This window comes from Styela clava, chromosome 9 (assembly GCF_964204865.1).
Source record: "Styela clava chromosome 9, kaStyClav1.hap1.2, whole genome shotgun sequence".
Lineage (NCBI taxonomy): Eukaryota > Metazoa > Chordata > Ascidiacea > Stolidobranchia > Styelidae > Styela > Styela clava.
In genome coordinates, this window is record NC_135258.1 from 12,930,908 (window position 1) to 12,985,461 (window position 54,554).

The 54,554-nt window shown below is 33.8% G+C and overlaps 3 protein-coding genes across 4 annotated transcripts; all 3 read left to right on the forward strand.

Annotated features, from left to right (window-relative positions):
- Positions 1 to 495: 495 nt before the first annotated feature.
- LOC120339272 (alpha-1,3-mannosyl-glycoprotein 4-beta-N-acetylglucosaminyltransferase A-like) lies at positions 496 to 6,781 on the forward strand. 2 transcript variants are annotated; one of them, XM_078116485.1, is made up of 5 exons: positions 496 to 1,010; positions 2,224 to 2,301; positions 2,720 to 2,854; positions 3,740 to 3,795; positions 6,079 to 6,781. In XM_078116485.1, exons 1-5 carry the CDS (start codon positions 516 to 518, stop codon positions 6,107 to 6,109), a joined length of 795 nt encoding a protein of 264 aa, XP_077972611.1. In that variant the 5' UTR covers positions 496 to 515; the 3' UTR covers positions 6,110 to 6,781. The 2 variants fall into 2 exon arrangements, with proteins under 2 accessions (XP_077972611.1, XP_039263297.1); XM_039407363.2 differs by having other exon boundaries at positions 3,536 to 3,795; positions 6,079 to 6,778.
- Positions 6,782 to 7,717: 936 nt separating this feature from the next.
- On the forward strand, positions 7,718 to 10,597 carry LOC120336792 (E3 SUMO-protein ligase ZBED1-like). The gene is made up of 2 exons (XM_078116483.1): positions 7,718 to 9,468; positions 9,916 to 10,597. The coding sequence occupies exons 1-2, from the start codon at positions 8,107 to 8,109 to the stop codon at positions 10,336 to 10,338; spliced, it is 1,785 nt and encodes a 594-aa protein (XP_077972609.1). The 5' UTR covers positions 7,718 to 8,106; the 3' UTR covers positions 10,339 to 10,597.
- Positions 10,598 to 15,245: 4,648 nt separating this feature from the next.
- Positions 15,246 to 51,684, forward strand: LOC120340140 (dynamin-binding protein-like). Its single transcript, XM_039408399.2, has 22 exons — positions 15,246 to 15,452; positions 17,176 to 17,298; positions 17,899 to 18,114; positions 18,506 to 18,913; positions 20,150 to 21,596; positions 21,761 to 21,916; positions 22,862 to 23,153; positions 23,812 to 23,971; positions 30,417 to 30,492; positions 31,045 to 31,216; positions 32,250 to 32,369; positions 33,726 to 33,898; positions 34,550 to 34,767; positions 35,294 to 35,462; positions 36,229 to 36,430; positions 36,604 to 36,753; positions 37,293 to 37,436; positions 37,970 to 38,074; positions 47,310 to 47,465; positions 48,070 to 48,259; positions 48,717 to 49,098; positions 49,678 to 51,684. Exons 1-22 carry the CDS (start codon positions 15,257 to 15,259, stop codon positions 49,877 to 49,879), a joined length of 5,457 nt encoding a protein of 1,818 aa, XP_039264333.2. The 5' UTR covers positions 15,246 to 15,256; the 3' UTR covers positions 49,880 to 51,684.
- The last annotated feature ends 2,870 nt before the right edge of the window (positions 51,685 to 54,554 follow it).

Below are 54,554 nucleotides of genomic sequence, written 5' to 3' on the forward strand. Positions count from 1 at the left end.
GAACTGGAAATGTGTATAGCTCTGTGGATGCGATACCAGCGAGTAGTGAATATGCGAGGGCGGGAAGTCCAAGATGATGTGGTAGAATGTAGATAATCAGTCGCGTTCTTGAGACGGAAGTGCTGATCATCAACAGCGCAATATGTAAACATATACTACTTATGAATGCACAGGCCAATACTCAATATATGATATTTGTTTAGACTTTGCTATCGTGAAGCCAATTTAAAGACGACGAAGGTAGAAAGAATATGATCGATGTGAAATTTATAATTTCCAAATATTGGCCCTTTTTTAATTACAGTATGCATATTCTCCTATATCGCATTCCTGTTCCAGCACATATCCTTTTGTCGCATGGGAAATAAATGAGCGCTTCCTCTGCGTCAGTCCTCATTAATGACTAATTGTCGTTGTCCTGTTTTGGGGGATGCATCCATTCTACTAAAAATCATCCTGCTAGATCAGCAATGTAATCATTTCTCTGCTTTACAGGGTAGTATAATCAATAAAATATGAGGTTTTCAGCGGTGGAAAAACGACTTTTTTGCACTACGGTATTATTGCTTGCCCTGGTACTGGCCGGCATTCATCTGTTGTCAGACTCCAACGTGTCTGAGGATAGGAGTGGAAACATTATTCGAGTGTTGCCAGAAATGAACATGGAACTAGATCAGGAGAGTACACTTGAAAAACTTCAATTAAATTCAAAATTGAGGACAACAGAAAAAATTCGACGGGAAGTAAAACCAACACAAGTTAACAACAGGAGAAACATTTCTAATTCACACAATAAGGATTTTATTGTTGTTGGAATTCCTACGATAGAAAGACCAAAGGGTACGAACTACTTGGAGCAAACATTAGACTCTTTGTTGACAAATAGGGTAAACTTTGATAGAGTCATTTTTGTGGTATACATTGGAGATACTGACAAGAATCGAGTAGAGAAAGTCAAAGAGTCTATCTTGGAAAAACACTCGAAAGAAGTTGAAAAAGGATTGATTCATGTATGTATATCCAACATTATGTATTTTAGAAGTTTGTCTGAAAACTTTCCTTTTTGATAATTAACAAAAAAGTCAAACCAACTAAAATTAATTATGGTTTCAGTGAATTTTGATTTTTTAGGCGTTCAAGAATAATTATGTGAAAAACAACTTATAATGAAAATCAATAATTCCGACTAGGAGGATAATTTTTTCTGGCAGAAAGTTCGCTCTGCTCTGCAAATTTGTCTTTCCGATCGCTAGTCAATAGATAGAAAAGAACGTTATCAAAACATCATTTAGTTCTAAATGACCAATATCTTCTTCAGCTTCAATGCACAACTGGAAAGATTGTTTCAGCAAAGCAATGTACGCAATTTTACAAAAAGAAACCTATACACAACATTCGATTGGGCCTTGAGGTGGCCAATCTGTTACTGTTGGTAGATAGGTATTGTTAGTTAATGGATCCCTTCTCTCCAAAAAGGCCCTGAAAAGGGATAAGCGATGCGTATAGAGTATATGTGATTACAAGCGCTGATATTTCTAGTCAACTCAATCGGCAAGCGATAGCTAAGGAAATGAATGAAGATTGTCTAACAGACTAATCCAGACGATAACCGCCAAACCACGATTTTGCATAATTTTATATTTATAGATCAAATTAGTATGTTAAATCTTACAGTGATTGGGTGATATTAAAGAAACGAATATACCGGATTAAAGAAACGTATTAATATTTGCGGTGGATGAATGATGATCAAGTGCATTGTTCAAGAGCAGCACAATCAAACGAGACTGTCACCTAACAAAATTTCATTGAATTCTGCTACTTTGATAAGAGTGGCATCCACAGGATTTCCTTTACGTTCATCGCGCAAATGTATTGTCTTTATATGCGGTTGTGTGTATGAAATTCGCTTAAGTTGTTTGCTTATTGTGAAGAATATGTTTTCATAAGCTTCCGCGTTTTTTTTGAATGGCTTGTATTCTGATAGTTTTTATCAAGGACAAAAACAAATTATGTAGAAAGTCGAAACACTGTATAATTAATTTTCAATTCATTTTAACGGGGTTGGTTGGTTATCCTACCCCAGACGAAAATGAGATCAATGGGCAAATGGGGCAGTTTATGCGGAATCAAGAATATCACATTTCTTTTTTGACAAATTTTACCTTATTTATTTCGAGTCCAATCATAGTGTTTTTATAGAAATTTTTTTATTTACCACAGATCATACATCCGGCAGCAGATATTTATCCAGATTGGGAAAAGGACATGAAAATTACTTTAGGCGATCCTCGCCGTCAGGTAACAGACGAATTCGATAGGCATGTACTGTTTCTTTAGTGTGTGAAATGAGCATAAAAGCTCATTAAAACCACAAAGCAATTCAAATAAATTTAATTGCTGTTATAAACTGTTCGTTTTGTTCTTGCTCGACATTCTTGTCTTCGACCAAATAACATATTTTATCGCGACTAAATAAAAGAATGATGTCTCGTGCTTTATGTTTATCCTTTATTGTTTGCCATGAATATCCGGGAAACGCTTTTTATGGTACTTACCTAAGAGACGCCACCGGGGGTATCTTCTTTTAATTTATTCTCTGTTTTAAAACACATTTTTCAGGATAATATTACAAATGGCTATTTCAGACTACGGATTACTCAGCAAAAAATTAGGACTATCTTGTTTAATTAAATACATTCTTTTTTCGCTATGACAGGTCAAATGGAGATCAAAACAAAACTTGGATCAGGCGTATTTAATGAATTATGCGTATAATCTGCAACCCAAGTATTATCTAAGTCTTGAAGATGATGTTTTAGCGGTTGAAAATTATTTAGAGACAATTTACAAGGTATGTTGCTATAATTAAATAAGACCTTTTTCCTACAATAGATCAAATATATTATTTTCGAAAGGTTCAGAAATTTAGGTTATATGTAAGTTTATTCAGGTAAAATAAATTCATAATACATAAGTTGAAACCATGTATTATTTGTCTAGAAAGCCTATTAATTTTATGTGTTATTCTCTCCGTTTGATAAGAAAATGAGTCTTGTTTGTCTCCCGTATTACGAGTTACGACCAGATTGGCATTTTTTATTCACTTGCTACAATAAATCAAGCGCGCACCAGAATAATTTCATCCTAGCAAACTAATATCATACAAGAATGGATATGTATAGTGAACGTCGGTTCACAGACATTGTGGGCATTTTATTGGCAAAAATCAGAGCTATTGAATTTTTTATTTTGCCAAAAAGTTCCTAATTCTACGATTCACTCAAAATAATACCATAGTGGGTATTTATTAATTATGGGAATTTTTGAAAAAATTATGGCATATAACAAATTCAAGCGAAAATTTTGAAATGACCAATTTAAAGTTTGCTCTTTTAGAATGATTCCGATTATTTTATAACATTTAAGTAAAATATAAATTTAATAAAAACAACTTTGTAATATATATACTGCAATTTTGTGGTGTAAAATGCGACAGAATTACCCTGCAATTGTCATTTCTTTGTTTTAACAGTATGCAGAATCAGAAATGAAGGATGATATTATAATTATATCCTATTGTAAATGGGGAGCAATAGGAAAATTATTTTCTGCCAAGTTTTTGCCGACATTAGTTCAATATCTAAGAACATTTTGGAATTACAAACCATTAGATTGGTTATTTTCTGATTTACTTCATATTCTTGCATGTCGATATCCACCAACAAATTGCGAAAAGGATATTAATTCGAAAAAACTAGATTATCCTAAAGAGTTATTCGAACATAAAGGAATGTGAGTAATAGTTTTTTGTTTTAGTGCGTATACAAAACAGTATGTGAAGTCAGGGCTACTCAAATATACTCATGCACTTCCATGTTGTAGCGTTTAATCTCCAAATTTTTTTTTTCATACTGGACGAACTAATATGACGCTCATGTTCAACAAGGCTAATAAGTATGAAGCTACTGCGCTTTTTGAAATTACCAGCACCTTTCAGGTTCTACATATTCGCATAACTTACCAAAATTATTACTCCTGGAATGGGGTGGTACTAGACTTGCACGTAATTGACAAAAATCAATTCCGTAACTACGGCCAAATCGATTACGTGACCCCGTAATTGCGATATTTTTTCACACATTTAAACCTATCATAAAAACCTATTGAATCCACTTCTTTTCCGAATGGGACATTGAAGTTTGGTTTTCATAATCCTGGCAGTATTACACGCCGGCGACAGATGTTAAAGACAACTATCAGGGAGTGAATTCAAATTAATTTTACTCTGATTTTTATCTTTAGTGTTAGCTTTGATTTTCCTTTGTCACCTACGCAAATTAACCGTCCCAATTGTATGCGATCAATTTTATCATTACCGACACTGGTATACGGATATTTATGAAACGATAGTTGACTTTTTTTAAATGGAAGTTTGTATTAAATAAAAGTTTCGGGATTCCAATTTATTAATCAACGACGAGCGTATTCTCGCGTTTGATTATACTTGCGCTTGCCTCGAGACGAAGACTTGTTATTGCACCGTTTTTTACATTATTCGACTTTACTACCTAGTTAGCATTTTATAATAATTATTGATGTCGACTTATTGACGATATCCATTATATGAAGGATTACCATCCTTCATTTGACATTGAATCATTTCGCGGCCTAAATGCATAATTTAAATGCCGTACTTTAGGTACTTATATGACATTCCTTCTCCGAAAATACAAAGTTATATCGCAAAACAATGCATTTTGTGACATTTATTTTGCACTCACGAAAAAAGTAACTTATTTTTCTAACCAAAGTCGACGATCCTATCAGCCAAGATTCACACAAGTTTGGTCGAGTGCCTGTGGTATTCGAGTCGACGATAAAATAAAAAAAAGGTTGCCGCGTTTGGTAAAGACAGTTGGCCAAAATTTTGCGAGGCATTGTGAAAAACATATTGAGCAAGGCCAGGTCCGGACATATAACGATATAACCAGTGTAACAGAAAGATTTCGTAATAGAAAATGGATCACGCACAGAATAAACACACTTGCTCATACTTGGTTATATTTGATAGTAGTTAAATTGTCAATATTGAACTGCTAAAGACAAAAAGATGAACGTGAAATTCTTAAATCTCGTTCTCTTGGTGAAATGTAATTTCCAATTAAATACTTTACAAAGATAGCTATACATTTAGGCTACAATTTAGCTTTTTTTTAATTTTAACCATGCATTGTGGAGGGGAATTTCCACTATTGAAATACGTGAAACTATAAAAATAAAATAGGATTCTAGATTCGATTTATATAAGTATTCTAGAACGATGGTTCCTAACCACCGGTCCGCGGAATTTTCACCGGTCCGCGGGAAAACTCGGCGATTTGTTGTTTCTCTGCCGTCTTAATCGCTTTACCGATGCCAAAAAGACGAAGTTGCGTTGGTGCAGTACGCAATTTCTTTCCCTTCGTCATATTGCTGTTTGATAAGCGCGACATTAATTATCACGGCGTCGTCTTGGCAAGAAAGAAAAAACGGCTGCGAATACCGAAACTCTAACTTCTTCTACTTATTTCATTTTTTACAATCAATGGAATTGACTGCTTTGAAAAGAGCTTGTTTCATCACGAAAGCGCTCGACCAATAATTACGACTTTACGTAAATCGTAACTTCCCATCCGTAACTCGAAATAATTACGTAATTCCGTAAATTCGTAAATTACGTACAAGCCTAGGTGGTACATAAACTTTAACTGCGTGGCAGCTTTCGTTCCGAACCTTTGAGTTGACTCACAGAAGGACAACTGCGCCAACTTGTGGATTGTGCCTTTTAAAAAACATCTTCCATACTAATATGGCTCTAAGATTTGAACCCTGATTTGATAACAAGTCAATCATACTGCTATTATCGCCATAAATTTGAGCCATATCTATAAATTTGAAGTTTTTAGTTTATTATTACGCACAGCAAGTTGTATTATGTATTAACATCTTATCAAGTCACTTGTGAAATCCATTTTCAAGATGGAGTTCTTTATTGACTTAAGCTTTAAAAAGATAAGACAAATACTTTTTTTCTAGGGTGTCGTCTCTCGTGAAAAACACAACTTGAACAACGCAAGTACCGACATCACAAAGCAATGATCATTGCACGTATAATATGAATACCGAAGATATCAGCCAAAATTTTCCGCTAAACCACTACGTTACAATAAAACAGTTCATCGTTCAGTAAAACAGTTCATCAGTAATGGCGGTGAAGCGCTGAATAGTGAGTGAGGACGATTATTGGACACGAAAACAGTTATTTTTATGTATTTCAAAAATTTTTGTTGTCTTCATGGGATTTGTTTTTCACGTCGAAGTTTTGTATGATGACTCCACCAAAATTAAAAATTGCGCACTGTGTCGTGGTCCCGTCATCACATCTCAGTGATTTGAAGGTAAGGCCACAATGGACTAGGACTACCGGAACTGTAAGAGATTTGATACTACTTTGTTTTGGCTTTCGCGTCCGCATATTTGAGCATATCGCTCTCTTGTTTATTTATATATTCATATTCTTATCTGAAACTTTCAATGAAAATATTGGATCCGGCTTCAAAATTGAAAATCCCGGTTTAAACTTACATTTCTGGAAACACATACCCTCTTTTGCGTTAGTAGTCTTAACGCACAGTTTGACAACTTTTTTTTTATCTATTTTTGTGCTATTTTTATCTTTCAAATCAGTAAATAAAATAAACTCTCTCTCTACGGAGTAGAATTAGACGTAACCGCAGTCGGAAATCCGTACGTTGAGAGCTAATCAGCGAGAGATGTAGAGAAGGCGACCCCACCAGGAAAAGGTGAATAGGAGGTATCTCTGGACATGGGAACTGTAATAGAGAGAGAAGACGGTTAAAGGAGGTAGCCGCGCCATGCAGGTAGTAAGCAGTTCTAAAATGAGACATTCATTCTGCGTTGAGGCGGTCATTAATATGAGAAGAGCAAGATCCGGCGAGACTACGCTACCTACTTATACCCAGAGACAGCCCAAAGATTTATATGGAGAGGTAAAAAATGCTAGCCAGACAATTTTTTCTGATTATCGAACATATTCGTTTAACCAATCATCCCGATAAGAAATTTTGCGTCACTTGCACAATACACATTTATTTACATAAATATACACGGCGGTGTATGTTTTCGGAAAACTCCCAACTGCATTTTTCCTTGAAATCGTGAATAGTCTGTCTGATATTAACATCATGAAATTTCGCAATTATAAAGGCATATTCAAATTTGGTAAGAAATTGCCTCACTCGCACATTGCAAAATACACATTTATTTTTGATTCTATAATTTAGATCAGTGTTTCTCAAACCGTGTGCTGCGGCACACTATTGTGCCGTGAGAGATGAGCAAGGGTGCCGTGAAGCTTTTTGGAAATTTGAAAAACGAGCTGTTCGTATTGCACATAGGCATACATGCAGCTGGCAAGCTTGTGAGACTTGAGTATCCATATTTAATTGCACTGATAATTAGGGCTGGGCATTTCGAATCGAATATTCGAATCGAATCGAATAGTAAATTATTCGAATCGGTTCAGACGGGAATTCCGAATCGCCGCCATCTTGTTTTTTTTTTCTGTCCACCAATGGTCGAGGCGATTTAACGATTTTTTTTTTGTGGAGCCATCTCTCGGCGGGACATTTCGATCGCTGTTTTTTTTTTTTTTTTTATTTCTTTCACATCTGTAGGCGGCGTTTGAACATGTCCAGACTTGCACCTCTCCAAAGCCCTCTCTCTGCTCTCAGCTGTGAGCAGGACAAACGGCCGAGCTTCTCTCTCATATTATCTCTCGCACGTGCTACGCCGGCGTGATTTTGTCACGCACGCTTTTATGGCGCGTAATTTGTTCAGAATGCGGGAAGATCGGTTGCGCCGTCAGTTAGGATAGGCAGTTGTAGGACAGGCAGTTTTACACTTGCGTATGTTTTTGTGATTGCCGACATTGCAAGTGAGAAGGTATAGAAGACTAATTTGCGTGCTTTTTTTGCAGAATTATTGTGTATTTTTAAAGGGGTTTCTAGAATATTGTATACCGGTACTCGGCAACAGTACGGTATGATGAATAGGAAATCTCCCGTTTGGCGCCACTTTACTCCCCCAGCCAAAGACGATGACGAACGCCAGTACGTCGTGTGCAAGAGATGCGGAGACAAACTTAGTTACCATGCTACCACTAGTAATCTATTAGCCCATATTAAAAGAAGGCATGTAACTATTTGTTTGAACCCTGATAATCGAAGTGATTTGGACGAGTCCTCCAGTAAACAGTCCAAATTGGAACTTATTCGTCCCATCCTCCCTGCTCAGCAAGAAAAGATTACTTCTCTAGTTGTGGATTTTATTGTAAAGGATATGCGCCCGCTCAGCACAATAGAAGGAACACATTTCAAGCGCTTAATGGGACATGTTGCACCAAATTATTCACTGCCATCCAGGAGGACCATAACACGACGTGTAGAGGAAGAATATTGTGAAAAAAAGATGGAGCTTAAGAGAGTTCTTGAAAACATTAAGCATATGAGCTTGACTTTCGATGCTTGGACTAGTGTGAAAATGGAAGCATATTTGGGCATTACAGCCCATTATGTTGATGCCAAATTTAATCTGTGTTCATGTGTGTTAAGTGTGAAACCTTTGGATGATAGACATACTGCAAAAAATATTTGTGAGTGGGTAGAAGAAGTTCTCAATGACTTTGGTGTTAGTCCTCACGCTGTCTGTGCAGCAGTAAGCGATAATGGATCTAATATGAAGGCAGCCAAAGATATTTTTCATGAAAAATTTGGTTGGGCTAGTGTTGCTTGTGCAGCGCACACTCTCCAACTTTGTTTAAACAAAGGATTGGGAATAAACGGCATAGAAAAACCTCTTGCAGCAGCTCGACGACTAGTGCAACATTTTAAGAGAAGTGAATTGGCAACCAGTGCACTGGGGAAAAAGTGTGAGGAAATGAAGCTCACCTCCAAAAGACTCATAATGGATGTATCCACAAGGTGGAACAGTACTTACAACATGCTTGTAAGGTTGCAGGAATTGCAATGGCCAATTTTGGCTATACTTGGAAATAAAAATATCACAAATGCCACCAAAGCCTCCGCTCTTACAATCAAGCCTGGGGACTGGGAGATTTTCAAGCAGTTGATTCCAGTACTTGAACCTTTTGCAGAGGCTACTGATCTTTTAGGAGGCGAAAAATATGTCTCGATATCGATAAAGAATCCATACATCAAGGGATTGAAAAAACATCTGTCACGCGAGAAAGATGATGAACTTTTGGTAATCCGGCAGTTCAGACAAAAAGTAAAAGGCGAAATGGAGGAGCGATTTCCTATTGATCTTAATGATATCAGCTCGAAGGCAATGGCTCTGGATCCCAGATATAAACTGCGGGGACTTCGTACTGTGGAGTCACTTCAGGTAACTTGTTATTTCTTTCTGAATAAGATTTTTATTTTGCCAACAAAATTGCCCTACATGACAAACAACATAGCATGTTATTTTGGTTGGAATGAGGTCAAATTGAATTTTCATGTATCTTCATGTTTCAAATGCATTGACAGGATTAGATAAAATTCATGACATATCTGCATCGACCATATCTAAAGATATAGAGTTGACTTTTTCCCCACTGTATAATAAACATTAGTGAACAATGACTTGTTTGATGTCAATTGTGGTTCCTAAATCGCAGATTTCCATAAGAAAACTAATCTAAAATATTCCTGTATTCAAAACTTGTCATTTATTGAATGCATAAAATTTCAAATTTATCCAAATGTTGCTTGTTTTGGCCATACTTAATAAGGATTCCTAGTTGATCTGGCTAAAGTTTGTTTTCTTTTTTGACATGCTTTTTTTTTCCAGCTCAAAAGTGCAATCGAATTGGAACTCACAGTCTTATTTGAACAAACAGTTGTTGAAAAAGCTGAACCTTCATCTTCTTCAGTTCAGCAATCGACATCCATCATAAGCCTTGCCTTCGAATCATCAGAGTCCGATGACAGTGCAGATACTGAGGTCCCAGTAGTTGCCAATGAAGTGAACAAATTTTTTAGTTCCAAAGTACTTTCTGAATGTTCAAACCCCCTCACTTGGTGGAAAGAGCAACACGCTAATTATCCAAACTTGAGCAAGCTTGTTGACAAATATATGTGTGTAACAGCAACATCAACCCCAAGTGAGCGATTATTTTCTGCAGCTGGAAACACTGCCACTGAGCTCAGATTAAGCCTCACCGGATCACATGTGGAAGCTCTTGTATTTTTAAAATGCAATTCTGACATATGACTTTTTCCTTCCCATTGACTTATTGATGAAGCATGTTTCTTATCATATGTGACAACTTAGCAAATGACTGAGTGATAGATTTTGTGTTTTTGGGATTTCATGTATCTGAAGGACCCATTGCAATAAAAAAAAGTCACATGTAATTTTGTAGTTGCTAATTTGGTAAAATTTTTATAAGTATTCGAGATTCGATTCGATTCGAAAAAAATATTCGATTCGATTCTGAAATCATCAGGTATTCGAAAATGCCCAGCCCTACTGATAATATTATATATAGCATTTACCTTGTCTTACCTTGTCGTTGCAGTAAGGAAGATTGTTTCGGCATAAATGTATTGTGATGTCATAATGTTTTTGTAAACATGACGTCCACCTTCCACCGTGTCGACCTATCACGTTCAGTTAGGTAACAGGAAAGCAGGTTTGAACAAGTTTTGGCTATCTGCTTACAAATTATGTTTATTCATCGGTGCAAAGGCCATCAAAATATTCTAGCCATTCGCATCCCCATGACTCTGTTAACACGTATTTTATGTTCTGACTGAAATTAAAAGCAAAAACGGGAGAGACGGAACCTCGTTTATATTGTTTCTCAAAACAGGCCCACACATCGCATTAGCATTTGCTGAATAATTTGTTGAAGTCCAGCTTTATTTTTTCACGAGTGTGCCGCAAGATTTTTATTTATTTGCTTAGTGCGCCACGAGCAAAAAAAGTTTGAGAACCACTGATTTAGATAGACACGGCGTTTTATTTCACCAATGCGCGGAAAAACGATCAACGACATTTCGCGTTAAAATCGTGGTCCCAGATATCGACTGACTATTTTTAATTCTGCAAAAAAAATATTTTTGTGTATTTTTCTAATTGATTAGTCTATGTGTGTTCTTGTTCGAATTCTTCTGATTCCCAAACTTAAATTTTGGTACTCCCGGAGTATGTGAACCAAGATGTCGGACACCGGAACGTAGTATGTGTAGTGTACCAGGTTAGGGTTAGGTCATAATTTCGGGTACAAATACTACGGGAGTCACTTGGCTAGTCCCCGAACTCGTAATAGGGACCTCCTGAAGTATCAAGATGGCGCACAACCTGAACTTAGGTTGCGGACCAGGTTAGGGTTCAGGGGTGCGCATACTTTGGGAGTATCCGTAATAGAACTAAAATAAGGACCATGGACTTTTCCCCGAGCATCGACTTCCTTGTTTACGTCGTGACATTGGCCAATCAGCAAGACGCAAAAGTGACGTAACAATTTCCCCTTTTCGCTTCCGCTCAGGCACTTTTCCACTCAGACAGATTTTCAAGCGTGATCGTAAACATTACCTTATTTTCGCGTTTTTGAACTCTATTCGTTAGTTTTCTGTTGTGTTTCGGAAACTTAAATTTAAATCAGATAATTCAATAATCACTCTGTCTTCCTAGGAGTTTTAATTTAATTGCAGTAATAAAAAAATTAGTTTAGAAATAGCTGTGATAGACTAGGCTAAAATTATTTACCGGTCCTTTTAAAAAACATATTGTTGTATGCGATAAATCATAATGATGGTTTGAAACACATACCCCATTTCACAGGCGCCGACTCGCTAAAGGGCTATCGGGGTATGGATGTTTCCCCGAGCATAAAATTATGTGTTTATTCACGTAACAATTATAAATCAGCAATAAGTTAACAATGACATAAAAAATGGAATTTATGTCGCCGCGCAGACACTTTTTTCGCCCCGACAGATATTCAAGCGTGGTTGTAAACCGTGCCTTCTTTTTGGTAGTTCTAAGTGATATCCGTCAGTTTTTAGTTGTGTTTCCAAAAAAAAAAAAAAAACGTTTTAAATCAAATAATTTAATTGTCATTAAGTCTTCTGAAGACCTTTAGTTTAGTTACAATAATCCAAAACTGATAACGCAAACGATGCGAGAGACTAGCATAAAATTAGCTATTAGTACTAATACGGGGCACGTGGTTTATTATTTGAATGAAAATGATAGTTTTGAACATGTGAACCAGCGCCAACCAAATGGCGCCAACTCGCTAAAACACTTTCAAAATCAACGTTGAAAATTTTGATGTGATAACATAAGTATAAGGAGAATCTTTCAGGGTCAAGGGTCAGGAAAACTTATATGGATGCCATTGCCATTGTTGTGTATGACGCCACCATATACATTTGACGCCATAGTATGAATCTACCATTTACGTTCCGCATAGTTCTGTTTTCCTTGAAACCGCTCAGGATTAATTTGGAAAAAAAGACACAACGCAGGTTGACCATAGTAAAAAATATTTTCTATCACATTAATGCGGTAATGAAAAGAAGTTGCAGGTTCGTTTATGTACTAAGAATAGGAAATGCTGAACCATTGCCAGTTTGCCACCAAATTAGGAAATTAGCTACCGGTACCGGTACGTTCTGAGGTTACGGTACTACCGTAGTCATTCGTTTAGTTACTTAGAATTTTCAATGATTTTCTCTTGGTACCGGTACTTATGATATCAATGTTATAATTGGGTCCAGGATAAAATTAATAAAACCTTAAATCTGTAAATTCAATTCAAAAAGTTGTAAAATGACCTAACAAAACCTGAAAACAAATTTACTGGTATTCAGGTACCGGTATTATATTACCGGATAGCCTAATTAGCCTACTTATTATTATGAATACCGGTACAGTCTTCGATAATGAGCCATCGATACCTACGTCTGTACCGGTATGGTACCAGTACGGTACCTCTGTACTGCTGTACCTGGCCTTTATTTCGACTTTCGTCTACCGGGCTTAGTCCGGTCTAAAATTTTTTAAAACTGTATAGAAAAATAAGTTTAGATGAAACTTGAAACTGAATCAAATATTAGGGTCTGGTATAGTTTAGTACCACATGCACTTCTAGTTGGCATGGCTCAACAATTTGTGCATATGCCAATCCTAACCCCCACCTGACTACGTCACCGAAAAATTATGCCATTTGGACGTCACATTGGCGTAATAAGGCCCACCAAAGTATGCGGATGATCGTCCAAAACGCGCAGATGATCGCCCGAAATCGAGCAAGCTATTTCTCTCGTTTTCCAGTCATAATGATCACGATAGGAGAGAGATAGCCGGCGTTAGCGACTCCTAGCGAGTTCGTTATCGGCGGTGCAGATGCCATTTCGGGCGATCGTAATTATACCTTGGCAAGCCCTACGACATGTTTGTGACGTCGTATTGACGTAATTTTTAGATGGTATAGTCAGGTGGGGGTTAGGAATAACATATGCAAAATTCATTTTGATACGCCAACTGGAAGTACTTGTGGTACTAAACTATACTAGACCCAAATATTATATAGATATATAGATCTATAGCCACTTGTACACTCAAGTTTTTGATGTTGAAAAATCATTCCCCCTTTGCTGTATTTGTTTAATAACTGCACTTGGTTAGTCTACGTAGGTTTGATACTTAAATCAAACTTAAGTTATAAACCGGAAGCATCAATGCTATGAATGCTCTCTATCACTTATTGTTTGTCCAGTTGAAATTTAAGGTTGTCAGGTTGTTGATATATGTATGAATACCAAGATTCACACATCCATTCGACATTCGTTGTGATTCATCTACCTAATTTCCTTAGACTTACAATTATATTTCAACCACTTCAACTTTTTTCATAACAATCAGATTTATAGCCTAATCATTAATTCAGTCAAAAGATTAATTTAATCAAGCCAATAGAAAAACTAATAAATTTCAAATTTATAAAATGATGTTCGTGATAGTATATCATAATATAGACATTTTCAATTGGCAATAATTTCGGTGTTTGATTCAACTAAAGATTTTTTTTTCATCCTTGATTGAATATCTGTTGATTTGTGTGTAACTATTTCTGAATACTCATCAAATTTTAGCTGATTATGTCTAATCATGGCTTGCGGAAATATCTTGGAATAACACTAATTTTCAAGCATTTGAGCATCGTGTTGAAATATTAAAAACAACCCATTCATTTTTGGCTCTGCTAATTAACAAAATTTGGTGAAACTTTCAAAATCCTGAAATTTAGGAGAATATTTGACCAGCATGAGATAATCAGGAAACATATTGTCAGCTGTATTGAGGTATGGTATTTTTACCATATTTAATGTATGGTTTCAATTTTGGTCGCCTTTTATAGCTTTAATTCATCCCAAACTGATCATATTTTTTATATACTCTGCGCTTAGATGTTGCCAAAATATTTGACTGATCGCTCCACTATTCAAGATTGTGTGATGTCAGTATGTCACAATCACAATTATGATATTTGTCACTTGATTTTTGTATAGAAAATACAAATAAAAACAATGGATGTCGGTTTTTATATAATAATTATTAAAAAATCTTGTGATTTTCTACAATATAACTTTATTTTTGATAAATGAACACAAAAGACTATTCAAAAAATAAAACCATAGTGTTATTCCTCAAAAAAAAATAAATCTAAATCCTATCTAAATTTCAGGGAAACACAGCAAGAAGTGCACAAAACTGCTATGCATAGAAAAGCCACATGGTCATTCTTTGTGTAGCAAATTTTTGTTCCTTTGAGATGATCCTAAAAGGAAACTTTCACAGATCAGAATTTAAATTCAATTTAATTTCTTATGTTTTTTTGAAGATTTCCGTATTCGAGTCGCCACCGATCCTAATAACCAGTATAATTAATTCAAAGGTTCCTACATCTTTTCACGACCCACTCAAATTCTTTATGCGAACCCACCAGTGGGTCGCGACACATAGTTTGAGAACTGCTGCCGTAGACCATGTTCTTAGATGGTTCAATATATATAATATATATTATATGCATGGTTATTGTTTTTCTATATTACATAAAAAAATAAAATAAACATTTATTTGTTTTTAATCTTCAACGAACCAGTTTTTATCATGAACTATGAACCCTAGTAAGAGTAAGGCCAATTTCAGGCCACCACCAGGAAATTCTGAAATATGGTTTGCACGTGCATTATTCGAGTTTTCACCCAGTGTTTCTGATGAGTTGAATTTGGAAGTTGGGGATGTGGTTCAAGTTCACAATAAAATTGATGATTTCTGGATGAAAGGATTAACTCTTAATAATGGAAAGATTGGTATGTATCATTTTTTATTTATAGCTATTACTATTATGCAATTTACTTCCAATTTAGATTCATTTATGAACATTGACAAGTAGCCAAGTAATTATCTAGACTTGCGTCTTTTTGCAAAGATGGGCGTATAGAGTATCTAGCTCAGTGGTTGTCAAACTTTAATAATATGTGGCTCCATTCCAAAGATTCAACATTACAAAGGCCCCCTGCTCTTCAATAACAAAGTATAATTTTGTTTTTAATGATGGGTTTTTATCAGTTGGTGTATTCGCAATATTTAATAGTACGAAGCCAACAAAGGAGATTAAAATAATATATAGATTACAGTCAAATGACCAAACTATTTATGTTTAAATTAACTTTGAAATGTAGTCTTTGCGAATAGTTTCAGTGGAAGCCTTCGCTCATTGCCCCAGAGAACTTTTTGGCCCCGAGGTGGGTTGAGAGTCCAGTTTGAGAAACTCTGATCTAGCTCTTTTGAGGTATATATTTTGTGATCTGACAATATGATAACCTGAATGCCATATTAATTATTGTGACCTCATATACTCAGATTGTACCAATAGAATTTTCTTGCTTCACTATTATTGAGGCCCTAGTCTATTTTATGAGATGCTTTACAACTTCATTAAACAAGGGTCTGTATAGGCAGCATTGATTAAGTAAGGATGGAAAAGCTGAAATCTGTCTGTTACAGCTTTGTTCATCCAATTTATTACATTTTAGGCGAGCTGCGAATCCAACTTAGTTTTTCAACCATGGTTCAGCCTGTCCTGTCCAGGGTTTTTTACTAGTTTACATTTAATCCCGAGAGTCTTTATTATCATATGTATAGTTTTTAATTATAATCAAATACCTTTCAGGTTTTACTTAGCATCTAATATTGAACTTGAACATTTTGAAGACCATTTTATTTTGCTTTTATATACATTTATAGTTTGTACAATTCTTCGTACAAGTATTGCACAAGGGTTCCTCAAGCCACTGGAATGTTACATTGGGTTCCGCTTCACTAAAATGGTTAAAATTGTTCTAAACACTTGAATAAGAGTACAATGAATCAGTGAGATGAATGATTTCAGAAAACTTCGCTTAATATTCCTTTTCGCACTTTCCGTTTTTGGCTCAATTTTGCTATCTTGTTATCAATCTACTACCAAGAAAGTAATTACGGTATATCACAATCACAAATAACAAAACTTTCCTGACTTAATGTAGACAAATACCGAATTCGAGAACATACCGTACTTCCTTATAAGTGCACTTGAAAGAGTCAAGTGTATAATGCTTATATCATTTGCTCCATTGTTCACTCTTAAAAATGTTCCACTTATGTTTGGTTCGACTGCTTTTAATAACTTTCACCTGTTAATTATTGTTCATTTGGTATGTCGTACTGGTAGACATTGGTAGTGTGCTGGTATTTTGAGTCAAATCTACGATTATTGGTGTTATTTAAATATTTATTATAAATGTATAATATATTTATTCAATATAAATGGCATATCGAGGGTTTCAAGAAAAAGAACGAATGTATTTTAGTAATAAGTTAGGAGTTATTTTATTAATAGGTTAAAAAAAGTTTTTTAAAGTTTTGTTCTTTTGGTTATTAAGCCCTCGTTATTTTAATCGGTGAGATCCATAAAGACAAGGCATTCTCCATCATTCAAAAAATATTATCTGAATAGTTTTTCTTTAATATTTTCTATGCAAACCATCGCAGGTCAGTTTCCAGTTGATTTTGTTGTGGACATTGCCTTACCGAAACATTCAAAAGATGAAGTATTGTTATATGCACTTGATGCTTTCTACCCTGAGGTGAATGGTGATCTTTCCTTTAACAAAGGTAACAAAGCTTCTTTGACAGCTTTTAATGACAAGCATTGTTCAATTTTAGATATTATCTTTATATTATGCCTTTCAATGTTGTTCTTTCTAATTTTTGTTATGATGCTACCATAAGCTGGAATAGCAATACATAAGATTTAATTTCTAAGCCAATATTGGAATTTTTATCTGACTGTAAAAATAATGCTGTGGTTACTGTAGTAATTTACATTGTTTACAAGTGACAACAAGGTTAATTATAGTTCATTTTAAAACTAAGAAATGCAAGAGATGCCTCATTTTATTGTTTGGTGAGTTGTGTGTAATTTATGAATTATTTGGAAATTGGATTATCGTAATGATACTTTTGAAAAATTCATTTTAAAAATTCTGTTTATTAATGTGATATAAATTAAAAATTGACTCGTTAAATACATATTTTCATTCATAGAACTTCAATTATATTTGCCCTTAAAAGAACCAGAAAAAAGACATTTACGGTACATTTAAAAAAATTCTAATGCTGATTGAGTTCATTGGAATTATGTGAGTGTATGCAGAAACGCATAATCTTATATTAGCAATAAATAAAATAATAAAATTGAATAATATCTCACAGGTGACATAATTGTACTTGAAAATAAAGTCAATAATGAATGGGGTACAGGTCGTTCCGGAAACTCAAACAGGGGTATATTCCCCCTTAATTATACAGCGAAACTGCCATCACCAAAGATAGATTCTTTCAATAAAAGTTCAGTGCGAAGGAAAGCTCCGGTCGTCCCACCGGCAAACAAGATCAAATCTACCAAAGGAATGGCTGATAAATCTGAAGGTGATTATTTTATCCTTGAAAAATTGATTTGAGGCATGTGGCTTTTGTTATTGTCCCTAATTAGTTTACCATAAATATGAATACTATTTTGGGATTAGTTTAATATATATATTTGTTTGAAAAATTATAATTTTAAGCAATTGATGCTTCACAGTATGATCAGTAAGGTGTTTATATAATTTTTTGCGAACTATATCAAATTAAATGTTTATTACTGTATACTTCAACTTTCATGTATTGAACTCATCAAATATACATTATCATTAACTTCTACTGCACATGATCAAATTTAGAAGATATCGTGCATTCAAAAATATTACTGTAGAATTTATTTGGAATCGTTAATTATTAAATTTTGTCATGTAAATTATAATAGACAATTTTTTTACAGTTCTGGGAAAAGCTAAAGCCATTATGAACTTGACAGCACAGCTAGATGAAGAATTGAGCTTTCAAGTTGGAGATGAAATTCTTATCACTGGAGTATCAGATGATGGACTGTGGTTTGACGGCAAGACTGGGTCAGAGTCCGGCTCATTCCCTGCATCTTTTGTCAAACTTGAAGCACCTTTGAAAACTTCGTCTACTGAACAGCATCATTTTTCTGTCGACGTCTCTCATGATCATAATGAAAATAAAGGATGGAAAGAAGGGGATGTTGATGTCGTTGCTGATAGTGTAGTAAACGTAGGAAATTATTCTGCTGCTGAGTTTTCTAAAAAAGAAACCAAATTAACAAGAAATCATAAAGAATCGGAATATTTTCACACTCATGAAGATTCATCAAAAACTCAATCAGGTAACTAAAAAATATAAATATTTTCCTGGCAAATCCTTGATCCAGTTTCTGTATTGTCTTATACAAGGTTTTATATGTCTTTCTCTCTTTGAGCAAGGTTCTACACAAGCTGCCACTGGGTTAGGTTGTGGACATGGGAATTGGAATCGAATGTTTTTACCTGCAATGCTAACACATTTAAAACAAGCGTTTTGTTTGAAACTGTTAGAGAAGTGAATGTCTGTGAATATAATCAGGCACAAGGCTGTGATTTGTCATATAATAGTGTAACAGCTTTCTATTGTGGCATAAATTTTAAACTTCTATACTCCGATGCACACATCATCAATGATTGACGGGTTGTGTGTGCTTTTATGTTTTTGATATCTACTCTTAGAAGATATAATATTTGCATTGCATGTGTATCTATCTATGGAAATACATATTAAATACTAATTTTATATCCATATTTCATAGATATTGACTGTATAAATATTATTTTAACAGTTCACAAGGACAATATAATTAGTCAATATTGTTCTGTGTTGTATACCTGCATGCAACATTTCACTTCATAGCCTATATCAGCTGTGCTGTAACAATTTCACCCTTTTGCTAGTTGATACAATGCCAGCCTAATTATATCAAGTGAACAATGGTGTATGTGATACTCTATTGTAACAATATTTGGAATTTCAATTGGGAGTTACAATAATAACAATATACTGTATACGACGTGTCTGTCGTCATTCTGAAATTCTGTGTGGAGATCAGCTATGACCATAACCGATAAATTTACTATTCCGAATACATTTTGAAATGACCAAAATTTTTCAAATATGAATTATTGAATATATTCCTAATTGGTTTATGTCAAACAAATAACACATACAAGTCAAAATTTGGAAAAATACAGGAAAATTGATATAAACAATTATTACCGGTATTAAGTGATTGACTGATTCCCTATATTTTACAGTTATAGAAATTAAGTGAAGACATTTTTAGTCATACTGTGACATTTCAATTGCTTTAAAAAGTAAAAACTGTCCGAATAACTCATCCTGAAATATTTCTAAAATAAAGAATTTAAAATATCAAATAATAAATTTCGAATCAATTCATTTTGTCATCCATGTTCGCAGCCATTCTGTACGTAGTATGGATGTTAAATGATATTCATGCTTTATGAATAGCACTCCCGTTTTGTCAATTATTCTTCCATATTTTTTTAATGACTATTAATTTAAATTTCAGATAATATTGCCGAAGACGCCACTGAAAAATCAACTGTAAAGAATATTTTATACACTGTAGAAGCATTGCATAATTTCAGTGGATCATCTGAGCAAGAATTATCATTTCACAAAGGAACTATTATTCCTATTTATGAAGAAGTTGATGAACATTGGTTCATGGGTAAAGTAGGAGACGCAGAAGGGTATGTAGCAAGAGCCTATGTATCACAGACCATTGAAGCAAAAGATTCTTATTCTGATATGCAGTCAAATGATAAGAAAAATATTTCATCTGCCAACTCACCTGTTTGTGATAATAATAAAACAATTGTTAATAACAATGAGAATTTTAATAATATGAAGCCTCAAACCCAACATGCCAGACAGACTGTGACGAATATCCTAAGAAAACATGTTGATAATTCTGAGTCACATGACCCCACTGAAAATATCGAAGAGGGTCATCAAAAATCTTTGGATTGTGGAAAGAGAAAAGCTCTGGTTATGTATGACTATGATAGCAGAAATCAACATGACCTGTCAGTAACGAAAGGTGACATAATTTGGATTATTCGAGAAGTGAACTCAGAGTGGTGTAAAGTTGAAAATGAATCAAAGAAAAATGGAATTATTCCTATTAGTTATGTGGAAATCATAGCCGAAGAAAACTCAAAATCAAAATTGTTACTGAAAAATAATACTGAAAAACGTAATGTAAATACTGTAAAAGACGTTGCTGATTCAACAAAAAAATATAGTTCCCAATCATCTGAAATGCAACAATCTTGCCATGAAAGCACTGTTTTGTCATCTGTACCTGAACATTGTAATGTAGCGGACTCGAGTTCAACACGATCATTAGCATTTTTAAGTCCAAAACCTTTTGTGTTTCAAAAACCTAGTATTTCACGAAATTATGACAGACGAAATGTTCGTCCTAGAACATTACAGAAATCAACATCTGTAGATTTACAAAAACAGCCGCTTTCGCCATCTAATAGTCATAGAATTCGCAGAAGTAATTCAAATCCTATGTCACGGAATGATACGAGCCCTAAAGATGCAATGGTTCATTTAAAAGCCTGGCAGCGAGCGGGGAAAGTCACCGATGTGACTACTCAAAATATTCGACAAGAAAGTGCAATTCAGGAAGTGTGTAGTGAAAATAAAGCTGCTGACAGCACTAGAACGTCCAGTCAAGCGGTTAATAGAAGCAGTAGTATGCGAGAACGAAATTCAATGAAGCGAAGTGTGGATCGAGTTCCATCTGATCCTAATTTTAGGAGAATTAGGTCCAATACAAACATTTTTACTGATAAAATTACTGAAAATGGACGCCCTAGAAGCACTTCACCTAGAAAAAGGTCAACAAATGTTGTAAATTCATCCGGAAATACAACTGAAACTTCTGAAGATTTTTCGTCAACTGTGAGCACGACATCATCATCTTCTATGGATGATCCAAGGTTAGAATATAAGTTTATGTTATTGCCTTGTATAATTCTTGCTTGAACTGTGTGCAATTACTTACTATGTTTTAGAATAATCAGACTGATTTATTTTAGGCATAATCTTAATAGACATCATTCATATGAAAAATGAAATTATTGATTTTTTTATTTCTAATTAGGTCAAGGTTATCGGATGCCTCTTCTGCATCCAATAAATCTATCAAAACAAACAGAACAATTCAAAGGTCAGCTCCACCAATTCCTCCCCACTCTAATGATAGAACACCAACGCCAGAACAAACCAAATCAATATGGAGTCCTCCCGTACCTCAAAGGTATGACAAGCATTCTTATTGTTGAACAGTATTTCGTTCGCCATTGCTATATATACATGATGGGTCAAAAAATTGTTACCATTTTTTTACATTCAGAATGTAAAAATTGTTAACCTTTTTTGGGCTGTATATATAATCTTTCAACATGAAATCATTCTCTGATAAATTCTACTCAATTATTTGGATTTGAATGAATGAGTATTCTGGTGGTATACTAAGCATTATATATTATCAAATTCAAGATCATTCAAGATTGTTAGTTCAGGAGTATTCTGGCCGGCTGTACTGAAATAGAACTTCTCCAATAACCCTACTGTAAAACTTACTTGAACATAAAGTAAAACTTTATTTTCAAACAAATATTCAGCTTCACCTAAAAGTTTGTTTTTACTGTACATATTGGATATTAAATATTTACTCTTAACAAGCCATGGAAGCCTAAATTAATTAAACATTTAAATATAACGAAAAGTTCATTAATTAGCTCATCAGAATTTTCAACCTGATCCATATATTGTAATGCAATCTAGACTTACAATTGTGTAAACCCGGTGGTTAGTGGTTACTGCATCGCCGTAATGCATCTGCGTCATGAAATATCAACTTTTTAAAAATGATTTCCTATCTAGAAAAACTTTGAATAAGTGATCAAATTCGCAGAAACTAATGTTGGAAAATAAGTGCAGCTAACCATGTTTGACTTTCAGCTATTATGATCGTTTATGCGCACTAAAACAAAGCTCAAATATTGCATTCAGTAAATGTGTATCAATTTTAAAACTTTTTCTTATTTTATATGAAATTGCAATTCTGTAAATTTGTAAATTGTCTTGAGTTTGAAAAGTTTGGGCCCCCTTGTATTGACTGATCACTGACTGTGTTGTCATCCATATGATCTATTTCTCTCTCTATTTTTTCACTAATTTTCTCTTCGATAATTTTTAGGAAGCAATCACTTCAACATTTTAGCAAGAATAAACAAGAAGACTACTGGTCAGCATCACTAGTTCAAAATGAAGTCAATCCTGGTAGTCTGACCCCTTCACGACCTGCTCCACAACTTCCACTTCCTGTTAGACCACCAATGCCTATCCAGAAAAAAGTTGCACCTCAAAGACCTGCTAATCCACCAAAAGCTGGTTCAATTTCTGTTCATAGCAATAGAACAGTAAATGGTGGAACACAAGAAAGAGTTCAATTGATTACTACAAAAGAAATAAAAGGGAAAATGGAGAAGGTAGTTTTGCTTTAACAGCAATTTAATTATTTTCTGATTCAATCATGATTGATAGCTGGCCCATGTTTTTAGTATCACTAAAAACAGAAAATATTTTAAAATTAGTCCAAAGCATTATTATTGAAAATGAAATATAAATCCTTGTGTTGGTTGACTAGCAAATTTTGCCATTTAGAAAATAAATTTTACATATCATTATAACTAATAAGTTATATATATTGTATGCATAATGTATTATTGAATTCATGATTTGTCTTTGAAACTGATTAACATTTTAGATGTGAAGCATTTCTGCAAAATTTCTTGTTGAATATCTAAAATTATTGCTTAATATTGAAATTCTTCTCTGCAATTATACACAATGCATATTAGGTCATTTAGGAAAATTTGACTTCGCTTTTTGACAAACTAATCAAAACGGACGTCATTCATTGAATGAATTCATGCTGTTTCCGTGATAAAGGATAGGCTGGGCTTTTTTCTTTATAGTGTGTTTAGAAAGAGCAGTTCTATATAATTTTGAAAAGCTCACCCATTCTTACTGTTTAAATCTGGATTAATAATTTTAGACTGACCAATGCTCCAGTTTAAGCCACCTCAATCAAATGATTGCCCTTACACTCTTACACACTCAGCAATTGAATGTTTTATTTTCTAGTTACGATCCGACATTGAAGAATACACTAGGATGAAGAGAGATTTAGAATCATTGTATCAAGCAACTCTGGATGGGAAGGAGCGAAGAGAAATATCAGAAAATCTTGAATTTGTTAAATCAAATCTTCGAAGACTACAAAACGAGTTTCATAACGTAATTGGTAAGTTAGTAATGTTATTTTATATATTTGATGCTAATGAATGTAAGGTATCTAAGCAGCAGTTAATTCAGGGGTGAAGTTGTTTTGAAATATGCTTGATAAAAAACATTACACACAAATCAAATCATGACTGTGAAATAATTGCCAGTTTTCCTGTGTTATAAAAAAAGTTTCTGAAAAAAAGTGAAACTTGTATGAAACAACCATTTGTATCCATTTTAATTTTCAAATGACAGGCGTTATAAAGTTTTAACTATATATTCAAGAATCTATCAATATTAAAATAAGATATATTAGGGTATCAACTTTGTATTCAATTATGTGTGATTGAGTATGATAGCAGCTGCCACTTTCCAATACTCATTCTCATTCCATTCTCTAAATAAATTTGACAGTCTTTTGGCTCCACTAATGTTGTTTTCATGTTGAACTGTAATTTGTGACACCTGGTCATTTATTTGATAAAATTCCTGACAAGAGCTTGAATTTACAACCAGTTTTAGGCAGTGTTGATATAGATTCAAAGTATTTGCACCAAAATTAGGTTTAAAAATAGTTTCTACATCCGCTGCTGAAGAATTCTTTCCCATTGGCCACCATTATGGAAGGACTTTTGTACTATTGTGGACAGAGAACATAATAACATTCCTTTCCTTACTGTTGAGGTTGACAAAACACTAATTACAGCATCATAAAGCTCATAATTATGTCCTTCAGTATTTTCTCTCTGAATAATAGAAATGCAAGACTTGCGCTCAAGTATACTCACGATTTTGCTGTTTCATGGCTATTGAAAATAAGGTACAATATGGCAAAAGAGTAGGGTTTATAATGCAGGTTATAACTCTATAAAAATCATGTAAAGGAAGAACACAAGTTTGTATTAATCCACCAGCTGTGCAAATTTTATGGTTCAACTCTTCTGAATACAGGGAGAGCATTGCCTGGTCCTTGAGCAAGCCAGAGATTGTAACTATGATGCAAATGTAGGTAAGCCACAAAGTTGAGTCCAATCGGTGAATCAAATATCTAATGGCAATGAACTTTTAAGTTCATATCCCTTTGACATAGACTGGTATTCTGACAAAAATCTTCGACGCATCATTATTATGGTTGATCAATTTCATTTTGTCCAGCAGTCTTATTGGGATTCTTTTTTGGGGAAATAAAAATAAAAATTGTATCATATGCTACTGAATGGAAAAGTTGTTCATCAATATCTAAATAAACCAGATAACTAGGGCTTCATGATAAAAAGTTATCACTGCCATTGTGATTCAACAATGAAATCATGCTTGATGAATTTTCCCATCTTTTGTTTTCTTCAAACATGATTGCACTACAAAAGCTATGGTATTTATTATTTATAACTCCAGGCTGATTGAAAATACAATTCATGACTTGGTATATTTTGTCTATTCCACCTTGCTGTAACCATAGCAAACAGTAAATTTAGAAATTTTCGATGTTATGCCTGCGGAATGCATCAAAAAGCATTTTTTTGGAATAGGATTAGTTTTTGCTTTTACAAAATTATGCTTGTTATCAAGTGAACATTGAAAATGCTACTATATCCTTGTTGGCTTTATCACGAAATTCTATTGGTCTCTGTTATTGTGAGAATGACTATAAAAGTCATACTATGTCATTTCCGAAAAGCAGTGTTCATAGATCGACAGCATAGTAAAGTTTTGAAATATTGAAATGTTTCGCTCGATTCGGTAATACTGGCTTGTTTGGTTATACACATAATGCCATGACGATTCATGCTGGCCAATTAGGAAGAAAAAACACTTTAAATGACATATCATAACGTAAAGAACATAAGCACTTATATGTTGAATCAATCAATATTTGGGATAGGTTTTCTCTGGCATATTATCTACATATACATTGACTGCTGCCTGCTGGACATCAAGCAAGATTTAACATGTTGGATTGTCAGTAGATCAATGTTGAAATTCACTATTTTGGTCTGCAATGAATGTAGCTGACACAAGATATTATGCATGTCATCGATTTTCAATAAATGGTGCTCCCCGAAGTATTCGTACCAAGATGGCGCACAGCCTGATCATAGTATGTGTACCAGGTTAGGGTTGTTCAGGTTGTGCGTCATCTTGGTACAAATACCTTCGAACGCCCAATAAATAGCCAAGGAAGTTGCATGTATTTGTCTGAGGCAATTTTTGATTTTAGACCAATCTGCATTTGAAATGAGTTTTACACATGGTTAAGGAGCTTCATAGCGGTCTCGGGAGTCTTATTGGGATTAAACCATACTGTTTATTGGTTAGCATTTTTTGTAAGTCCAGACTCATTGTGATAGCTCCAATATCCCGTTAAATAATTATACTTACCGGTAATTAAGGGACTTGTTTGTGATATTTCTTCATCAAGTTTTCTATTTTCCTCATAATGCTTTTCATTTTATGTCTTGTCACTAAATATCGGTGTATTATTTTTATACATATATAGTAGGCTAATATATTCTGTTTTCAAATTCCCTCCTGAGTGCTATGAGATATTATTTCACCCCTACATTTTGCTGTTTTAGTTTTAAAAATTCGTGATTGACGGGCGCTGCGTCGCGTTTGTCCGCCCGATGTTTTCAACAAACTCTGTTTACCGCTTTCTTGAGGTTTTGCGGTATTCATGCGCGACCTCTATATCCATATACCGTGTTTGTGGCATTGCTCTGCAGTTGCGTTATGCTATCTCCTTAATTAGAGGAGATTTTTTAAATGGAATTCTGGGAATCGCGTTTGGTAGTTATGAAACCGATGTTATCCATGCGTTTGTTCTATGTGGGAAATGTCGTATTTTAAATTTATATGTAAGAAAACAAAACGAATCTTGAGCGGGCGGTTGAAAAAGTAGTACACAGTGAAATGAATTAATATTCGTCGAAAATAATAATTTTTATGGATAGACAATTTAAATATGCGTTCTCCCCGTGAATAATCGGCTTCCCGGTAATATATTGATATGTTTGCATTTGCGTCCTAAGATTTAATTCAAGTACAGTGTAATTGTATGCATTACACATAAATTTATATGGTAAGGAAAAACGCTCTGAATAAACAAAGCCCGCGCACCATTACGAACGCCCCGTGTAGGGCAGTTCCTTTCTCAATACCGACGAAAAATTGTCATCGCCACGTGACACCTGTGGTTGTCTCGTGATTATGATAACCATCAGTTATATATATTACAAAACCCCCAAATCGCATACAAGACAAGAGTTAAATACCGGCACATATCGTTATAGCATTCGGTCATTAGCCATTTTCGTTAGTTTCACGCGCAGACGATATCGCAACTGGCCTCGAGATGGCAGACAGATATCACGCAAATTGTCTTGAGTCGTTTTTCGCTTCTGGTGACTGTGGGATTTCTCACACTCGTCTTTTTTTGCGAAGGCGTTTTGGTAGTTTGTCGTTTGTAACGAAATGCCGCAAGTATACTCTCTGTAAATGTCCTGGTTTAACTATCGAAGACGATTGAATACGCCCGTAGTACCGAGCGACTGTTGTTATCTTCAAATTTACGCTTGGTTGATCAGGTACCTTGTGCCCTAGGCGCACGTACTATTCTGACTGTTATTATATGGTTGGGCTCATGAAAGAGATTAAGTGAGTCCGGTACCAACAGTTACAGATGTAGGTACCTTACTCAAAATGTCATTCAACAGTAGGAAAGTGATATTATGACTGTAGGTGTGAGTAATGGGAATTTTAACGTGGTATTGTTGCAGTAGTTGATAAGGCTATAATGAGGCAAACCTAAATGTGCAATGAGCATATTAATGTATTAGTGATTTTTTAAAGTATCTGCAATATATCTTCATCCAATATACTGGATTAGTTTTTGAGTCAATATAATTATGATGACAGAATTATAGCAGTGAGGCGTAATGCAATGATATGGTGTCTTTAAATCTGTCTAGTTTTTCTGCGGCCACCTAAAATATGTCTGTATGTTATCAGTGGACACCATAAAATGTTAGTAATGGAGATGTCTCATACACTCTGCAAAAGTATTTGTTGCAGCTTTCTTTGAAATCAATATTGCAATAATGGTATTATTGCAATATTGCAACACCTATTGTATGAAAAGGGTTGTATACATGTCTGACAGTCATTATATTTGTGTGGCAATAATTTTAATTTCTGCAATTATGCACTGAAGTCATAATGAAATTGAGCAGAGTTTAAAATTCTTATTTTGACATTTGGTAATGCTATACAGTTTGGTTTATTTGCATTAATGTGTTGTTATTGTAGCCTTTGTTAAATAAAGATGTAAATTAGCAACATATGGTCTTGAATTCCATTCATTAACAATCTGCAAATCATTAGATTTGGTCTTTAATGAATTCATCAACAATCTGTAAGTTTGCAACAATCTTCATAAATTTTCTTGAGTATTAAAAATGTTAAATCAACTTTATCCAGTGAATGTTTGACTTGCGCAATAAAATGACCTTCGTTCCTGTCTTTAAATTTATATTTACTGAAACCCTAAGGTTACAATTTTTATAGCTTTATTGCCAGTGTTTGAATATTGGGCGTAACATTCATGATGTTGAATGCAAGATTTTACTATTTGTAAAATAACCAGCTATTTCAGGTAGAATTCATTGTATACAAAGCTACGCTTTGAATATTTTTTAATTTGGTTGTCAAGTTGATTAAATTTATAACAACTTGGGATATGTATATGCTATAAAAACGGGAATGCTACTATAAAATAATGTTGGAAAATAATTTTATTAGAATTATAGGGTCTTATATAAAGGAGGACTGAGATAACTAATGGCTAATCAGCAAATTTATTTTATATTGAATATCTGAGGTCAAACAGTCGATATAGATATTACGATATAGTTGATATAATACAGTCAGTAATGATTTTTTGTGAGAAATCAGAATACCAGATAAGAAAACAACAGCTAAAATCTATCTCATTGTGTTGTTCAAACTCATGTTTTGACTTCCATTTAAATTTCACCACTTCTGAGTTTTTCACCTTCGATTACTTGGAGCTTCTCTGCTTTAGATTTAGATTTCTCCCTGTTTTGAATTTCATCTTGGCAGTCTCACATTGACACTTTGTCATTGTAACAGTGTTAATACATTATCAGTATTAAACTATACAATTAGTGAATAACTACACTATCAAATGGAGGAGGGAATTTATAATGAAGGTCCTTCCAGTATCGGAAGCGATGCAGTTGATGTAACCAATGCAGCCAACAAAGAATATGATTCTGGAGTTTATGGAATGGTTGGTGAAGCTGAACCATCCAAATTTGCATGGATGCGTCGCAACAATCAGAGCAAAAAAGTGACCGACCATATTTCTAATCCAGTTTATGATATGGAAATAAGTATGACGAATGTACAACCATCTTTACCTGACTATAGTGTTGCTGAAGATGTTCTTCCTGATGATATCAAAGCAAAATCACCAACGTCTGTTATTCCAACTGTGAAAGTTACAGATACAGAGTCTAGCTTACACGACACAAGACTGTATGAACAAGAGACTGAATATGATCCACTTTATCAAAATACCAGTAGTTTGTATTCACCAGAAACAGCTTATGGTGATGTAGCGTCCTCAGATAATTCACAGTATTCTGATGAAGGTAGTTTATTGTAATATATTTATCAGTACAGTAATCAAGATTAATGATATTTTTTCCTGAATTCCTAAAAAGAATTTATCATTTCCAGTTTGTGTAAATGTAATGGTCTGTTGGTTAGTGCTGTAGTCCTATGTTGACCTCACAGGTTACAAATCTCAGATTTCAACCTTGTGCCAACTGCCAACCAATACACCGAGAGTGATTAACGTGCTTAGACAATAACAAACCAGAGGTTATACAGGGTGTACAAAAACTTTCGCCCGATTTTATAGCAATAACAATTGCAAGTTCAAATAAATTCTATTGCATGATAAATGAGAACTATTCGCACAATAGCAACTATTAATGAACTAAGACAAAAATTTTTTTAATCATTTCCACTGCAAAATCAGGCAAATTTTTTGGACACCCTGTTGTAGTTATTTTAAAATCATGAGGTCCTCACTTTATTAATGACTGATTGTATGAGGAGTCTTGTTTAGAGCGAAGGTAGGAAAACATCCCAGTGAATATACTAACATTGTCGGCGAATTCAACATGAAACATATTACCATTTGAACTGAAACAAATGTTTAAATATAATTTTGGTCATTCTTGTTAAAGTACTATATGTTTTGTTATTTTTTGATTTAGCAGGGACTCACCAGGGAGCATTCAGAAAATGTTGGGAACTCAAATCAGTCAATATTAAGTTGTATCCCAGCAACATATATTCCACAATGTTTGCTTCGTACACACCTAGTATCGTTTTATTGGCATGAACTTATCATTGGTGTACGTGTTCTATTACAGAGGGACAGCAAGATCACATATATGAAAGTATCGAAGTACACATGCGACCCAAGACTAATACAGTTGAAGATGGAAGGTATGTTTTACTGCTTTTTTTGGTAATTTTTAGGACTAATTTTATGAAGCATTGACCCATGTTCATTATTTGTGTTAATTTTATATAGATCGCAGCGGTGTGGAGTAATAAACAAATTGAATTGAATAAAATAAGGCTTTATGCTGTGCTTTTTTGTTGTGCATAATTCTATTGCATATTCAAACTTTAAATGCTCCTTAGTAAAATATATATAATAATATATTTAATGAAAGCTGATAAATATACTTGCTATTTTGTGAGAAGAGATTATGTTATTCTTATGTATTAATAAAATATAATTAGTTGATATCTTTGTATTACCAGTATGTCATAGTCTTGAAAGAAATAACAATATATTTGGGTATATTTAATATTACTAAAGGTCGAAAACGGATTTCATCATTGTGTACTGCTTATTTCAGAACCTAATATATCTGTTTATGCTTGTTATATGTAACTGAGTTTTGTAGAACATGAGTCATATATATGTCAAACAAGATGTCAAGAATGTTATTCATTCATATAGTAACCTAAATTTTATTTCTTTCATAGTTTATCTGCACCACCTCTTCCACCAGCTATGGAGTCTCCAGGTTCGATTAGGAAAAAGAGAAAAGAAAGACGGCTTTTGGTGGCTACAGAATTATATAACACAGAAAAAGATTTTCTAACTGATGTTACGGTTACTGTAGAAGATATAATGAACGAATTAATAGATAGACAGGTGTGTTTTTTTTGTATGCTTAGCAAATATCTTCATTATTTTTGAGTGACTTTAAATTATTATTAATATGCTAGCTACGTAGTAAGTGAGTTAAATATTACACTTTTGAAATGTCATATTGTTGAGCGCTCATGTTAAGCTAAAGTGACACACAAATGTGGGTATATACGTTTTATATTTACACTTTCCATTTAAATGTACCTAATGAGACTATTAAGTAAATACCAAAATAAACATTGGTGCTTTTGCTATTCAAATAATTTAAATAAATTGCTATATAAATGATAAATGATAGAATATTCCTAAGCTAACAAATATTGGGAAATTTAAATTAAATTATAATATATTACAATATATATATTATATATAAATACATATATATTACTATATATCTGATCCGTGATACATCAGAACTTGTGCATATTTATATGTTGCTTAGCTGCCAAAGAATCACTTATAGGCAGAACTTGTTTGATTTCAAGTTGGCTGATAGATACTCAACATATAAATTATACGCTGTGTTGGTCACGTACCCCTTAATGCATTTATTTGTTTTGTTAGCATGCGGATACGAATGTTGAATTCATGCGCACATATTTCTTCTTCCCTCGGCATTTATATTAATAAGAATTCATTTGATGCAGAATTTGAAATTTTTCCTGACAATGATTTTAACTTATTATGTTTCACAGTCGATATTTAACCTTAAAAACTATTCTAACAAAATAGAAACACTTTTACACCAGCGCTAATCAGAGATGAATGCATATCAAGCCCACATGCTGTAAGAAATTTCTGCATAGAAATTATATATTACCAGTATATTTTGTATCCCTTCTGCTAAATTTTCTTGTAGAAATCTTCAAGTTGTAAATATACAACGATTCAATATAATTTGCGCAGATATATGTTCTAGATACAATACTGATATGATGAGTATAGGTTTTATTCTCTCGATAATCGTTGACCGTTACTAGATTATTGAGCGATTTTCTATTCCACAATGTAAATATCGGTCGCTTTACATGAACAGATACCGCAACATATAATAACAACCTTGTTTGGAAATATTGTTCAAATAAAAGAATTCTCAGAAAGATTTTTGAGTGATTTGGATCGAGCATTGAAACACGAGTCATCGCCATCATCTGAGGTAAGCTATGTACAGATTGAGTATTGTTTATCAGCACATTACTTATTCTATATATGACATATGCCAATTCTATTTTCGAAATAGAATACTGAAATACAAAATATAATTGTATTTAAAGTATTGGTATCACTAAGGATTTAGGCATAGTGTTGAACAATCAGAGATTAGATAGGAATTAGGAAATTTATTTGTGAAATTTTGCCAAAATTAATTCTACATAAAATTTGAAAAATCTATCTTTTAAATAGTCTTATTCTATATCTTTTCTATCTCCAATATGCGAACCAGAAATTTTTGTGTGATTAGGTCTGGTTATTTTTCATAATGTGATACTGTTAGATAAACATAGCTGGGGATATTTTGTAGCAGTCGTGACTTGTTTCAAGAACTGCTTTAATTTTATGCATATATAAACTGTAATTTAGCCCTAATCAGATAAAATAAAATACTGTAAAATGTTCTATTGAATTGCAATTGGAAAATGAATCTCAAAGATCTAATCATTTTAACGTGATAAGCAACGGGCCATGTGTGGTGAAACAGGTTGGCAAAAACTGTTTTATTTCCTGCATTTTTATTGTTTGCACGATTGAGCAAATTTGCTCTACATTTGATAATAGTAGTGGAAATAATAACATGGTATGAATATGACGTTTCGTGGTTTCCAAAAATTTATAGAATTTCATTTGGATGGATATTAAAAATTGTATCACGCTGACTTGGTAAAAAATTATTGGACGAAATATAAATTATTATTGCTGCATTTATAGTAGTAAATATATTATAAATAATATGTTAAATGAGTTTTGAATTTGACACAAATTTTATTACCGAAAATGACATGAATGATTTCAATCCTCACATCATATATTTTTGCTTGCATCTATTGAAATATTGCCTTTATAGTTGGTACCTGCCTAAGCATTTCCTGTTTTACTGCTCACAGATGTACTTTTTGAATTTTAAAGTTTATAACAATAATTTTATTCACTTTCTACCAACTTAGTGTGATAAGATGTAGTGATTGTTTCATTACATCTGTTCTAAGAAAATGAACATTGCCTTATTGTTACCAGTCACATACCAGTAAATAAACACATGTTGTAGACTTGTAAGCATGCTGCCCAAAATTGTAATTTGTGGTAAAGTTTATTCGACTGGATGGCTAACTAAGAACTAAGTAAGACATTTTGACATCATTATATGGTGGAATCAGCAGGGTTATACATGACTACAAATGTCATGACATTTCCTCACACAAAGATTTAATGTTTTGAAAGTCATCTTCATTATATAGCAAGTCGGCGCTTGTCTTATTTGAAATTCAAAAACTTACAAATGAATCAATATTTGCAGAAAAATTCTGAAGATCTGACAATTGGCCAAGTATTTATCGATAATATCCCAAATATGAAAGATGTGTACATGCCGTATTGCAGAAATCATGATGACTCTATCGCTATGGTTGAAAAGTTGGAAAGTGACGCTGAATTTATGCAAGCTGTCGGATACTGCCTTGAAACTGTGAAGTGAGTACACAAGAAAAATTACGACACTTATGTTTTTCAATTAATACTGTTAGAGGTCTTTCGGTTCCATTTGGTTTATTAATAAAGTATAAAGATACAATTTTTTCAGATTTCAGAATGGATAAATGCTGTGATGGCTTGCAATATCTTTTTTTATCTTATTTTGTAATATCCTGATCAATAATGAAGTGAGCAAAAATGCACGCCCACGCTATCAATATCATTCTTAAGCTTGTGCATCGTTTGGCAGAGATTAGTTTATGATATTCATACGTAAGAAAATTTCATTACTCAACAACTCTCTCAAGTCTCAATACATTTTGATTTAATTCTTTTGACTGAATCCTCAAAAAAAAATTAACTAAATGTATGCCAAAGTGGAAACTGTGGAAGCGAGATGATGATAAATTCGCTATCGGAAGATTATTAAGCACATCATTGTGTACGACGATTAACATCTGCCTTTATTTACAGTAAAAAGTTGGTACATAGCGAATTTACATTAATTATTGACTTATTTACCTATTTAAAAAATTCATAGGTAAATGCATTTATATTAAATTCATATGCCTTTACAGACTCGTCAGAATTTTTTTTCATTGAGCTTTAACAACTTTAAAACTAATATCACGTTTTGTATTTTCATTTTAGGAACAAAGTCAATGTTTTCGATCTTGGTTCTTTTCTCATCAAACCTGTACAGAGGTTTTTAAAATATCCTCTTCTTATATCGGAATTAATCAAGTTGACTGATCCTCCATCTCCGATCGATAATGATTCCTCTGATTATGATAACCTGATAAAAGCGGGAAAAATGATGCAATCTGTCGCTAATGATATCAATGAAGATAAGAGGACGAAAGATTTAGGTATTTATATTTGTATATTTTTTTCTCAACATAGATTTTTTATGTCTCTGTCATTTTATTTTTGTAATTGAAGTTCTTGAAATAGTTTGTTTGGAATAAATTTGTTATATTTTGAATGTGTATTTCCAAATTTTTTTACTCAAATGCATTTTTGATAGCTGTTGTTGAAATACACACAGATGACACAATTTTAGGTTTTCTTTAGTAATATTAGTTTGAAAGTAACAAATTAAAATTTTTTACAACACTGTACGAATTAGATATATTAGCAATAGGCCTATAATATTAATCCAAATTTGGAAAATATTTTCATATCTTTTACAATCAAATACCTTTATTGAGAAACTTTAAAGATTTGTAGAGAAATTGTTAGATATTTATTGAAATGCCGTATATATTTGAAATATCCAAATCAGGGAAACTCATATGAGTGAATATAAGCTCCAGACTTTTAAAAATATTGTTAAGATTATCGAATAGTTACGTTAAAACTCTCACATTTACACCGCGTATATATTCTATTCAGTTCGGAAATACAAAAATGCTGCAAATGAAGGTCTTTCAGAAAAACTCGGGAAAATAAGCATGAAATCTCTGAAGAAAAAATCCACTAGATTGTCTCGTAAACTTGGTCAAGCTACTGGTATTACAACATTAGAAACAAGAGATGCTCAATTTGAAGAAGTTGAGAAAAAGTAAGTATAAACATGTTTTACAAGTTTTCATTCGTCTACCAGGAGATATTACTATAATGTGGCATTAGTTTTGAATGACAATGAATTATTCCAATGCAAGTAAATTTTACTCTTCTTTTTACATAGTTTTGCTTTTGCATTTTCAATTCCTTTTTTAAGTTAATCATAATATCTGAAATATTAATAGGATAATGCTAAACATCGTAATAGTCGAACAATTTTGTCTCATGACACAAATTACAGCATCTTACATAGTGTGTTGTAAACCACAATTGTTGATTATTTTCTAACTACATGTTGTTACAAAATTTCTTTCCCTTGAGGGCATAGGAGTTTTAAGTTCTTGGGAATGAATTCTTCAAACGTCGAGACAAAAATTACAAGACATTTTAATGTCAATAATATTGTTCCCAATTTAAACTCGCAACCTTGAATTGGGAAGAAAGTTTTCCTAATTAGCCTTGAATTACAACAAAAAAGGTTTTGTAATATAAGCGCATTTAGTCAATGCGATATAAGAACCCGTTTTTGTGTGAATGAATGATCATAATTCAGCTGAATGTCTGATAATGGCAGTTATTCTTTTTTCTCAGTGTTGATATAAGTTATAAAAATGGGCAGATAAAAATTACTGTTCTATAAAATGGATTGATGTTTAGTGACACACAGTTGGGAATTACTTATATAGGTTATGTGGTTATATATTTTCGAGAAACTAAAAAGACTGAATTCGAATTCTATCTAGAAATATGGTTTCATCTTTCAGATTTAAAATGATGGAACGTATGACAAAAATGTTTCTTGCCAATGTGACATCATATTGTGACAAATGTCGTGATGTCTTATGCACAGAACTAGTGGTTGCAAAAGCCATTGTTGATATGGTTGTCGATCCAGAAAGTAGTCATCCTGTTGTCCAGTATCAAAAAACTGCAATTCAGATGTCTGGACCTTTATATCGTCAGTTTGTAAGTGATTTTATTTAACCCTGTAAAAGTCTGGATGTCCGGAATAAAATTTGAATTCAATGCTATTTAAAAAAGATTTCAGATATTCAAAATTATTACTTTTCATGTATGATTTTTATTTTACACTTGAAGTATGACATGTTGAATTTGACAAAGAAAAATTCTTTACACAGCACGATCAAGTTCAACTTCAAGTACTATCACCTATTGCTTCATTAATAACAAGTTTCAAAGCTCCACAAACCATCATAACAAAAAGATCTGATAAATTAATTGATTATGAACAATTATTGAGGAATTCGGACTCAAAAGAAAAAACTCAGGTAAGAATACAATATTTACTCAACATTCATCACCCTATAATAAGCAGAAGCGAATTTAAATTGTCCCAACATTGGCAAAAATAATAGATTTGTCATTTGTCAGCTTTCAGTTAAGAATTTAATCAACTGCAAAATAATTTAACAAAACGCATTTCTACGAAATATCCATCTTGTTTAACATGCCTCGATCACATCTCCGGTTCATACCTCATTGATCGTATCCATCATTTCACTAAAGTTGTGATAACTAGTTTTCTGTAGGCCAACGTGGAAAGATCTGTTCCTTCTAAAAACTTTTTCAACATTTGTTGGATAAGCGCAAGTAACAAAAACAAGTAAAAATTAGCTGGGTTCATATAAATTATAACAGATCATGTGGATAAATCACTGTATAGATGAGATTAATACCAATTTGGCCATTTTCTTTTGTCATTACAACAATCCAACTAATGAAATTGGCTACCCGGGCGTTCTTTATCTAGAAGTCCAACTGGTTGATTTTAGTTTCTTCATGGATGTTATTTTATCCTATTGTTCAGGCTGCCAAACATGATTATGAAGCGTTAAACAAATCACTTCTTGACGAATTACCTAAACTCTGTGAACTTGGATCGAAATTACTGTCATCTTCTATCGCTATATTTGCCAGAGTAACAAGAGATTTTGAAGCAAAGTTATTGAACGTGAGTATTGCTTTTGGACTTATAGACATATCTTAACCGAGCTCACCCATCTACGATCTTTCCTTGGTTGAGTATTTTGTGCAAAATTTGGGTTATTTTTGGAAATTTTTGGGTGATTTTTGTGATGTCATCTGACCATGTGACTCTTTAAGTTTAATTGTTAATAAGAATAGAAAATCGTGTTGCTCTTGAGTTATTTTTAGAAATTGTCATGTGATATGAATCCTACTTGAGATCTCTAAAAATGTAGTTAGTTCAAATGTGGTTTGTAAAATATTTTATAATAAGCTACAATTTAAGATCACAGATAATCAAAATATTATTTTTAGGCAAAGATATTTTTCTGCAACCGGTATAATAATTATTTTTAGGTTATTTATTAAAATTTATATTATAGTTTGGGGTGTTGAATAAAATAGATATATTTATTCAAAATTCAAGTGAATTGCAAGTTTAGAATATCCAACTGTTGGTATTTCTCAATGTTTAACAATATCTTTATACTGTATTTCAATATTTCCCTCATTTTTTAGGCATTGAAGCCCCTTGTTGCTATGATTCAACAGTCTTCTACTGGCAATCCAAAAGTAATTAGTAACTTGGAAACTTATGATCGTTTTATTCCTTATCATATAGAAGTAAGTATATTATGGCAATTCTATCTTTCTTCGTAGATTGGTAACCATGATTCTTCTTGTTACTTGGACATTTTCAAAATTTGGTTCATAGTCATTCATACAAAGGAAGAGCCAAAACCGAATATTTCACTATTCTGAATACATTCTAAATTGGGGGTGAGTTCATGTGGAAAATTACATGAATCACTATATTTTCGTGTTGATCATATCTAAAATGACATAAGTACAAAGGTCATTGTATCTCTGTCTTGTTTGTTACCAGTTGAGATATTGTATGTTTGATCTACTTTTCTGACTGCTCAAAAAACCTAATTTTTGAATAAAAATGTTCCAAATTATTTCCTAATTTACTATATTGAATATAATGAATTTCGAATGATTTTGAATAATCGTTTCGTTTTGAACATTGCCGGCCATACGCAGGAATTTGAAAACAAGTATGGTTTTATTAACTAGTTGTGTTATGGTACCGGTTACTGATTGACATTATCAAAAGTAAATATTCATTAATACTGATACTAAGAGAATTGCAAGGGGTGATGCTTGCTACTTACAGCTCATGCTTATCTTACACTTTCATTAATGATTGATTTGAATGCTCTGATATCTTCTTTACATTATTTGTAAGTAAATATTATATTGCATAATTGCATTACAGTGAAGATGTCTGAGCAACAGTGTTCACTATTAGCGCGCTTTTTTGCGAAAATTGCGAAGCACTTTCGCAACTTTTTTTAGGGACTGCGAAATAGCACTTTTTTCGATTTTGAAGAGAAATAGCACTTTTTTTCGATTCTGAATGGAATAAAAATTCAAAGTTGACAAATATTTTCATGTGAGTATTAAGTTGACAAATAAGTAACATACTAGTACTTTTGTAACTCAATTCTGCATATCATAACGATATTTACGGGAATTCTAACCTATGTGGTGAAGACATGGAAGATAAAGCTTTTGCATTAATGGCAAAATTCTTGTTTATAATATGATTATTATACAAGCACACTGATTCCGCTTCCATGGCGAAAACGCTCGGCGGCGTCTTTGAAACCAGATGTCCGAATGCAAGGCAGTGCGTTTCTCTAAACGAGAGTGGTCATGTGACTGTCAATGACATCAATGAATTGTGACCAAAGTACACGATTTTCTAGTACTGGTTTGACAGGTCTGTGTTCTCTTCTTAGTGAATTTACTGGAGCCATTCAGAAATTTCTGATACTCTACACGACATTGTTTAGTAATTGAATGTACACTTGGGCCATTGTTTGTTAAATTAGAAGAAACTTTTAGCAGCATCTCACAGATTTGCAAAATCGCGAAATTGACAAAATACATACGTCGTCATATTAACATTTTACAGCCATTTTATTGTAACCATGAATGTTTAAAGCAAATTGCGTTTCGCGGAATTTTGCGATATTCAGTATTAGCTAGTCTAGTCATTCACGATAAATCAAACTCAGACCAGGGTCAAAAATCAATCTAAACTATTTCCTCATTAATATGCGAGTAGGGGTGGGCAAAATCGAATATTTTTTCGAATTGAATATTTTTAACGAATAAGGAATATTTTTTATGCACAGCAGGAGTCTAGAACGTCGGTCGAAAAATTATCAAGGAAGCCTTTTCTACTGGTTAATTTCGTTAAAATAGCTAATTGTTTTTGTCACCGCAATCGTTTTGGCGACTATATCCTGGGTTTGGCAATCCAGGCTTACGCGTGCGTTCACATCGGCAACAGCTGTTATGGGCATTAACGACAAATTTCAAAACCAAAAAAAACATTTGCGTTGACTTGATATTACCTATCAACGTTTGTAAATTTACTGTCCCAATTTTAAGCGAATGGTATTATTATTATCGATGCCGGAATGCAGATATTCAAGACGATAATTAACTTTTATAATTTTTTTATGGTGTCTGTATTAATTTACAGATAAACCTCGCAAATCTGAGATTGTGCCAATCCTGAATGTTGATTTAAAATTGTGATTAAATAATTCGGCAATGAAGGCATTTCTGCGTGGCCATAAGACGAGATGACTTTAATAAACAGCACTTCTTTAAGTATATTTTACATATGCGACTAATGCTAAAAACATTGGGCTCGAGTGCTCTGGTGCCTAATCAGGCGCTAATTGCAACTAATTCAACTCAAGTTTCAACGACTTATTTCGTCTTCACGATATGTTATCTTTTTTATTCGGCGCTGATAATGATAAATAAAAAATGTGTAATTGTTGATTGCAATTCCGGAAAACGTATTTTCCTTCCTCACCATGAAACGAATTTAACCGCGGTTAACCTCGCATTGGAAAGCAAAACACAATTTATTAACATTACTTTACAACGAGTTACGGGTAAGAATTAACCAGACGGCTATCGCTAACATGTAGAAACAATAATTTTGAAACGATTTTGTATAAAGCGTGTCAACATCGTTTTTGTAAATTTAGAAACGTCGATAAGTAAGACAAGTAAATAATGTATTTTATGGAACTTTCATGAGATATTGATGAGAAATATTATTTTGACCATGTCGAAATGCCATTATTGCCGATTTATTCACGTGTTTAGTTACTATCAGTGTTTTAACCCAAAGCTGAGTTACGTAAATACTTAACACTGAGTACTCAAGAGATGACCAATTTGCGGAGTTTTTCAATTATTATTTAATACGAAAGTAACACGGACACGATCTAAAATTAAAAGCATAGAAATGTCAACTATCTGCTTCACAAATATCGCATCCCGGGGTCAGTAATAATATTATTGTTCGCTTAAACTCGGGACCATAATTTAGGAACTGATACAAATCCTACACAGAAGATAAAAATCAGAACAAAATCAATTTTCGTTGTGAATGCGCTCATTAATAGTTGTCTTTAAAATCTTCGCCGATGTGAATTCACAATTCTATCCGAAATATAAAAACCAAACTACGATGCCCGCCGTTACGTGAGAATTAATATTTGCTAGTGAATAAAAACATGCTTTAATATAGTTTAACAACACGATCGCGGCGACAAAAAATTTACTGCAGCCTTCGATTATGACAAAATTATGAAATAATCATTGGATGCCAATAAAAATTTAACTTCATTAACAATAATTTTCAAGTAATAGTTTCACATTTTCATGATTTTGATCGTCGCTACATGCGAGCGTGTTTTTGTACATATAAACCATGATGACACTACTGACATCTGCGAGTTATAGATCTCTCCAAATTTAATTTTCGCGATTTTTAATGTTTCATTTCTAGATGCGGATGCCCGCTGACTACGGATAAATGGTCGATGTTTTAAAATAGGACTTCGGACCGTTGGGCAAAGAGAGGCGGGCTACACGTAACTGCGAAATTTCGCCGTGAACGACCTTACATTTTAGTTATAAACGCATTACGTCGTCGCGAATTGCAGTTTTGGTGTAATGTTTTAACTTCCCCCTAATCTCCCGTTGAAAAAATCCTGTCTGCGCCCCTGCCCGGTGATAATTATAGCTAAAATGTTACAATTTTATTTACGGAATTTGCAAATTCACCATTTTGATAATCACGCCCTAATTATTGGTGCAAAAATACTCAAAATATAACGAATTTATTCATTTCCATGTTAATAAGCGCAATTCATGACGGAGACAGTGTGCGTTGTTACATCGAAATTCACGATTGATTTTACGTTACGTTACTCTTGTTCACGATTTCAACACTCCACCCGCCATGCATGGCTGAGTGGAAGGTTCACATTTTCGAAACATTACTTGGCCAAGGATGGGGGGGATCACTAACGAGCTAATTGAAAGCACATTAAAAGGATTATGACTTGTCATTTTTTTCTGGTTATAGCCTGTACATGTTATACCATGTGTGGGCTCTCGGAACGTCAATTTAACTTTTAATTTTCGACAATCAATTGTATGTGCGGCTCCTACATGAAACGGCTAATTCATGCTGCCAATATACGGAGCAGTGGCGCAACTAGGCCGTTTTCAACGGGGGGGGTCCGACCATAATTTACACAGTGCAACCAGGACGTAAGTCGCAACGCCACTAGGTGTCGCCCCGCTGGAACACGATAAATTGCTCGTGGTTAAAAGGGAAACGCCATCGATTAAATCCCAGCCTTTCGCTTACCTTGCACTCGTTCATTAACGGCGCTACGCTATGTCTTGCACCTCGTGGGTAGCAAAATGCCGTTCATTACATTCCAGCGAATTGCTAACGAAAAGCTGTTAATTATTTTCAACGTTTCCCTCGCTTTGCGCCTCGTGGATAGTGAAACACAGCTTGAATAAATTCCAGTGTTTCCCTCGTGCCGCGCCTTGCTCGTTGGGTGAATTCGTCAAGACTGAAAACAAAATACACTTCTTGCGAATGGACCTTTTCCCGACCCTAACCCCAGAAAAATTCTAAACTAAACTGAAGCTCACCGAAAGACATAATGACAATTAAAATAATTGATCCACAACTAATTTTTGGAAACACAACTAAAAACTGACTAATTTAATGCAGGGATGTCCAAATCGAATTTAAATTCAAATATCGCAAACTTCAAATACTGTTTTTTCGTGTTTATAATAATCCCGAATATGGCGCACATATCCTAGCGTCGTCGTCCATGTGTGGTTCGGCAATATATTACAGCTGACATGGAAGAATTTCGATATACGCCGACTTGAAGAACTTATAAGACTTCGAGGAGGTTTTTGATTGAAAATATTTTCTTATTGTGTATTTTAACTTAGTCGAGATGGTTTAAGTGTCCTCGGCAAATTGTGTATTAATTAGTTTTTTTCATCCTCAGTTTCGATAGTGACCGAACATAACAGGAAATTTTGTCATTTCTTGTAATTTAGCGCGTATAAAATAGCTCTTAAATAGTATTTAATATCTATCGCGGATTTCGTCGGCATCCGGCGTTGATGACAACATCGTTCAGTTTAAGTTAGCGGTATTCATTTACAAACAAAAATACATAACAGCCTACATGAAATATTCAAATCAGCGCAGAGTTCAAAAATAAAACACGTTTTATGGTCTTAATATGCACATAGAAAGAAGAAAGGACAGAGAAATAACGACTAAAAACGGGATAGTATGTTTGTGTACTTTCGTTTACCATCGTCATCATAATCAAATTAGTTGAACCCGATTCCCAAATTTCCGTCCGCCAATAATGGAGAATAAAGATGGAAAAACGTGTTTTACTTTTTGAGTCGGCGTTGATTTAAATTTTTCATGTTATGTGTTATAACTTTTTGATTATAAACCAATACCTCCAACTTAAAATGAATGATATTGTTATCAACGACGTCGGGATTACGATAAAATCTCCGATAGAAACCAAATAATATTTAGGAGCTATTTTATAGATCGCAAGAAATTAAAAAATTTTCCGTTAAGTTTGATAATTATCGAAACTGAGGATGAAAACAATTAATTAGGGCAGGATTTGCTTTTAAGTTTATTGCCGAGGCGCACAACATATCTTGACTAAATTGAAATATACGATAACAAATGTAAAAAAGTTTCAACCAAAAACGTCCTCGACGTCTTATAAGCTCTTCAAGTCGGAGTTTATTGAAAACCTTTCTCGACGACAGTTAGTTATTGCCGTGCCACACATGGCTGCTTTCGATTGCGATAAAAAATGAAATAATTGTCAAATGTTTTTAAATCAGAACGTGGACGGGGGCGGTAGGATGTGTACGGCGTTTTCGGTTTTCGGCCTTTCATATGTAGAAAATCTTAGGTTAATCGAAGCAATATTTTTCCGAAAATAATTTTCGTATCCAGATTTTCAGAGTTTCTACTGCCTTATTATAACATGAAGACGGGCGGCGTTACATTGCGTCAAGATGATGAAGCACGAGAGTATTCGTCACAAGAGAGAGAGAGATAGCATTATGCTATTGTCGCTTTCAATTCGCATCGACAGCGCACGATTTCTACTATTTTGAGGTAACATATCTCATTTTCGAAGACAAACATATACGCGGGGGTAGCGATTATTACGTAACTAACAGCAAAAAGGTATGATTGAAGTCGGGCGGTGTTAAATTACGTCGAGGTGATAAAGCACTGGAAAAAAGTAGTTTTCACCGGATTGTTATGATCGTAGAACGACGTTGTTTGAACGTAGAACAATAATAAAAAAAAAACGAATTTCAAACGGGGGACACGACCCCCGTAACCCCCCCGCTGGTTGCGCCACTGATACGGAGTTTGAAATCTGGGATATTTATTTCGAATAGTCTATTTATTTTGACTCTTCTAAAATTAGGAAGCTTTGTTGGTACCTTTTTTGGCGCAAAGTATGGAATTGAAACGATACGAATATTTTGCCCAGTCCTATAGGCGAGGTTATGATATTAACGCAGAGAATATTTGTAAGCATATCACTGGATGGAAATATTTTGCACCAAGACTGTTTGCAGAAGTTGATTTATCGAATACACGGAAAGTATTTATTTATCATCTCACTTGCGAACATCGGGGTTTGGGCGGAATTATACGATTATGTTGTTGTTTTTAAATAATAACTTTTTCGATGAATTTATTTATTTTACTTTTGTGTATTAATTATGATATGTTGAGTTTTCGTTTATTTCAAATTCGAAATTGTCCGGAATACTCAAACAGGTGTAATAAGTGTAATATTGATAGTATAGTGTAATCGAGTAACCAACTTAGAAGTCTTTAGAGATGTCTAATGAACTTGATGTGTTACGGGTGTCGTAACCCCCGTTTTTTTTTTATTAAATTTGATTGTTCTACCTTCCGCTTATAAAACAACATCGTTATACAGTCATCTAAGGTAACTCTCGCGACCAAATCTTTTTGTTCTGTATGGCATCACCTTAGCGCCATTTATTACCGACTGAATTTTAATTGTGTTTTATGATAAGTTATTTTCTGTTAGTTGGCGCTGATAACGTCGCTAATTTCTGTATAAACATGGAAAATTTTAAATATGTTCCTTACGTCTCTGCTATAATTGACAAGCGATAGCACAAGATCCAGCAGCAAATGATAAGCAAAGCTATTTTATAATCATGGGTTGCTTAATAAAGATTTGCTAATTATGGCAGGATATAAAGAACATGGCCTGAAATATATTATTAACAGAACGATGTTTATTTTTCAGTTGACGAAAACCCTTAATAATAACGATTGCAGCAATCGCGAAAAAAATGAATACGGATTTTTGATTGTGATCAGATGACTGAGAGGGCACATGTTTTTTTCTCTGTTCAAAGCAGATATAAAACGAATACCATGTTGCCGAAAAGCGGTTACGTGTTATCTTTCTTTAGCCAATCAAAATAGTGGTAATGGTATATACAAGAGGTTTCTAAACTTTACAAACTCGGAACGCAATTAATATTAAAATTACAAGTAATGGTGCATGGAAAAACGAATTTGATTTTATTGAAATTGAAACGCACACACATAAGAGTTTTACATTTCATGCACAACTAACCGATGCTACATGTGAGATTTGTGTACATGAACGATTATATATCGCGATTATTTATGTGAGAATGCGTACTTCTCTTTCAACTTTAATTTCCAGGATTTCGGCGTTCACGTGGTCGACTAAAAAAGATTTATTAAATGGATTGGTATTTCGCGTCACACTCAAACCACTATCATGTCATTCGTTTATTTTTTACATTCATGTTTTTTTTCAAGAATCACCCTGTTGTATTTCCTGTACCTTCGCAAAGGAAAACTCTTTGGTGTCATCATTACTATTAGTGTAATTGAAAGTGGCGTTGAGATGCGAATATTTCATACTAGGTCTGCAGCATTAGAGAGAGCGTTATTTATAAATGCTGGAAGTACATGGCATTTCTAAAAAATTTGCAAATATATGATGTTTTCTACCCGATTTGAACTAACTGGCACGCAAACCAATACAAGTCGATATTTGAAAATTACACGTCTTAGCGTAATCCGTGAGACAGTATAATATAAATTAGGCCAAGCTAGCTAATGAAAGGGATTTCAAAGTGATCTTGGTAATATTTCGGGAAAAAAATCTTCCATAGAAAGTAGGTCACTCTATCTATAAAAACAGCGGTACTTTCACGATGATCTTGCGTTATTTCCCAAATCTCTTAAAAGGGAAGAGGGCGGACTACTTTCAAGCATATTCTTTCGGACGAGAAAGCGTGTTATACTAAAGCGATATTGGTGATGGGTCATGGGGATGTCATTTTGCCCGGGTTTTGTACAAATGACCCCCCTCCGTAGCTATGGCCGGTAGTAACTGATATCTGCATGTATCAATCGGTGTCTGTTAGATGGAAGAAACAAGTTTGCAAGGCTTGTCTGTTCAGATGGGAGTGCGCTTCGTTACTGACGCTGGTGGTTGATTGCACGAAACTTTTATTCCCGACAAGTGTGCTTATCAGGTGTCCTTTGATGAATTCCCTTGTTTTTAACAAGGGTTTAAACGAAACTCGTTAACGGAAAGACTTCAATTCACAATATTAACGGGAGGATCGCTTTTTCGAGTATCTATGCTGTTTGAAATGAGTTTAAACGAAAGCTAGGGCACCTAACTAGTTAAAATCAGAAAAAGCACTTTCGCACTTTTTTTTTCGACTGCGAAGCACTTTCGCACTCATAATTTCCTTAGAGTTAACACTGCTGAGCAATTTAGTTCTCAAGAAAATTTAATTTTGAGTGCGTTGTGAAATTTTAATCTGATTCCAAAAGATTTATTTCTTTTCTGCTCAAATAACTAGTCGTAAAGTTGGTAACAATAATGTTTGGAGAAGTATATTCGGTGATATTGGATATTCAGTCGCTTTATGATCATGCATGTGCACAAACAATCCACATATTCTATTGCTTGAATTTTCATACATTATAACATCTTTTCCTTATCATAATTTAATGTTAATAAGGAAGTGTTTCCTTCCCATTGTGTCATGCTGTGCATTACAAAAAGTGATACGCTGTGAGATTGAAAAGTTTGAAAAACTCACCATAGGTCGTTTTAATACTTCATATAAAAAATTCCTTTTTATACTTCGTACTTGATAACTAAATTTGGGATAATCGTACTTGAAACTAAATTTTGCAAACAAAATGACCACATTATTGTGTTGCCTGTTGGTTGCAGTATAATTTTTAGAAATTTATTCTCAAATTACAAACTCTTTGAATATGGTCATCACAAGGCTAATACTGTTGTGTAATGTTAGAAATTTTTGATCACAGGCTGTACAGACGATTTCGAGATTACAAATTGTTCCTGATACATTTGGTGCTTTGTATGGTGCTGTTAGTAAAACATCAAATAATGATGACAGTAGAAGAACAAGTCGAACTTCTCTGACGAATGTCAAACCACAAGATAGTCCAACCACTTGCAAGGTGTGTGTCATTTTTGTAATAGAAATAAGGAAGTAGTACTATTTGCAATAAAATTTGATTAAAGCAAGGTGAAGCCTTTTTACACAAAAATAAAGTAGACTAATCTTTGCGTGAAAATACCACTGAAATGACGAGAGCTATCGAAACTGTATAGATTTATGGTGGTGCACTATACAATCAATAATCACGAATTGACAGGGCACTTGGAATAATTAATTTTAATATGATAATTATAAGTGAGGTTATGAATTCTAGAAAAAAACAGTTCCTTGCAAAATATCATTGCTAGTGAGTGCACATAATGAATATAAAAAGTTTTACATTGTTACTTGAGATAGACTGCTGTTTGCATTCGCTGTCTTTTTTGTGCAAGTATGGCCATACTTTATATTCTAAATAGAATGACACTGGTAGAATATATCGCTAGATGAATTTATGGTCTTTTTTTGAGCCTTATCAGAAAAAAGATGAAGGTTAAGTTTTTAATAAAATAGGAAAGTTAAGACTTAATAATTTTATAAATCGGTTCTATATCCCAAATCAGTATGCTCGATTTAGCTGTCAATACTTTTTATTTTTAATTAATGACTTGTTTTTACTTTAGCGACAATCTGTGGAAGACCGAAAAGAGTTGATGCAAAAACATCCGAAACAATTGTACGTTGCTGAGAAAAATTATACTGCATCGCAATTGATGGATATAGAATGTTGTGATGGAGATTTAGTAGCTGTTCTTAAAAAACAAGATCCAATGGGAAATAAAAATAGATGGTTTGTCGAAAGAGGTGGAGGAGGTAGGATTAATTGTTAGTGGATGAAAACTTCCAAGTCCTTATTATATCTGTTCCTATTGTTAATCATAGAATATACCATACACATGGTGGTTCCCAAACCGTGGGTCGCGACCCCTTGTGGGGTCTTTAAAATGATTAAAAAAAATAGACTGATTTTTGAAATTGCTGTACTTTCTTTATTCCTTATCACGAATATCTATACTTTTTAATTTTACAAAAATTAAAAATTTACCACTTGCCACTTGCAACTATGTAAATGTCCGAAGTGGTAGAAATAATTGTGTTCTGGTTTTATGTTTGGTTTTCAGCTTGTTTTCTTCATGTAATTAAAACTTGATTTAAAACTTCGATTTTCCCTGTCTAAGTAAAAACTTCAGAAAAGCTTGTTGGTATTTTTAATTCTAACATCTTAAGATTTCAAAATTTATATTGTACCCAATATTTATTTCTGTTGCAGCTAACGCAACTGGATTTTTACCTTCTACCATTCTAAGACCGTTCGATCCAATTCATGATGACTCGATGAGACTTGGCAGCCTCGGCAGCCCTACGTCACCATCTCTCAGGGCCAAAGCAACCCCTGTTCCTGCCCCCAGGACAAAGAGCCCCACTCCTTCATCAGGATCTGTTAGCTCAGGTCATTCCAGTTCAACATCAGGCGGAACTAAACCTCCTTTATCACCATATCTTATTAGAGATACTTTGAAGGGAGGAACTAATCAGAAAAGCATGTTTTCCCAGTTGACAGATTCTGATATAATCGAAGCTTTTGCGGAAGAAGATGAAATATTTGATGATACTGAATATGGGGAGGTACCAGCGACTGGCACTAGCCCAACGTAAGTATTTACAAGCTTTCTCGATTTGTCAGTCCTATTAGTTTAGCATAATTTGCTGTTATTGAAAGCAGATTTGTTTATGATCATACTGAGTTTTGTTATATTTATTATAATATAGTAATCATGAACTAAGCTCAAGTTTTGAAAATTGATTGATCTCTAATAGCTCTAGTCCTCTTTATAATGATGGCTTCTTGTTAGTGGCTGCTTATGTTTGAAATGAATTGTGAAAACGATTTGTGTTAAAGTCTCTAAATTGTAGTCCCAATACCAGTAGTTGGATCAACTAGCTAGCTAACTATCAATTTTTTTTCTTCTGAGAAGTAAACACCTCAGCTATGTAATGGGTGACCACTAAAATGGCAAAAGCCGTTAAAAACATCACAATTTTAGTGGACATAAATACACCAGTAAATACCAGTTTGCGATCAATCTGGCTCTTGGCAAAGAAGTAAATGGTAGTGCATTCCGCTTAGCTGAAGCGATGTCAAGTCGATTAGCAGAGTTTATAGCACATCTTCTTATCTGCCATCCATCAAAATAATTAATTATTAATCATTGTTATTCATCCTCTCTCAGGCCTGCAAAACAACATTTCCGTGCTCAGTTTGATTTCACAGCAAGATCAGATTTAGAATTGACCGTTCATACAGGAGATATTGTTAAACTCATTGTCGCTCATGATATTGACGGAAACCCTGAATGGTGGCTTGTATCCAACTTTGACGGAAAGCAAGGCTATGTTCCTTCAAATTATTTAACGAAAGCAGAGTATTTGTGATAAATAACTGTATTTTATTTATGCTTTTGGTTTTCAGAAACTTTTTTTTTAATTATTGGAAATAGATATTTTTTAGTAACATTTTTTTATGAATATGATAATTTGAAATTAATGTTTTATAAGTAAAATGGGTTTGAAAGAATGATTCATGTTCAATTTTATCTGATAAAATCATGATTTGACATTTATCGGCGGAGTTTGAAATGTTTAAAGTTGAACCAAATATTTAAAAAACCACTATTTCTGAAATATTAACGTCTGTCATTCAAAAAAATGAGAAGATAACGTAAATTTATCATACAACATTAAAATCTGTGGTAAAGCAATTTCAATATTCGATAAATTTTTGTTTAATTTACCATTCTTAAGTGATATTCGGGCTTGTCTTAATAATCTACCTACCTATTTTCTTTCGTGATTGATGGTATACATTGTACTAATTATTCATAATACCATTGTTATTTTTTATATCTGGGGCATTGTGTGCTTTATCATTTTGCAGTATTTTTATGATTATTCGTTTCTGTAAATTGTGAAATTTCTTGATAGGATTATGAATGTTGCTCAAATAACGTAAATTCTGAACGAAATTCAAATTGTTACATATCAATTTATATTTGAACTAAATATGTTTCCAAAATGGTGCATTTTCTGTAATTTTTTGTAATGACAATCTAACAAACAAAGCTGTATACGTTTACTTGTTTTTAAATTATATATTTTTTTCTCTGTTATGTTTGATTGATTGAGGACTAAAAGCCCTTATTTAAATATTTTTTGATTTGAACATTTAGCCTTTCCATAAATAGGTATAGGAAAAAAAACTTGCCAGTAAAAACGAGATTGGTTGAATTCTTAACCATGGCTTTTAGACATCTACTTGAAAGGTTATTAATATCACTAAATTGTGTATTACCATCAAATTTTGTGAAAATATATTGAACATAGTATAGAGTTCTATTTGTTTTATACTTTACCATAAATAGATAATTTGAACCATTCAATTTACTCATCTCAAAGTAGTAAATACTTTTAAAAGTTTGTCCATATTATGTAATTGTTCAGAGGAAACAGGTTTCACTCTAATTAATACCTTGATCTGCTATTTTTATGAATCTGGTAATACTTGGATATTACTTTACAATTAACCATGGTAATCTCTTTCCTTTTGAAATGATCATTTTAGCGTGAAAACACACCAAAAAGAGTATTTATTCATTTGGAAGTTTCATATGATCCTCTGATTCGTTATTTATACCCATATTGAACTTATAAAATGATTCGGACCTCCTGAAGTATGCGCAACAAGATGGACTCGGGTTGTGTACTAGGTTAGGGTTCAGGTTGTGCGACATCTTGGTGCGCATACTTCAGGAGTACCCTAATTCCTTGGTGAATACGATGCTTATTCTTTGATTAATAATATAAGACAGGCAAATGGATTATTTAGTTTTTATCACTTACAAATCTCTTATGATTGTTAGTGCATTTTCGCAGAAATACAATTAGTTATGAGGTATATCGTTATCGAGTATGGGCCAGGGATAGATCACGCCGATGAGGCGTGGTCAATCTGTTGCCCATGCTCGCCAAAGGATAATTCTCCCTAACCAATTGGTTATTTACAGAGAACATGAAAGTGGAAATATATCTACATCCTTATCTTAAAAAGGGATTCTATATTTTTATCTTATCAATACAGATTAGATTTTTATATGATTTTGTATTGTAAATTCCACAAGTATTAATAATTCATATTATTATTCTAATTATTACAATGATTCATATTAAATAATGCATTTCTACCTTTGATTTTGTCTATTGTGGGATTTTTGATGTATTTCAGTTGAATACTTGACGAGTATAAAATATATAATACTTTAGAGCAGGGGTTCCCTAGCTTTTTTCAAGACGGCCCCAAAAACAACTTCCAAGTGTCCAGTGCGACCCCAGGTCAATATATATATTTTTCATTAAACTTTAGAGCTTCTTTCACTGGCCTTTTGAGTTTGGTCATGTGATGGTACTACTATTAAGTAAAAAAATAAGAAAAATAATAAAAAACCAAACAGTGATGTCACAATAAGCACCTGACATTTTCTATAGCACAAGCAAAGAGCGATGCTTATGGGCCTGTTTACAGTAGGCCATGGTACAAACTGCTAAATTTAACATGGTTTGTCAAATCTTAGTCGATCTGTACATCTATCCTCTACCATACCTCAGCGACCCCATGACCTGTTTGCGACCCTGCCTACTTGTCACTATCACTCCGACCCACTTTGGGGTCGCGACCCCTGGTTTGGGAACCCCTGCTTTAGAGTGTAAGGCAGGGGAGTGCAACAATGGGCCATTTTGCGTGACCCTTATTAACACTCAGATTCCCCCATCAAACATAAAATCCTAATCGGACAGATCATGTTCAAAAAGGCGCTCACATGGGTGAAAACATTTTTTTTTTCACTTGTCACTGCGTTAAAAACTCTTTCGCCGTTTTGTCGTGTGCCTTTATTACTGCAAGACTAATCGATAGCAGCATTCTCTCCTCTTGCCTTTCCCGCAACGCTCTTGTTGTTGCTAATGTATTTCATTAGTTAAGGGTTGTTACAACTTCTGTTAACGAACAATGCAAGAACTCGAAATTTTAAAGTGTTCCACTAAAATTCATTGTACATGAAATCAGTTGCGAAGGCGTGAACACGCTGCCCGCTCGCGCATGGAAAAACTTATCGTAACCGTTCGTGGTGGTGAATTGACCTTCAAGAACAAAACGAGACCGGAGCTTTTCGTTTGGAATTCTATGTAAGAATTAGATTTGTGTGACCCTTTATGGTTCAAAACCATGTTTGGTTACCTAGCTAAGCCTATATCCAGACATTTTGGTTATTCACGCGCTGGGACATGGCTGATACAAATGTTCTGCTGCGACAGCCAAGATATGACTGTGCGTGTTGACTCTGGTCTCTAGTGCATTTTTTTTTATTGTCACTGACAACACCGAGATGAAATAAGGGATGCCAGTGGTGTATAGACAGAGCTATTTTATAAGAAAATAGGCCAAGCAATTGAATTTGTTTAATAGTTGGCCCCTGATTTTGCGTATATATAAATAGCCTACAGACTCCGATTACAAGTTCATCGCAAATTTAGGGAGTATTTATAATTAATCGTGATTTTTCAAAATAATTTCACTTTAGACTAAAGTTTTGGTTATTAGTTAGCAAAAAGGTTTTTATATGATTTCGAATTGGCTCAAAAATGAAATAAAGATCGACAATCTGGAGTCTAATGCTAGAATGGAATCATACGACACGTAACAGAAAACGAGTGTGAATAGGTTAGTCAGGTCTATGGAGTGACACGACAAAAACGACGCTGGCTGTAATTTTTGATCGGTTACCTGATTCATTCTCGAATTCGTCCTAGTCCTCAGATCCGTGATCTCGAATTCAAAAATCGGGGCTCCAGAAGTGTGTGTACCAAAACGGAGGTAACCAATTTTGTTCGCCTACTTTACATTAAGTTATGTAATAAAGGGACTGAATTCTATGGTATGGTTTATTCACTTGGCTAACACAGATAGTCCCCAAACTCGTAATAGAACTAAAATAAGGAAAATCGGAATACAATTATGGGCTAACTCTAACCTGGTACACATACTATAGGAGTACCCAAGAATCTTATAGGAATTTTTAAACTTATAGGAATTTGATGATGATGTAGAGCCATCAGTTCATTCAGTGAGGCACACAAATAGAAAGTAAAGTTCCTATAGAACTGTAGAAAGTAAAATAAATATCAAGCGGGCAGCATTATTTTACCATTCAATATATACAATACAGGGTGACGCTTCAGTATGTAATATACCTACAATATGTTTCTATCTAAACTTGTGCTACATCTTAAAAAATTCTCCCTATATCGTACTTTACTATTGAAAATTTTTTCACTTTTAAAATTTATAAACCATCAATTTTATTAAAAAATTATCTAACCCCCTGCCGCTCACAGGTGGACCACTGATATCTAATTCAGTAATTTTAGCGTAGTTAATCACATCGTTCTGCAATTGCAGAATTAAACTAAAGCTGAAAGCTCACATAAACCATATCAGGCATAATGAAAATATTATTTCTTATTGGGTATGGTTAAGAGGTAATGTAACAAACAAGGAAATCGATGCTTTAGGAAATCCTAATGTAGCTAGGTACCGGTAATAGGCTACTGTTCAGTTGTTACACACTAAATATTGTATTTCATATGATTTTAATAATAGACATTAGAATAGACTTGAAAAAAGTCAAAAAAACGCCAAAAAGCCAAACGGAAATTCTGACGCCAAACGCGTCTGAAAAAAGCCAAAATGGCAAATTTGGCGTTAAAAAAGCCAATATGGCAACCCTGGTCCAACGCATCATTCCTGAAAGTTGCCGATCACTCTACTCTCACCGCACTGTCAGTGCGAACTAGGGGAATAAACAATTGTCTTAGTGAACAAACAATTGACCTCTTTCTCCCGACCTTTGACCCCCGAAAAAGTCTTCTTATACTTTACCATTGCAAAATTGTCGGGGCTTATACTAAAAGTGGTTTCGCGAGTTGGCGCTTGTAAAATGGGGTATGTGTTTGAAACCATCATTATGATTCATCGCATACAACAATATGTTTTTTTAAA

Bases quoted from the DNA above. Each gene is read 5' to 3' on its own strand.
- LOC120339272 (XM_039407363.2), top strand. From the start codon at position 516: ATGAGGTTTTCAGCGGTGGAAAAACGACTTTTTTGCACTACGGTATTA. The intron at 1,011-2,223 runs GTATGTATATCC...TATTTACCACAG, and splicing joins TTGAAAAAGGATTGATTCAT to ATCATACATCCGGCAGCAGA. The intron at 2,855-3,535 runs GTATGTTGCTAT...TTGTTTTAACAG, and splicing joins ATTTAGAGACAATTTACAAG to TATGCAGAATCAGAAATGAA.
- LOC120336792 (XM_078116483.1), top strand. From the start codon at position 8,107: ATGATGAATAGGAAATCTCCCGTTTGGCGCCACTTTACTCCCCCAGCC. The intron at 9,469-9,915 runs GTAACTTGTTAT...TTTTTTTTCCAG, and splicing joins GTACTGTGGAGTCACTTCAG to CTCAAAAGTGCAATCGAATT.
- LOC120340140 (XM_039408399.2), top strand. From the start codon at position 15,257: ATGAACCCTAGTAAGAGTAAGGCCAATTTCAGGCCACCACCAGGAAAT. The intron at 30,493-31,044 runs GTATGTTTTACT...TTTCTTTCATAG, and splicing joins AATACAGTTGAAGATGGAAG to TTTATCTGCACCACCTCTTC. The intron at 34,768-35,293 runs GTATTTATATTT...TATTCTATTCAG, and splicing joins TAAGAGGACGAAAGATTTAG to TTCGGAAATACAAAAATGCT.